This window comes from Falco rusticolus, chromosome 12 (assembly GCF_015220075.1).
Source record: "Falco rusticolus isolate bFalRus1 chromosome 12, bFalRus1.pri, whole genome shotgun sequence".
NCBI lineage: Eukaryota > Metazoa > Chordata > Aves > Falconiformes > Falconidae > Falco > Falco rusticolus.
This window is the reverse complement of record NC_051198.1, coordinates 29729390-29801478: the sequence shown is the minus strand read 5'-3', so window position 1 is coordinate 29801478 and position 72089 is coordinate 29729390. Positions and strand designations below refer to the sequence as shown.

The 72089-nt window shown below is 42.7% G+C and overlaps 1 protein-coding gene across 1 annotated transcript; it reads right to left on the bottom strand.

Annotated features, from left to right (window-relative positions):
* Window positions 1-19199: 19199 nt before the first annotated feature.
* MSH2 (mutS homolog 2) lies at window positions 19200-70805 on the bottom strand. The gene is given in 20 exon segments (XM_037405212.1): window positions 19200-19598; window positions 22026-22198; window positions 26255-26502; window positions 26881-27085; window positions 28556-28801; window positions 30652-30749; window positions 33668-33818; window positions 34918-35041; window positions 38689-38699; window positions 38702-38731; window positions 38734-38770; window positions 38772-38794; window positions 40833-40835; window positions 43861-44060; window positions 63092-63225; window positions 65463-65612; window positions 66665-66811; window positions 67141-67419; window positions 67821-67975; window positions 70547-70805. Coding segments are annotated over 20 exon segments (2805 nt in total). The 5' UTR covers window positions 70767-70805; the 3' UTR covers window positions 19200-19427.
* Between the last annotated feature and the right edge of the window lie 1284 nt (window positions 70806-72089).

The following is a 72089-nucleotide window of genomic DNA, read 5'->3' as shown; positions in this document are numbered from 1 at the left end:
AATGAAGAGGACTAAAAGCCATATACAAACCCAATTCAATTTAGATCACATTTCTACTGGTACGTTATATACAGTTTGCAAACAAGGATGGATATTTTGGGCTTGGCACCCCTTCATTCACAGAGGCAGGGCTGTGGACCGAGGAGGCACAGACGGCTGACGCGCTGCTGCATTGCACCCAGGTGCTGGTGGGGGGTGAGCAGAGCTGGTAGTTAATGAGACCGTGGAAGAACCTGCTGATGGTCTTTGGGGAACATTCCTGAGTGTTTTTAATGCTGTGATACACAACCGAGTATGAATTCTGTACATCTGGGAGGAAGTCGAATTCCAGGTGATGTTCGGACTGTTGCAATTCAGCTATTACAAAGGCTTTTGAAATAAACAGGAGACAAAATGTTGCCTGGGATGCGTATGCAAGTATTCTTTTCTGAGCACAGGGAGCAGGAGGTGAGGCAGAAGCACCTCCTGGCTGAGAGATCCTCTCTGAAATGTATGGCTTGGAGACCACAGAGCCGTAAGGGGAGACCCCACACCCCCCAGATGCTGACTAAACTGTGGATAGTTGAGCAGAGCTGGGGAGGATAGTAATTAGCACGACTTGCTTCTAATAATGGTCATCTATTAAAGTCAGCAGCTGACTGATCCTTTGGTTTACAGTAAAACAGAGAGCAGATGGAAGCTGTTTGCTCTGTAAACAGCTATAAGGAGCTCCCTATATACCCCCTCTCCCCAGCTACCATTCAAATCAATAGGATCCATCTGTCAAGATTATTGAGATAAATCCTGGAAATTTTAGTATTGACTAGAAAGGCGCTTAAAAAGTCAATCCCACTGCAAACAGCGAAATGCCACTGCACCAAACATGGAGGCTTGCTAATCTTGTTAGATACCACGGACCCTAAGTGCAAACGCCGCCGGCTTATGAACCCAGCCACAAGCCATTGTGCCATCCCCGTGTCCTCAGCTCATTGAAACAAATGCCGGCAGGAGCTGGTGCTGGGTGCATGGCTCTGGGTGGCACTTGCTGCTGCGGTGTCCCCGCCAGCCACACCACCTGCGAGGGCTGGCTGCCGGAATGCCTACGGATTATTTTCCCAGCAGAAGGGTTGGGGCTGAAGAGCTGCAGCCACCAAAAGTTCTGCTGGGCCAGGCGGCAAAGGGGAGAGGGAAGCTCTTGGCTCTTTAGCACTGAGTCCACTGATGCTAGGTGTCCTCAATGGTGCTGATGCTGAAAGTACCAGTTCCCCTGGGATCTAATGGGGGGCTTCCATGCTTCATAGAAGTTACAATTCTCAGAATTTTTCCATTTCTTCAGAATTCCAACCATAGAGTTCTCCATCACAGAGTACAGAGGGAAAACTACTCATCTGATGTTCATATTTACAAAAAATACCTTTTTTTTTTTTTTAAATAACAGTGACACTTTCTACACCACTCCATTTTGATGTGACTGTTCTGGTACCTTCCTGGTTTGCAAATAGATCACTTCCCGGGGAACCACCAGCTATTCAGCTCAAAGGCACCAAGCTGTTCTCTCCAAGAAGGCAGCAAAGCAAATGAGGGGAAGAGAAAACCCACCTGGATGGGCAGCACCAGCAGCTCCCACAGCTGCTCCCGAGATCTCCCAAGTGGCTCATCCTGGCATAGCTGGAAGGCCACTGTGACAGCATCCACCCCTGGTGTGTATCAGGAGGTGGGAGGAGAGCCGGCTGGCCGGGAGCTGATTCCCTCGTTTCTACTGCTGGTGGAAAGCTCATCCATGCTGCCCTCTGGCTCGCTTGGACCCTCGGTGGCACCTCTGGGAGCAGACACAGGGCTGCCATCACCCAGCCAGGGCACCCATCTGCCTCCAGCCCCCTAAAACCCTTCCCAGAGGCAGGAGTGTAACAACCACCTCAATCCAATTCGCTGCAGCAGGAGCCAGCCCTCGCTTAAGGGCTGCATTTATTATCTATTACATAAATAAATATATATATTTATGTAGCAGTTTCCGTTACGCTACACTACAAGGCATTTACATTACAGGGATGATGGGGCCACCTCAAGCTCCCAAGTTCATCACTGGGATCCTACCACAGATGCGTACCAGTGCCAGCTCGGCGCTCGGGCTGTCTGCTGGCACGTCACCGGTGTGCCGCAGCGGCTGCCCTCCCTTCCAGCATCCCCCGCCACAGGCACATGGGCATCTCTGACAACCCTGTCCTGCTCCCAGCAAACCGAGACACGGCAGAAGACGTGGCCTTGATTTCGAGAGCAGTGAGCGTGCTGGATAAAACCCTGCACCAGGGCTGCCGTGCATGTGATGAGGCAGTTGCAGATGATTCGTTAGACCTCGTGCAGTGTGATTTGGGGTTTAATGGCCTATTACTTTTTGCAGTGGTTCCAGTGTCTGAACTGCAAACTTCATTGGATTAGGATGACTGCTGTTGCATTTTCCTGGGTCTGAGTTTCATTCTCCTTCCACCTCCGGTGGGCATCTGATCACACACCGCCACCTCCTTTGCAAGCCTATACCCTATCTGGAAAAAACATTATATTTATATAGGAAGATTACATAAAGGTTAAAAGCTAGCTCACCCCAGTCATGTAACCAGTTATTTTGGTAGAAATGAGGCTATTTAAATGAGAGAGCAAAGAAGGTTACACCTGAAATACCCTTGACTTGTGCTGCAGAAGTCATTAAAGCTCTCACCATGCTCCCTGTTTGTCTCTTTGCTTTTGTCCAGTTTAATTGGTCTCTTACCCCATTTATTTTTCTGCCGGCTCCCCGGCCTCCTGTTTCCTTCCCACTGCTTTGTTCTCCCAAACTAATTCAAAAGCGGTGTGTGAACTTGTGACCTGCTGAAATCAGTGACAAAACCTCCGTGGCTGAGCTGATCACAACACCGGCTCTAAAAATAAATCACACTCTCACGTTTGCACTAAACCTCCCTGTTCCCCTCCACTCCCCAAGCGATTCCTTCAAAGGACGAAATACCATCGCTGGAGGTAATTAAAAACAGTTCATGTCCTGTTGGGATTACAGGTTTAAACCCCTGAGTGCCAGGGAAACAAGGCGTTTACGGCTTTTGTAGGAAATGAACTCCCACAAGAAACATAGAACTTAATTTTGCTGTCAGATGTTCCCACAGACTCCTCTGGAAAGTCAGCCGAAGCTGTACATACATGCCTGAAATCAGTTTTTTAACAAAAGTTAGGTTTATATTTAGATTGCCACCCTCCAGTCATTCAAAACAGTTCATGTGGGAAGTTTTTAATGCTGGGATGAAACCCATTATTTTGGTTTTGGATGGGGGTTTTTTTGACACTGGAGTGTCTGTGATCACACCTATACCACTGCATTGACCTGGAGGCTGCCGGTCCTCCTGCAGTCCATGAGGACCTTGCACAGAGATGAGGTCCTTTTCCAGGATAGCTGCCATCTGCTGCATTCCCAAATGGCCAGTGAACATGTGAAAAAAGATAAAGAAGATGTTAGGTGCCATCATATGAAAAAGATAGCAGGTGCCAGCAAAATCGAGAAGCTTTGGCTACAAGTCTCACCTCCTCAGTCACCAACTGCCTTCCTCCATAGTGTTATTCTGTTTTAATTGTAAACCGAGGAGCAGAACCTGCAGCAACACATCTGCATGCCCCAGGGGGACAGATGTGCTTGCAAGGAAATCCTGTTTCCTAAGCAATCTTTTGCGTGAAACCTTCCGATCGCCTCGAACACCACACATCACGTCAACACCAAGAGAGATGATGGCTTCCCGAGTGATTCAGCCCTGGAGCAATGGCAGATGGTTGGGGATACTTTCCCTTTGGGCATTTTTGCAGAACTGGGAGAGGCAGCTCCCTCCCTCACCCCGCCGGCCGCAGGTACTGCGGGTGGATGTGTGCTCTCCAGTTTCGTGTCCGTATGCCCATCACCACCTAAATGTCGATCCATTGGCGAAATACTGCGTGTACATCTCTCTTGGCCAAGAAATGATTCTGACCTTCTTATGCTCCCAGTAAACCAGAATAATAACAAAATACCTGGTGGCGTGGATTTAACCCATCTGTAACTGATGTGCCTGGGTTTGCTTTGGTAAGAGAAACATCTAACTGCATCTCTGCTTTCACTAGGGTTTGATCTCCTATCACGCGTTACACCAGGCGCAGGTACGTGTGCTAGAGGCACTTAGATACTGATAGACCAGCAAAAGGGTGCCAGTCCCTCCAGCACAGTCCCTCCTGCTGTTCCTCAGGTCTTCTGCCGGCTTCCAGAGACAGATCCTCCATCCCTGCCAAGCCACGGACCGGTGGCCCTCCCTGCCCCTTTCTGGGGAAACTCTGTGGGACAAGTGATTCCGAGTCTCTGCTGGTTCAGTAAGAAATATGTAGGAACTTGACAGTAAGTGTCTTGCAAATGAGGGATTTCTGGTGACCTGTGATGTCCAGGAGAGGAAAACTGTTTAGCCTAACATGCTGCAGCAGCTTGATGACATGACAAAATAAGTGATGAAATTAATGGAGGGACCAAACCCAGGAGGACTCCTCCCAGGTGCCACGAAGGGGTCGCTTTGCTCTATCCACGTGCTTTGGGCTCTTCCCAGCTCCCTCCCAGCCTGGTCAGACAGGGTCTGAAGTCTTCCCCTGCGCTCCCGACCAGAGCCGTGTCCCTGCCAGGAGCCACAACAGTCTGTGTCACTACATCAACCAGATCAGCAATGCCAAATCCAACCAATACATCGGAATGACACAGGCAAAGAAACCCTTGTTTCTTAAATCTTTGCAAATCAGGTAAAACCCATCAGCAATTAGAAAGGAACAAGCCAATATTGGACGAGATTGTTCATATTCATCTAAAGATGCTGAATCTTTGCTCTCGGCTCTTTATGGCTGCAAGTAAAATCTTGATTTGTACCAATATTTATTTTTAGCTTTCATCTTCCAAAATGTAGGCATAATTAAGCAACCTCTCATGAGCGTCAGCTGTGCTATTACAGAAGAAATGAAATATTCCTATGTAGATTTAATAGATGATGGTAAATGTTAGCATATCCTTGAGAGCTGTGAGATCGTTTAAGCAGAAATTACCTTATATTAAAAATGGGTTATAGGCAGCTACAGGCTGTATCCACAGCCATTTAGAGAAAAAAATGAACAGGCAAGAGTAATTTTCTGGTGACTGTTTCCATCTGAAGTGCAATCACCTTCTTTAGAAACGCTCCTCAGAGCATTATCAATAACAAGGAGCCCACAGATGAGTTAGATACTTGGGCTTTGCTCTCTTCTCTCGCTGGTACTTCTACTGCCCATGATTCCCCAGCATCCCATGACCAGCCGCAAGCTTATTCTCAAGCCTCTGAACGAGAAGCTTTTGGCATCCTCATTTCATGTACGTTACTCGATGATCTTAAGGGTCTTTTCTGACTTCAATGATTCTATGATTCCACAAGCAGAACTCAGACACCCCAGAGTCAAGGACCTGTCCATCCTAACACGGGAGATCTGCGCAGGAATTGACAGCAGATCCTTGAGCCCCAGACCAATGCTGGAGGCAACACATTTCTCTATGTGTTTTCTCCTGAAGATGATGAGGATGAGAGCCCCAACTCTACAAACCTGAGCACCCCAGCTCTAACAGAAACTGAGAGTATTCCGCATATTCTGAATTTTTCACCAGACCAGCTCCCTTGTGCACACAAAGCTGGCAGGAGCGGACATCGGGCCACGGCACAGAAAACTTGAGAGTATTATTAAAGGCAAATGAAAGATCTGAAAGCAATTGTTGTCAGGTATAAAGCTGACAGGGATGAATCCTCCCATCGCGCAAGTATCAGAATTAGGAAACAGGAGTCAGAAAGCAGCTCAGCTCAGTGGGATTTTAACAAAACATCCATTTACCATAGTCTAAAAAAAGCATAGCTCTAGGTTTTGAAACGGCCAGTGAAAGACAGCTGCATCCCTCAGAAATTTTAAAAGCTATCCTAAGAATTACTTTATTTTTGCTTTGTACCTCAGCATTGAAAAGTCAATGAGCTAACTTTTTTAGAAATTTTTTCTATGGTATCACCTCCCAACCTGAATGCATTTTGATCTGCGCTGCTTTGCGGTAAAAATATTACTTCAAAAGCGCACGTGAAAACAACTGTGAGGGATTGTTCACTCTTTTTCAGCTGGTCTCACCTATGAAAGAGCAGAGGCAACAGAGAAACCTGGGGCCACGCAGACACTGCTGGAAGTCCCCAGAAATATTGTAACCGCTTTCCTGCTAGAGCACATCAGTTTATTTTCCAAAGCAATTGGAAAAGTCACCGGTGCAAAATTCCACCTTATGAGTGCTTTTGCTCCCACAGAGATGCTGAAGTCAGGTGCAGCCAGCAAATGCTGTCAGAGAGGGCTCATACACACTCTGTGCCCCCACCCCCCCACCCCGCAGAAAGCAGGGCTCAGCACAGGCAGGGTAACGGCCAACGCAGCCGTGGGGTGCACACGCTGACGGGGCACTGCGACGCACCAGGGGCAGGTGCCCAAAGCATCCCTGAGCATCGTGCTCAGGCCAGGGCAGCTCCTGATATTTAGAGCCCCTTAAGCCAAATGTGAGGAGACCCAGGTGCCTCCAGGGGGATTTGGGCTGGATTTGGGGGCTCTCCGGGGTCGCTCTCAGCAGCCACTTCTCCCAGGGCTGCTCCCACACAGCCCCAGCAGAGAGGGACAGGGGAGCTGGGGGGCGTCTCCGCGCATCGGTGGGTGTTTCAGCCACCTCTCCCCTTCCTGCCCCTGCTTTGACCAGAGCTGCAGGCCACCTCAGGACCCAAACCCTGAGCAGGGGAGCAGGTGCCACTGCGATACCCAGGTCTCCCTCGCCAGCTGGCTCCTGCATCACCTGCGCCGCCGCAGGGCCCCGAGCACGGCTCGCAGAAGCCCAAGCGCTTTGCAGAGCAGCTGCAGCACTGCTCAGCTCCACCACCAGCCCTGGGGCTGCATCCAGAGCACCAGCAGCATTCAGCCCATTTGCAAGCAGAAAATGGTTTGGCACTGGTGCCCAAAGAAGCGCTCCTGGATGCCCTTCAAGCAAATAAATGCCTTCAGCAGAGGAGACTCGGGAGCCATTTTTTAAGAACATAATTTGATTAAAGGGTTTTAAAGAAATTGTCTTTGCCCGCCAAGAGGCGAGGAGGGCTGGTATGTTGGCAGGACCCTGGTGCTAAGGGTGACACTGCTGCTCACAGCAGCTCTTTGCCCACCAGCCCTTCGGCTCAGCAGCAGGCGCCACCCCCACATCTCCCACTGCTGATGAAAAGCTGGTGCCATGACATGGAGGGTCTCCCTGACCTGCTGGGAGGAAAACAACTTCCACAAAGCAAACCATCCCAAGCCACTGCTGGTACCCACACATGCCCAGGGCTGGGAGGGAAGGTTTCCCAGTGCTGGAGCTGGTTTTGATGTGCCCAAGGCAGCACCAGTAGCACACACACCCCCCATAGTCAGGAGAGGATGCAGCCAGTGCACCATTCAGCACTCTCAGCCCTCTTTGCTGACTAACGACTTTTAGAACTCCAGAAACTGCAGCTGAGCATGATTAGCATCAACCCTACACCACCTAGTATCTCTCTAGTACCCCATTAATGTTTAATACCCTACATCTGCAGCTCTGGGAGTCTGGGGGCTACTAGTCAGCAGCATCCTTCAGAGAGCTTGTCCACGCCTGGTTCAGTGCTTTCTCCTGTGGGCAGGGAATTTGTTGTGCGCATTATTAAAGCGCCTGCAAGGCAGATGCCAAGGATGTGAGCAGAGACTCTGAGTATGCAGTATTTGCCTTTGGAGCAGTGCAGTGTTTAACTCAAACCACAAAGGTTTTCCCTGCTGCAGTGGAACGGCATGGCCCGGGGAGTGCAAAATGACGGCTCCTCACGTGGTTTTTCTTCCCCTGCTGCTCCACAGATTTAGTCATTCAAATCCTAATATGTTATTGATGGGCACTTGTATCTGGAGAGTGCACAGAGACGCGAGCTACTAAAAATACAGGTTAGAATAACTGCTGCTCCTCCCGAGAGGGGGTGAGGGTGATGCCCAGATGGTTTCATTTGAGGTGCTGTTACCCACAGCCGTGACTGGTCCTGCCTCAGGGAGAAGCAAAGAGCCCGTCTCCCTTCAGGACATCAACGAGGATGCCTGTCCAGAGTCATATACTTTTTCACCATGAGCTGGATGAAGACCAGCATCTTCCTAAACAGTTTTTCCGGCATCCAGTTCTGGCTGCTCGGTCCATTTTAAAATGGGAGCCACTGACTTTCGGGGTACACCAAAGCTGCGAGTTGTTACGTCTGCTAGGCTGGTGTCTGGCTGGTCCCTCTGAACCGCTACAAGCAGAGCCAGGTTTACGCAGCTGAGCTCCTGCTCTGCCACGAGGACTCATGTCCTCGTTCATCACAGCTTGTCTGCTCCTGTGCACGTTTAACATGGCCTGACAGAGGACGCAGAACGGTGGGAAAAAAAGAGTACTTTCAGAAAGCTATTCCTAGAAACATGAATTTAATATATTTTATAAATATATATTATTTTTTCCAAGTGTTTTCTAACTCCTGGTCAAGTGTGTCAACATAAATGCCTCCTCATGTTTAGTTTATACTAAGCTTACATAAATACCCAACATACTGCCATAGTTATATTACTATTAAGTCTTAATGGGTAATTATTAGTGATTTTAACAGACCACACAAGTCTCCTAAAATACCAAAGGTTTCCTGCTGGCTTTCCTTTCTAATCCCCCACTGAAGGAACAAGAAGGCATCCAAGGAATGGGCTTACCTCTGTATCAACACAGCCTTCAAGGTCACCTACTCCAACCACTACCTCAAGCCTAAATTTCCCGATTGCTTTTCTAGAAAGGGGAATTTTTCAGCTCCAGGGGGGTGGCAGAGGGACAGGCTGTGATTTTTGGATGCCCTTTACCTGCTGTTCTAAAAAGACCAAACAAATAATAATAAAAAAAAGGCTGTTTGCACTTGGAAATAACCCAATTTCTGCTTTTTAAAAAAATGTCTACGCTAGCAAAGTCTTTCAATTCCAGCTAACGAGGAAAGTGGCTACAAAGATCAATACTCCTGAATGCGTGCAGCCAGGACACCGCCGGGACTTGGATGGCAAAAGCTTGGTATGATCAGGCTGTGCCTCCCTCCCACCCAACACCTACGCTACTGCCACACAGGGGAAGGGACGGGAACGAGAGACAAGTAATGAGATGGAGAAGGCAGGCAATAGCCACAAAGTCAGGGGGAAACAGGGAGATGTGCATACAGTATATAAAGGGGTCTGGTATACAGCAGCTCTCCTGGTGCCTAATTAAAGACTGATGTCTAATCAAGATGCTTTCAAGGGTGGTCTCTGTGCTGACCACCCGCCACTCCTCTGCAACAAGAGCCTGGGCAGGGATGCTGCAGCCCCACACCTCAGACTTCGGAGTTAGGTGCCCACTCAGCCTCAAAGGCTTCAGGGCTTGTGTTGTCAGTGCACGAGGAAGTGAGAATTAAAACATCACACAGGCACGCAGTGAACTCGTCCTGCTCTATTCAAATCGATGCAAGTTTTGTCACTAACTCCCATAACAGCAAAATTGAGCAGGCAGTGGCATACGAAGTGAAAACCCTGTGGTTTTCCATCCGTAGCATCACAGTTTAAGCACATGCTCCTCTTGGATGAGCTCCTCCTCTCCTCCCTGTTCCTCTATCCAATTCCATGGTGCTAAAACCAGGAATTTAGGTTGTCCGTTTGCACACATGCTTGAAACAGTACAAAGCAGCACACTGTGTTTGGGGATATGCTTAACTGCAGGAGCAGCAGAGAAGAGCACCTCTTGCTCCAGCAACCAAAGGCAGCAAGTACCATCTCAAAGGCAGACAAAGCACTTGACTGCTACAGCCATGGGAAGGTTTCCCAAAAACCATCCTGACTGATAGTTATGGACATTTCTTTTAGCTCCCTATCAAATGCATTTATGGTCACCAGTTCCCTATAGACCAGATGTGTTGCTGGTTCCGTTTTCCAAACTAAATGTCCCCATTTGGATAAAGGTCACAGGCAGACCTCATAAAGAGAGATCACTGCCTTTTAGAAGAGGTGGGGGATGACGAACCACAGGTAGAGCCAACCCAGCTGACAAACTGAACATCACAACCCTGAAGACCACTGAAAAATTTTTACTTGTTTAAAAGATTAGAAGCCACCTCCTGGACTAAGGTGTGTGTCACTCTGCAGGCAAAGGCACAAGCAGCCGACCTCTATTTATACCATCTCAGCGGTGAGCCCCAGCTGTTTGCTGTCAGCCACCCTGAAGTCACACAGGTTAACAGCTGTGCTAGAGCCAGCCTCCCCTTTGCAGAGGACAAAAGCTACTTTTAGCATTATCTATCTCTATTTTTGCAGTGTTCATTGCTCTAGGACCTGATCAGCAGGCGAGCCATTGGGAACAGGGAACAGTTATCCTTGGCTTGGTGGTAGGGGGAGAGAGATGCTCACACGTAAGGAAATATGCCTTTCTGAGAGCATCCAGGGCTGGTATGAAGAGGCATGAGGAGCCTGTGCTGAGCCCAGGGGCTGGAGCTGGACTGGCAGCCATAACTTTATTTTGCCCTGGGCAGCTCAGTCCCAGCACAGCAACCCTGTGCCAGCAGATGAAGCCAAGCTGGAAATTTGTGGAACTACTCAGCAGAAAACATGGCCAGCATTGGCAAATTCCTTGGTGAGAGAGCTCTGCTGCAGTGGAGCCTCCTGGGTGTGGAGGGAAGAGCAGAGCCTGGGGAGCAGAAAACCATGCTCATCATCCCCCACCAGCAATGCAGCCCACCACAGGTGGTAGATGGGTGAAAATCAGCTCCTTCCAGCCTGGGGAAACAAATGCAAAAAGAGGGGGGGTTCTGTGCATCTTGCAGCATGCATAGCTGGTCTGTTCCTCTTGCACGACATGTCTAGATGAAGCGTCACAGCCCCAGGACACACAGGGTTATTCATCTCCACGTAACCAAGCACTCAATTATGTGACTGCTGCACCAGCCTCCTCCTCTGACTCTGGGAAGAGCAGGAAGGGACAGGCAATGGATCATCCATACATTTGTCAGAGCCACTGATGTGGTGTTCACTTCTTACAGCTCTGAAGCCGTAGAATTTGTTACATTCCAATAGGAGATCAATATGTAATTTAATTAAGATAGATGGTTTCAGGTTCTCTGTGCCAGCATCACCTCTGTTCAGGAGCTGCTGAGACCCTGCTTTCCATGCACATCTGCTTTCCATGCACATCTGCTTCCCAGCGCCGCACCAGGAGCTCCCTCTCTCTACCCCGCCTGGTCATACTGCCACATTTACAGGATATTACAATGAGGATTTTTTTAAGAAGGCAAGATGCCCATAGCTGTGCATGCTTCACATGTTCACTTAATTACTGCTTTCCTTCTTTCTTCTTCTCAATTAACCAAGAAGGTCTTGTCTAATGAACTGAGCAAGAACAAAGCGGGACCAAACAGCAGTTCCCATTAAGGCTCCTTCGAGGCACAGGCAGGAGCCAGGCTCCTGCGTGTTCACAGCAGTTCAGCGTTGGGGGGTGATGGTTGTGAAGGCTGAAATTAAGCTATTTCTGCACACAGCCCTGGAGCACCCCACTTGTTTGCACACATGGTCCAGGCTGAAGCCTCCGAGCTGCCCTGATGTGGACATCTCTGCTGTCCCACACCTACAGCCCCCCACCACACCTGAACCTAAAGACTTGCCCAAACCTCCGACAGGTTGAAGACCAGCTCTGTGCCAGCTGACTCCCAGGACAGTACTACACACTGTCTCCAAGCGCTGAATTTAAAAGAATAAAAGCAAGAGAGCCTACTGCTCCCCATGGCAGCAGCCGCACCAGTGACTTGGGGGTTTACTGGGGGGGTGGGTTTGCTCCTTCCCTGTGACACACTGGGCGCCCGCAGTCCCTACCGCGGCCGCTATGCCAAATCTTGGTGGCCAAAACCTTCCCTGCAGGGCAGCTGGCTGGGTGCTGTGCCCTCAGCACCCAGGGCAGGCCCAGGAGCTCCGGGGTTCAGAGCAGGAACCTATCACATACCACCGTGTCCTCCGGGAAGGGCCAAAGAGCAAGTTTTTCAGCATTATCTGCAAATGCCAGATTACTGTGCTGGTTACTGTACTCCCCCCAAAAACCTCCCATTCACATAAAACATTCGCAAGCAGCCTGACACCTTACCTGCTTTGCTCTGACAGGGGAAACAGGAAAAGCAAGATCCCAAGAAGTGCATTCCTCAGGATGCACGGGAGGCACGGCAAAGTCTTGGGTGGTTTTATTTTCTCTCATGCACTCACGCGGCTAGAATTCCTTAAAAAAAAAAAAAAAAAAAGAGAGAGAGAGAGAGAAAAAAGAATCAGCAAAACTGAACTTTATAATACTAATGGGTAAGATGTTCATCAGCCTCCAAAGTTCTCCTCTAAGACAAGTACACTTCTCTCTACATACAAACTACACCTCAGAGATAGATATGAAACCATCGAGAACTCCTAAGAGCACAACAGCATTAGCACGGATCCACGGGTCAAATCAACAGCCAGTCTCATCTCAGGGAAAAAGCCCATTCACTTCACGCAGCCCCTCCGATTCACCCTGGATGAGCACATCTTTTACCAGAGAGATTACAGAGAACTAATCCCGTATCTGTCCACAGCAGAAAGATAAACAGCACTGCGCTTCTCTCATAACCAGTGTTGCACCACAATAAATTGTGCCTGAAATCCAGCCCCGGCAGCACCGAAAGAAGGGCTTCTGTGGGATTTTCCTTCTGCAAATTTACTTCTTTCCTGAGGGGGAAAAAAACCCCAACCAAATATTAAAATGCTAGTATAGGTCAGAACATACATCAGATGACTAGGGACCAGACTCAGGACTGCTAGCGCCAGTTGAGCTCTGTGGTAGCTGTGGGGCAGGCAGGTCCAAGCTGGGGTCCCAGGGGCAACGCAGAGCACCGCTCGCCCCGTGCCTTCAGCATCAGCAGCGTTTTGGGGAGGTCATGCTTCCCCCTCAGAAGAGGGAATACCTTCAGCAAGCCACCCAGCCATGCAAGTAGTTTATAGTGCTGGCAGTCCACCACCTGCTTGATAAGTGCTACCCATTTTCTGGGGAAACCTCAAACAGGTGTTTTTTGGTCTCAGATGATTGTTTAAATTAAAAGTAATAACTAGAACAAAACATCAGTGGCTGAAGGACCACCAAAATAGCATCTTCAAGAGCCCTTGGAGAGAAAGGACAACTAGGGACCAGGGCTGCTGCAGCGATAGAGTGCATTTGGACTTGGAATTGGAGGCAACGTCAGGGAGTCAGCACTACCAGAGCTACCCCGGGCAGCTGCTCCCACTGCTGCAGTCAATCCTGCAGGCTCAGGCTTTCTGCAGCAGCCCAGAGACGCGCGCAGCTGCCTGCCAGCCAAGCCCTGCGAGCGATGCATTCCAGGAGTTTGGGTTCGCGGCGCTCCGGGTACCGCCACAGCAACCAACATGAAACCGAGTGACCACGCTGGCACCTCCTCTGCTTTCCGCACGGAGGGAGGTGGAACTAAGTGCTTTGGTTCCTGGTTGGAGGTAGAGTAACGAGGTACCTACTGCAAAAAAACCCTGGAACCCCTCTCACCCTTGCTGATGTGTGCAACATCTGGGAGGCAGGCAGCCCTTGTGGTAAAGCCTCAGAGCCACCACCGTTAGGCCTCGTGTGGAAACAGTACCTGCAGCAGGTTCATGCACAGCTGGGGGGTGAGGAAGCTGCTTTGATTTTGTTTCTAAACTTAGGGAGCTGCCTGGGTTTCAGGACGTACAGCCACAGAAAGGAGCATCTCACACAGCTCAGGGGCACCTCCTTGTTCTCCCACACCTGGATTACCAGCCGTTTGCACTTTAATACACACCCTTTTACACAGCACACAGGCACAAAGCAAGCAAGCTTTTTTTTCTTTCAAACATGCAAGTGAATTGTCACACTGCATCCCACTGTCCCCCACCTGAACGATAAATGCCACAGCAGAACGAAGATATGAGGGATGACCTACTGAAAGCAGAAAGCGAGCACGAGCTTGAAAAAAATCTCTTACTGCCCAAGGTGGAGAGAAGCAATCAGCAGGTATAGAAACCAAAACACCTACGCTGCCTTCCCAGGTCACAGCGAAAAAAAGACTTTGTACACCCAGAGCACCTGCACTGGAATTCAGCACCAGAACCATCTTGCTGGTAATTTTGGTGTTGGGCATTGATACATTGATTTTGATTTTTACCTTCTTCATTAGCACATGGAAGCGTCACACTCGCTATCATGTTGGGACCCTGAAAACCAAGGAAGGGATGTTTAAGTCAGCAACAACCTAGAGCAGAAAGACACGAGGAAGAGTTACTAAAAACATCCAGGGAGACGGGAATTGCTTCTAAAGGGCATTTCCAACCAACACTTAAAACCTGCAAGGCTTGCACTACGGCAACACACCTTGCCATTGCTGTTTGCAAAGCTTGGGGCCGCGTTGTGACATTTTTGATGCTTTGGAGAGCGTTGCTGACAGCCCGGGCCCTGGGGAGGAGGTTCAGCGTGCAGCCAGGGCTGCCGTGCTGCTCAGCTACCTGCATTGGCTGCACCCGCGCCCAGACTGCAGCGGGTCCCCACGCTGCTCCGCCTGGCACCGGGTGGGCGCACAGAGGTGTCACAGTGGTTCAGGAACACAAGGGGAACCAGCAGGCGTGCGGAAAGGACCAACAGTCTCCAATCTGAAGCCTACCGTGGTGGATATTTTCCTCAAGTTTTATACCGCTTCTGTGCACAAATAGAAAGATGCAGGATAGAAGACAAGTTGTTATTTCAAAATCTCAGTATGAAAAAAAAAAAAAATAAAAATCCACGTCCCACAGGGTGTAAAGCAGCAACTTCAGGCAGGCTGGCACACTCTTTAGGAGTGCTGCCAGGGTTCCTGCCCCCCCTGCTGCACAGCCCAGCAGTGGGCTGGAGACAGGACCAAGCCACCCATGGGCTCTGCTGCAGCCCTCCCCGCTTAGGCTAAAGGTCTGCAGCCTGCCAGAGCATCGGCCCCACTGCCAGGGCCCACAGTGACCCACATAGGTACGGTCGTCTCCTTTTCAGAAAAAAAGCAAACACACACACACAAAAAACCCAGCACACTGAAGCCACCCCCTGCGTGAGCACATTGCCCTGAAAAGCAATGACTTTGCAATATGCAGCAGGACCAGGTGGATCAGCAGGGGTAATGTTCTCATAAGCACGGGCTATTTACTCACAGCTTTTCCCTCGCTGGCGTGGTTCAGCCCAGCTGTTTTCAGCTTTCCAACCACCCCTACAAGGACAGGACAATTACAGCCTTGTGGAAACTGCCACAGGCGGCCAGCAGCTCAACCCGGGTTTTCCATGACAGTGAAAAAGCAAATTTCTCACCTCTAGAATAAAGTGCTACTCGCTCCAGCTGCCGGAGCAAACACAGCCGACCGGCTGCTTTACAGTATCGCTCCCTTGAGCTACACCAGTGCTGCTGGGCCGGGCGGCAGGGGACACTGGGCCAGTCCTGCCTGCCACTGGGAATGATTAGGAACTGTCACTCTCCCTTCAACAGCGGACATCGCTCTCTCTCAATGTGACCGGCAAAGCAGCACATGCAGGGATGTAATTCTCTCCTTCCCACCCCACGCAAGGGATAAAAAGCATTGCCCGTAGCTAAGCGAGACGCGCATACGTTAGCCATGCCAGGTGCTCCCCTGCGTACAGGAGCAGTGCAGGCATCTGGCCGTAGGGAAGGGAAAGGTGAAAGGTGGCTGCAGGGCTGGGGAGGGAAAAGCAACATCCAACACACAGCTGCAAACAAGGCTTTTTCGGCAAACAGGCAGCATCAAGAGGCAAGTTCCACCCGCAAGGCTTGCAGCCACCTCGCCGAGATGACAGCACCCCTCCCGCTGTCTTCAAGGCTTCGGGCTCCTACAGCCACTTGTCTTCCCTCTTGCCAGGCCAGCGAGATGCAGAGCATTCGATGCACGAGCTCATGCTGCTTCAGCTGCAGAGCAGCAGCTGCTCTCCCTTCATTTTTGCCAATATATCTGTCACACTGCAGAATAGCAAGGCTAACTGTCACACCATTTAGTAGCCACAGAAATCTCTCAGCCTCTAGACTAATGGTGTATTTGAAAACCAGTTTAACTTGTTACCCTAACCTTGCACCAAATCGGATCAACCCGCTCGCACGGCAGCATCTCCTGCAGTAAAGCCATGAGCTCCTGCACAGGCTTCCCTAAACCTGGAAAAATCAGACTACGAGCACTCCCAGTCACTCAGAGCCATTATCAGCCCAGAAGAGCTACAGCCGACAGCTCACACAGTCATCACACCCAACGAAGCCGGGGCCGTAGCTGGCCTGCTTCTCACCAGCAGCTACCTGGAGCTCTCTTGGAGGCTTGGAAGCCTCCTCAGGCCAGTGGGCAAGGACTCAGTCGTGTTCCTGCCGCTTCTAATTCCAATACAGCAGCTCCAGCACAGGGAAAGACAGGGAACCACTTCACAATTGCATTATAAAGTGAGAGGAACCTGCGCAGCTGCAGGCAGGGAGAGGCAGAGCCGAGTCCTGGGGCTAGCAGGATGCTTTCCCTGGATGTGTGAGCTCAGTCCCCACGTCCCCCAGCCCTAACTGGAGCCTGCTGATCGCCAAGCACCTCACCTGTTCTTGGCCATAACCCAAGAGGCAAACCAGGCGGTTTCTCATCAGGCTGGCTACCAGGTGCTCCTGCACACAAACAGGCTGAACTCCTGATGGCCAAGAGGTGGGCAGTAAAGAGATGAAAGGAAAAGAATTCCTTCAGTGTTTGATTGCATTCACTCTTTTACCCCCATCTAACGCAGTTTTCAGATGTTCATCCTCCACAGTAACAGCACGGACTGAGACAACCGCTCCTGCCATAAGCACTCTGTGCCAAGCCTACGGGCACAGAGAAACCTGCACCCTTATCCAAGGCTGGCCTCACTGCTCCTCCATTGCCATGTTATTTTGCTCTGAAGCTCTGATAATCTTTGCATCCTTGGCACTGCTCTGTAATAACCAAACAAGTTCTGGAACTGCTCCCGTCTCATAGGTACCTTTCTGAACGAAAGGCTAAATTGGAACTAACAAAAATAGTCCTCCTCCTGCTCACATGAAATCACACTACCTGTAACCCAGTTTGCAAGCAGCACCGACATATGGAGACTAAACTCTGCCTGATCCTCTCCAGCCTATATGCAGCAGCAGCAGTGCCCTCGGGGGCGGGGGGAAGCACAGCACAGAAGAGAAAATAGCTGAAAAGACAAGTCCTAAAATGCCATTAACTTGCACCTTTCTTCCTTGTGAGTGCTGAAGGGCATGGGAAGAACCAACTCCTTTTTGTGGCAGATGCGTTAACTCCCTTTCTGAAGGACCTTTCAGAAAAAGATGGAGGAGCTGGCTGGAGCTGGCCCAGTCAGCGCACCCCATCACTCCCAGTAACGCAGACAAGTACTACGTTCACCCTCAGAGACGGGCAAATCTGGTTACAGGGGAGCGCTTCTGTCAGCAACACAAAAATCACGGCAGCCTTTCCTCAGCAGCCGGCAGACATGCTGTACTGCGGCACCACATCCAGAGCAGAAAGAGTGGATGCTTCAAGGATAAAAACTGAGAGGCACTGAATAAAACTAGGAATTGGGTTCAAAGCAAAGAAGTGATTCCTCTTGCAGGCAGCAGCTCAGTGAGGCCCTGGCTAAGAGCGCCGCAGGCACTGGAAGTTCACACAGGCTCAAGGGGAAAACAGAGAAGTTCCTGGAAGAGAAAACCACTGATGGTTTTATGCCTGTTCCCACGGTTAGGGACAGGAGACTGAGAAAGGGGCATCTCTGATCAGACCAGAGACATCTCAGCATACACAGGAAGGCTGTAGGTACTAGCCATTCCAGTCCCTTAGAACTGCCTGCTTCTAGCAACAGCTAAAGCAGTTTGATACAATACAAATCGTGTCACTGCAGTACTCAATCCTCTAAATTGATTCTCATTGTCTATTTTATGTATAAGTCTCTATTTTTGGAGAGCTTGTGCTTGAACCCGTTGCATTTGCAAAAAAACAGCTATCTTTTCCATTAAGTAACAGGTTTTCCATTCACACTTTTCCAGACACAGCTACTGAACACAGGCATCAACTGTGCTGTTTGTAAATGCAAGTCTATTTTTGTCTTTGTAAGTAGAATGCATTCTAATTTAAAGACCAGAAAGGTGTTATGCAGAACCTAAGCCTCTCAAGCCTTTATTATCTTCTGTTGAGAAGTATATGTAGTATGTTCAACTTCTAGCCTAACTACAAAACGTTGCCCAACAGCAAGTTGAACATACCTTTTTTATGACTATTGTTGCAACGTTTAAACGCAGACCACTGCAAAACATTAATCCCTGATGCAGACCTATAGCACAGCTTTAACAGCAGCACTGCTGCCCTCAGCACACACCCACTGATGCAATCTCTGCACACAGCAAGTTTGCAGGGCATCTTCAGCATTCCTCTGCAATAACCACCTTTTCCCACTGAACTTTCAGCACTGACAGTTTTAAATATAGGTAAAGTGTTCTTGAGCTACTATTTAAAATGCTAAATTTCAAGGAGAATATAAACTTTTCATCTGCATGCTTTCAAACTCAGTGCCAGAAGCTCATTAGATCAAAATGAATGCATTCTGTCTTCGTACACAGACCTTACAAACTATAACCAACTCGGAAGTTCCAGTTAAATTGTAACTTCACCCCAGCTCCTGCTCACATTACAAAACCACCAAGATATGCAAGAGTTATCACCAGCCAGGCTTGAAGAGCAGGCCCATAGCATATTTGACTCGAGCATTACCATCCACACAGCAAACAAATAAATCCTCCCCCTCCCAAGCCCTGTGCAGGTACACATGCAAAAATATTACAACAAATCACTTAAGATTAGATGCTTTTTTCTGATGGAGTGCTAATACAGTGTTACTAAAACTTGGCTGAATTAATGTAACTGCATCATACAAAGAAGTATCATGGTACAGGACAAAGATCTTGTGTATGCACCGCTGCTTTCCAAGGCTGTGGTAGTTGTATGCCATCCCAATTGTTACCACTTTCCAGCACACTTCTCTGGTAAAATATTACACATTTTGTTTGCACAGTCAATAATTCTCCCAATACTGAAAAAAACATTTTATTGAAAACTTCTATAAGGACACAATGATCACAACAAAATCAGGAATCTGGCACAGAATGTGCTCAGAATTTTTTACAAAATAATTACAATCCAAGGAAAAATGCCTACATAAATCAGTACAAGTATCCAAGTATAAAAGCTGTGACAAGAAAATGATAGCTCTTCCAATGTAGACATGCTTCAAGAGCTGTATCTTGTTCTTACACCTTTCATGATGTAACTTTTGTTCGGGAAATTATTTCATTCACAAAACTGTTGTTCTTTGCCAACACATCATTTCTCAGCTGTTTCAGCTTGACTTTGATGTCTTCTTCTGACATATCTGTCAGGGGCAATGCTTTCACTTGACAAAGAAAATCCTGAATTATCTTTTCACCTTCCTGAAACGGAGAGGAGAAGGAAAAGAAGACAGAAAGGATGTTTAGACCGCAAGCAGGATTTTTCCAAGTTCCCTAAAGATAAAAAGTATTATTATTCACTAGAAACTTTTTGCAAGCAAAACCCATGGTTGTTTTCGGACTTGCTAGTACGTTCTCAATACCAGAACAATCCAGTTATACTGGTATCAGAAGTTCTTTCCCCTTTCAATCCATGAGCAAAATGTAGCAGCTGATCAGCAGAAATACAATATTTAACACTGAGAGCTCCTGTATGTGTTCCACATTTAATTCCAACGTGCAACACATTAGGTGAGGATCACTAGCAATAATAGCATCAATGTGTTAATATTACCCAAACTAGTTACTTTTTGAAGGAACGGTAAATCAAAGCCAATGTTTCAATATGCAAAAGGAAAGAACAAATTGTAACCAAGCAACTGGAGAGTGGCCGTCACCAAGGAGAACAGATGATAATTAAGCTCTATGCATATGCTTTTACACAAACAGGCAAAGTGGAACTTCTAAACAATCCGAATTGAATAGCAAGAACAAACATTTCAATGAAGAGTATTCCAAATTCCCTGTATTAGAAACAATTTGCCCAGAATATGGAATTTTGTCTAGTCCTCTGCCTCTTGCATTTTAGAACTCTTCTACAAAGTTTTCTTTTTTTCTCATTTAAGACTCATGCAGTATGCTTTCAGTGCAGAAGTCTGCAAAGGACTTGGCAAAGCAATAGCACGCTTTTCCCTCTAAACATGATGTTAACAAAGGCAGACAAATTGCCCAGGCGAGACATCTATAGCCATGCCATTCTATCGCCTCGAGAGTTTATGAAAAATTATGTATTACTGAAATATCCAAGAATAAAAGATGATGCTGTATTTGTCGGAAGTGTTTGCCAAATCAATTTAATTTCAACCAACTTAAGACTACACGGCCAGATTCAGCTAATCTGAAAAATACTTCACCATAAAGGAAAGGTAATAGCGGAGCAACTGAGGCAGTTGGAGGGGGAACCTCCTGGCACTAAAAGGTAGGACAAATCGGAGATCACTCATCCTCAACATCAGATCCACGTACTAAGCCAGGCACAAATGCAGTAAGCCTCTGAAACTGAAAATAATGTAACAGGTAACAGCCTCTGTCTAAAGCAAAGGCTTTTTAGATGTAGGAAGTGCTTAGGATACGGACCAACACTTCAGGGCTTCTGTACTGGTAATATGGAGCATTACCAGGATTGCCATGGACGTACAGGAGACAGACGAGTTACAAAGCTGCTGAGTTTCAGGCCAGCTGCTGGGATACAGAACTAAGATCCGTACGCTGATTTACATGTGTGAAGCAAGGAGGACCTGACTACTGGCAAAAAACAATGCAAGTCATACAGCACGTGGATTTCCTAGGAGGCTGCAACAGATGTCATGGTAAGAATTCTTAATCCAGCAACAAGACGACACAGGCTAGTCTCAAAAAGCTTCCTGCAGGCTATTGCTTTCCTTTTCACTACCCGCTAATGAAGCTTCTTTTAAGAGAAAATGAAGGGAAAAAACAGTTCACTCCAGTGGCTTTACACAACTGTATTATGCAACGCAGACACGATCAGATCTATGCGGAGATGGGGGTTTCCTCAGCTTCTGCTGAAGCCTGTGCAAAGCCAAGGGCATTTTTTACCTCTCAGCTGAGTAGAGAGCCAAGCTAAAATTCTCATGTGTGAAATGGGAAGAACTTTATGACATCTATAAATCAGACATTCCAGGTCCAGACTGCCGTGTCCTTCAACAGGATCAGCTTGTGAGGAGTGTTGGTACTGATGGGACGTGGAAGGGCTGTGTGCTCAGCTTTTCTCTAACGTGAACCAACCTGAACATGTTCATATTGATCTTTAAGAAATGAGCACAAATGAGCCCTCAAATAAGGGAGGGCAAAACCAGGGCAACCCACCTGCAGAGCCAAGAACAATCTAAACGACAATTAAAACAAAACCTGTAACTTAAGTCCCAAGAAACACTTCATACAAACTAAGGAGCCAACAAAAGTGATGAACACAAAATTCTGGCTCAGTTCAACAATAAAGAAAACCCCATGGGACAGCTAGGGACATGGTCCTTTTGTATGACTCCAGTTGTATGCCAATCATACCAACTGCCAATCATTATTCTTTAAGAGAAAAATTAGTTTCATTCTCATACTATGTTCTTTGATAAAATTCTTGCCTATGTTAACTTGAAATCAATCTAAACCAAAACCCACTAACCTTGAACGTATCTTCAACTCCTAATGAACTTCATAGCTAAAACATCTTGCTATGGAAAAATGACATCATAGTTACTTATCCCCAAGCTTCAGGGGAACCTGAATCCTTGAACTATTCTGCTTGGTCTATTCCAGCTAAACAAAATTTTAAAAGCATTCCTGATAGCAAACCTCTCTTTCTTTGCAGAATTTCTTGGCTGGTGGTTCTCCTTCAGATTCCTTGGACTTGCCAATGTTTTGAAACTCCTCCAGCTCCAATGCTTTCTCTCTTGCGCTTTCTATCACATGTTTTGGGAAAGCTGCCAGCTCTGCTACATGTATTCCAAAACTCTGGTCACAAACACCTGGATGTCGAGGGAGGGGGAAAAAAAACAAACAGGAAAGAATTCTCAAGAGATAATGTGCCTACACACAGATGATATGAGCAAAGTTGTAATAGTTCTCTGTTTCGAAGAATTAAGTGCATGACATTTATTTGGCTCTCCCAACATTTTCCAATTCACCTTTTGGATACACATGGTAACACAGGCTAAAGAATATGCTCTTACTTAATTAAGCTCTCTTAGAGCAGTAATTGCATAGCTCCAAAAGTGCTTCAGGAATAAAACTCTTCAGGCAGAAAGAATTTCCCTCTAGTACTCGAATGAAATTGAGCGATGCTTTTTAATAAAGTACTTCAGCACAGTCTTTAGAATATAGTAATACCCATAATTATTTTTAGTGTATATCTCACTTTTTCTATACTTATATGAATACATATGTGAATGTGTGTGTATGTATATATAATAATATTAAAGGGTTGCATTCTCAATTCTCCTTCTCCTTTGCCTCAGTACACATAACTTCCCAGACTCCAGGAGCCATCTTTAATTATATCAAAACCTTCCAACTTTAACTTTACACCTACTTCAATTAATACAGTGTTTATAGCATTTGGTTGGGAAAGAAAAGCTCTCATAATTGCTCAAAAATATATCTATACACATTTACATAATTTTTGCTTCAATATTAAAAGCTCTCTGATACAATCTGTCAACTCCACTGGTTTACATCACCGTAATTCCAACTGGCCACCCACAAATATTACTACATCCTTTTAATTCCGGTCTCCAGAAAGGAGTTATGAATAAGTGAATTACACATATAAAATGATACCTAACTAATCATCTCTTAAATACTGGGTTACTGAAGAATAGGTAAAGGAAAACTTAGCATTTAATATTTTTTGGGTTATTAACCTTGTAATCTCTCAGGTTTCTTAAAGGAAATTAAGATTTTTAAGCAAAAATTAGTCTTCTTGTTTTACATTAAAAACACACACCTGCCCAGACACAAAGCTAACTCAGGTCTCTGCTGAGAACAGCCCTTTCCACGTCTCCTTCTCCCACGATTTTGTCACACTCTTGAAACACGAAAACAAGGATGCAAATACTGTGTAAAAGTTCCTTGTCATGCATTTCAGATCAAGTTACACATTTCCAACAAGGTGAAACCTGTTACTTGTTTCAAAACACAGCTGTATCCGAGCTGCCTATACTCACACTCTTGCCGGAACAATGTAATCCTTCCAAGAGGGAAAGGGCACAACACTAAATGCAACAACTTACATGAAAGAGGTCAAATTTGAGACCAGGTATTTTAACATGAAGATTTCATAATGTTTTACCTCATCTGACAGAGGTTTAAGTTGATAGATACAAACTATTGTGCCTCTATGCTCCACAGCACTTCCAAGAAAACAGACCGAATGAAAAGATGCTGCATGTACAAAGAAGTGTACAACTAAAAATAGCAACGCTGATTGAAGAAAAATATGCAACTGGGCTTCTAGTTTTCACCAGGACCAGAATGAGTGAGTTAATACAGGTTAATAAAAAAATAAAGGGGGGTGGGGGTTGGTATGGGGAGTGTGAAGAAAGATAATTCACCCAACCATGTGGGGAATATTAGGGGGTTTTATCACAAGATTTCCTATTCCAAGGGATTTATAAAGTAAAAGGTTTAGAATTAGCCCATATTACTTCCCTCTCCAACCTAAGTACTCAAAATAATGCACCTAAATGTAGAGTTAGATTGTTTGAAGACACTGTACCTCACCAGCTCCCAACTGCACTGAAAACACTCATAGTTCCACTGCATGCTCACAGCAGTTTATGACTATACTTATCTTCAGTTCCCAGGCCACACTAAGTCACATTTTAAGCACTGATTTCTGCCAGGCATTCAGAGGGCTCCAAACGTTCACTTGGTGGAAGGAGCTTGATACGTGCTGGAGAAGATGGGAAACAGCAAACTATGAAAGAACCAGAGGCACTGCCCCTGCACTGGGACAGGCTGGGTACCAGCACCACTGGAACTCAGAAGCAAACCCTGGGCATTGCCTATGAAAAGTGCACGAACAGAGAGGAGAAGAGAGGCCATTTCTAAGGAATAAAGATCTCAAAATGCAAGGAAGCAGAGTTAAAAGAAACCAGACAGAGATATTCTAACCAGCTTTAAGCAGACTCTCAGCAAAGCCAGCTGAGAGCAGTGCTTCTGGTCATGCTTTGATCCCCTTTGTGCAGAGCAGTCTCCTAGCTTTACAAAAAAAGTACCCAAAATCTAATTGCAAGACTATAGCCACAGGGGAATACAAAATTAGAAGTGGTTATGCAAGTAATCAAAAGGCAAGAAATTAAGTCATTTGATGGATTTAAAACCAGAAGACATGAGTAAGAAACAGTCAATTAATAACATCACAGGAGTTAAACTAGCATGGCACCACTGGAGTGAGGGCTCAGATCAGGATATAATAAAAACACATTTACCAATTATCTAAAGACACTTAATAGTATGGTGATAGCCTGTGAAGATTATAAAAATTATCTTTAAAAGCATAACTGTAAAATTTTATAACTGGACAGCATATCAGATACATTTCAGAACAATACGTGCCAGAAGGAATGAACTGAAAAGTCCTAAATTGGCTGAAGAAGTCAGGAAAAACTGGAGAGAGTTCTAGTTGAATATGCACTGATCATGAAAAGAAGAGTTATTAGGATGAACTAGGCATGTGAAAGCAAGTATTCGGAATTGTGTCAGCATGACAAACCAGCTTTCAAAGTGAGGAATGAAGTTCAGCAATTGCACCTGTAAGATTGAATCCTACACCAGAAAGGTAAGTAAACATCAGTCTCCAGGACTTGAGATAATGAGACAAGGACTAGCTCCTTAGCAGAGACACGGATGGATGATACTTGGTAATTGTTTTAGTAAAGATAATAGCCTAACTCCTCAAATAGTTATTCCTTATTTGAGACAAAACCACTCCACAAGTTAAGCTGTTGATCAGATCCAGCCACAGTCTTCTACAGTAACCGTGTCCTATCCATCTGAGTATCACCTAACTCACTCCATCATTGTGGAACTCAGAAAAGGAAAAACAAGAGGTATTTTTAAGTGAAAACATAGCATAACAGTACTCTGCCCACATTTTAAATCAAAATCTCAGTTCAGAGGTTGGCAGCCTGACTGAAATGCTCTTAAGGGAACAACAAAATCACTTTAAAGTTTACAAATAAATTAGATGGCCATAAATGACCACACCTTACAAGCCAGTTACACAGCCCTGCTTTATTTAACATAAATATAGGCTCCTGCTGAAGGGAGCAAGAACAAATGATTGGGGATATAGAGAAGCAGGTGGAACTGCTTATTGCAGTTAACAGATTAAATTTACACCCAATTAAAAACTGTCTAATTTAATAACAAAAGGAATAACTGGATCCACTGAAAGATTTTAATTAAATATATCTGGGCTTATTTTACAGTAACAAAACAGGCTACTTGTTGTTTCACTATGATGCCACTTGCTAAAAACTAAACATACGATTTTTCCTATCTCAAACTACTGCATAAACTGGGCAACATCCTTCTTATAGGAATTATAAGGAATCTTATAAGCCTTATAACAATGAAATAGGTATTATTGAAAACCGTCAGCAAAACTGTCAGCACATAAAGGTCACACTCCCTTCTTTTAAAAGAACGCTTCAAGGAATGTTAAGTCTTTTCTATCAGCAAGTTAAAATGGCTGATTTAGGAAAACAGAAAATAACCTTTTGGAACCCTTCCCTCTGCTCTTTAATAAAAGAGAAAGGGACCAACCTCAAAAGCACCAACTTGAGTGGCAGAAATAACCTAGAAGTCTTAACAAATAATCATCAACATCACCACCAACTGTGTTCACACATAGACAGAGCTCCTGCTGTACACACTTCCTTATGGACAGAGAAGAACATGTCTATTATAAACACTAAGCCTGGAATAGGACGTGCAAATTTTTATTGTATTTTCCATTAAGATTTCTTCCTCTCGCAGGACTGAATAGTTTACCCTGTTCACCATTTACACAGCCTTACCTTCCTTGACACGATAAAGCATTGTCAGTGTGTCATCAGTGGTCAGAGCAGTAACATGCAGGTTATTTACTGTTGGCACTTGGTCAGCAAGAGCTGTCAGTTCATGAAAATGTGTAGCAAACATACAGAAAGCACAGATTTTGCTAGCAATGTATTCTGAAATAGCCCACGCTAAGCCAAAGCCGTCATAGGTAGAAGTTCCTCTTCCCAGCTCATCAATGATTATCAGAGAGTTTTCAGATGCTGTCCTATAAAAAACAAGAGCATTTTATAACATTTAAGAACAGCATGAACTCTGGATATTGGGAGTACCACAGTTATGTTGCAGAGGCATAGCATAAAAGAGGCAAAAGGCCTTTTCTATCTGCATAACAGCATACGAATAAAGTGCCTACAGAGCATCATATAGATCACTCCAAATTAGTTTCTCTGTCCCATTTTGACTTTGGCCTCCTGCTAGCAGCTCTATATGGCCACTGAAATAAAGAGAAGGCTACTTCAAGAAGTTAACAGGACTTGAGATCCTCCCCTGAGATCCTATACAAAAGGAAATCTTAAATGTATCTTCCTTAGCTCCTCCTTTCCCATCAACCCAACCAACAAAATCCAATAAGCACAGGACTCACCTAAGGATTGAAGCAGTTTCTAACATCTCAGCCATGAAAGTAGACACGCCTTTCAGCTGACTGTCCCCAGCTCCCACCCGAGCCAGGATACAATCCACAATGCTTATTTCTGCAGAGTCGCACGGTACAAAACACCCAATTTGGGCCATAAGAACAATCACTCCCGTCTGCCGGATGTACGTTGATTTTCCCCCCATATTAGGGCCTAAAGAAGAAATGTTGCAAATGAATTAAAAACACACAAACCATCTTTGACAATTCAACAATTCTTTAAAGGAGAACAGGCTCTAAATTAAAACAATGAACATTTACACCTACTACTGTCTCGCCAGGGAAGAGCAGCAGACTTGTCTAACAGGTGTAACCAGCAGCTCCACCACTAAGACGCTTTGCTTGTACCAAACGCTGCTTTTTCAAAGGGTAATCAGAGAGCATTAGGGGCCCTTCCTAACTTTTACGACTTTTCAGAAGTATAAGCAATTGTCTAAAACACATGTCTGTACCTAAAATTAATAAGCATTGAGAAGTCATCAGTATTGCTGCTTAAGCATGAAAACAATTTGCTTTCACCTCAAACAAAAGTTTCTCTGTAAAAGTGCAATAGCTTAATTACAGAGTACAAGCTAACAGTGATTTAAATTACAATCTAAAGGGATTCTGAATCAGCAAAAATGGATATTAATAAGATCGTTTTAACCGAGGCACAAATGCAGTAAGTATTTTCCAGAAAACTGGCCATTAAAACAGATTTTATGCTTTTGCTAACCAGGAAGACAAGCACGTTACCATGCATTTATTCAGATTTTTAGGTTTTTCTTTTTGATTATGTTAGAAGTGATCATTAATTGTTCTCTAATTTCAGACCTTTGCTACTCAGAATGTATGTCAAGGACATCTGGATGGAAATTAAAATTCAATTAAAACTAAACACTAGAAATGTTTTCCTGTGTAAGAAAATTATCTTAATTACACCAGAGAATGGGGGGGGAAGGGGGGGAAGGGTAGAGTCATTGAAACATGTTTTGCATTTAAAATCAACTTTAATACTAAACAAAGAAAACATTAACAAAGCAGCTGCTTGACTTCTTGCCTACGTGGCTACAGTACAACTGATGTCTAGTGGAATTTTCCGCATCACTTAAGCAGGTTCAGGTTCGCCAGCTCCAAGGTTGCCTGGCTTGTGGAGTTACATTCACCAAGGCAAAGAACACGTATAGTAAGGAAGGACTCGTTTCTTATTTCCTACTGTCCTAGCAGCCTGCCTCTCCTTCCCAAATAACTATTGCTAAATTCGTAATCAGCTTCCCCAAACAGTTCACTGTAACTACAACATAACAACTAATTCCATGAATATTACTTTGGACAACGAGAAATAACACCTGTCTGTGCATAAACATGTAAAATACCCACTATCAAATGTAACATTTCACAAAAACATTGTGACTTTTTTTTAACGTCATAAACAACAGCTTACCAATACCCTCCCTTCTTTTCCAGAGCTAAATCTTATCCCCCATAAAGAAAGATTAACAACTTGCTAGCTGCTTGCTCTTTGTTGATGACAGAAACTGTTTTGACGGAGTTTTATTGGGTTGTTTTTAAAAGGCGTAATTACTGGAAATACTAGAGACATTTAAATGTAATAACGAATGAAAAAGAGAACAGAAGCATTTACCGGTGATAATGTGGAACATCTGCTTGCCCTTCTCAAAGGTAACATCATTGGGGATGAAGGCCACTTCATCTTGCACTTCAATGCAAGGATGCCTGGCACCTTTCAGCACAACCCGTCCTTGTCCCTTTTCCAGGATGACAGGACGGACATACGGCACTGGCGCTCCATTTGACACGTGAGCAAAACTGACAATTGCATCCAATTGAGCTACCACGTCATTCATCGTCTGTATAGGTTCTGCATAACCTGGTTTTGATTAGACACAAATTCAATACCATTAGGTATTTTTTTTTGTTCTTCTTGCTGAAAAGGTATCTTAAAGCCTATACTGAGCCCATAAAATGAATTCAACTGCATTAAAAGTTAATTCTGTTCAAGATAGCAGTAAAAAAGTTCCCATGCTTTGACTACAAAGGGGACTTCTTCAGACCAAGAAAAGGAAGAGGTGAGGCCACGCTGATAGTTTTGCCTTAACACTAGACAACAAGAAACAGCTTATCTTACTGTGGGACAACAAATGCTCTTGGGTGGCAAGATGGCTGGAACTCCAGTTAAGTTTCCTTCCTCAATAAAACACTGCATTTGATCCTCGTGAAATCAATGTCAACAGAGACACAGCACGGACAACTCAGACACCGCAACCATTTCTGTTTATGTGAATGATGGTATGGCCAGGTCTGGAAGATACAGTGCCTGTGATACCAGACAACTAGACTAGATGGCCCAGCATCCCCAGCACCAGTTTTTAAGTTTTGGTGTTTGGGTGGTTTGGGGTTTGTTTTGGTTTTTTTTTTCAGTGAAAGGGATGAAGGACAGGAGTCTACAGAGGTGAACTAACACCTGCAAATGGGATACATGTGTCAGAAGAGGTGAGCAGTGACCTGTAGAAAGAGTCCTACCTGTACAAAGTACATTTACTGTTCTAACATCATCTCTTGAACTGGCTAGGTACAGGTCATTAAGAGGACTTTTAAGTCATTTTCATACAAGAATTACACACATAATCCAGGCTTTTTTGTTAAATTGTCTCCACTTGGAGAAGAAAAATGCTTTTTAAAATACACACACACACTTGTAAGTCTATGACTGCACACACAGAAAGTTTAAACAACAGCAAAAGACTATTAAACATCCTAGGTATTTATAGATGTTATATGGAAGTTAATCCTGCTATACAATGCCCAATTGACTTTCCACAGAAATATACAAGCCTTAGCATACTACACACAGAAAAACACCATTTGAAAATTACCAAGATACAAAAAAAAATAATTCTAACAAGCTACTGATTTTGCAATACACTAGCAAATTCCTTATCATGACAACAGGTCAAAGCTTATGAAGATTTCCACTGTAACTAAATACACACTCAAATATTTCAATATGTCAGCTTAAAAAGTGAGTTTGTATCTTTAACATATTTACCCTTAGCTTAATATTCATTAGTGTTTTCACTTTCAACTTCTCTCTTGCAAAGAACTAAGACTTGTTTTGCTGTAACTAATGCCATTGGGAGAGGCAATATTTACAGAGTCCTCCAGCTCGAATTCCCCTATGTCCTTCTCCTTTTGGTGAAGGACGGTAAACATCCCATAAGCAGGCAATAGTAGAGCAAATATATGGAAATCAATTAGGAAAACAATGTTTATTGTAACATATAAACAACTAACCTGATCTTATATTACATACTAGCATTCTTTCTTCACCATCTTTTATGTACCTCAGGCCCCACTCCCTCAGTTCTCTGTTGTCTTTTACATTTTCTGCCTTCTCCTTTGTCTGCTGTTTGGGTGGAGATACCCAGAGCCCGGGAGGTAGGTGGAGGATAGATGGCCTTTATGGGCCTATTTTTGTTCCTTTTATGGGATTAGCATGTGCACACACTCCCTCACTGCACACTCGTAGCAATGCCAGGAAAGGGTCTGACCACACAAAACAATGTATTTCAAACTTTGAAGAACTGTCAAAAAGCCAAACCTCATTTTTCACACTGTCTGGGGAACATTATGGTTCTTCTCTATAGAAGGACCTTGAAAGTAACTGTAAGTCATCCCAGCATTCCAGACTGTGACACACATCAACACTGACATATTCACCTGAAGCAATGTTAATTATTTCCTTAACAATCGCATCCTGAGCCTCTTCATACTCTTCTCTGATCTTTATATATTCATCATTGACGGAGCTCAGTTTGCTGTGAAGAAAATCACAATATTTAGAAGCTGCAGCTTTCTGTCTTCACTGCTGCAATGCCAAACTTCTGGCCTCCTCATCTGCAAGTCACTACCAGTTGTCCCCATCTGTTTTAACAGCAAGGTTCAGCACGAGGACCACAAAGCAACTCATCTATGATTCATCCACACCAGGGTATCGAGTATCACCCACAAAGGCCAAACCAGCAATTCTAGCACCTTTGAACAAATCACTCTTAAAAAATCTTACAGTAGTTGTTTGTTAGCTATGTGATAAGGACTTAAAGCTGTATTTCTGGCCATTTTGCAACAAGACGTGGCATGTTCTACAACTGGCAGAGGAGAACTGCTGCTAAGCAACTGTGTAATTAGCCCAGAGTCCTACACTAGGCTGGCTTATCAGAGCTGAAGGCACTGAGTTGCTTCATTGAGTAAAAAACTCAGTGAACTGCTGTCACGAAGAACAGGTTCTAGTCTTCAAGATAAGGTAAGCTGAAATGAAGAGAGAGTTTGAACAGGTGTTCATTCTTCTGAGACTCATCTCTAAACACAGAGTCTGCAGGACTGAATATGAGATGCACGCAAGTGCACCCACACTATAAGCAGAATTCAGTCTTGTGCTTCTAGTACCATCTACAGAAGCAACCTAACTAAGCAAAGAACACTGTTTTATTAGTGACCCATGGGCTTTTTCCCCCAAGGGAAACCAATGACATTTACAGTAGAGGTACTAAGTACCCTCTTCTCAGTTACAGAAAAGCCTAACTTCATCATTATGTTCAGATTCACTAAAAAAAAAAAAAAAAAAAAAAAAAAAAGCAGTTTTAAATGTCAGGGATGTTTTGAAAAAATATCCTCTGAGTCAATGTTAAAACAAAATGCAATTAAGGTTTACACTTTGTTCATTTAAGGAAATCGGTGCAAAATACACCAACATATTGGTTGGCGTGAACCAGTATGTTTGCCCTCCTTTTCAAAGCAAAGTATTTATTACTATGAGAGTGAGTGATTAACAGTAACAGTTGCTATTAGTAATAGCACTGGCATGAAACCAGCCTTGCCCTGTAGGCAGTGCTCCTCACGTCTGTCAGTCAAGACACCTCTCCCAACAAACTCACTTCTCTGATGCTAATGCCAGCAGGAACTGTTACACATGAAGCAACAGCAGCATGGTTTGTCTGAAACAAGCTGTACAATGTACTAATGTCTGCTATTTTTACCTTTCCATATATAACACATGGAGGAGACTTAAAGATGAGTTTTCTCCTGGACCTGCTGCTGACAGACAAGGAGGAACTTGTCACAAAGTTGAAGTCCAGTTAGCGGCATTTCTTAAGGTTGACCCTATTTATGCCTCCATTAATGATGTGAATGATGGGACTGAATGCACTCTCAAATGCACCCTCAGCAAGGCTGTGAACAATGCCACACCAAGGGGAGCTGCCAGCACACTGGAGGACAGGGCTGCCACTCATCGGGCCATCTACAGTCTAGAGAAACAGGTCGATGAGGATTTCAACACAGGCAAAGCCCTGCACCTAGGATGAAGTAACTATGCAACAGCACAGAATGGGGTCCAAATGGCTATAAAAACAGCTATTCGTAAGAGTTGGACCCAGTGGGCAAGACGTGAACACGTGCCAGCAGTGTGTCCCCGAGCCAGGGCAGGTCAACCTCACGCTGTCTGCACTAGGAAAAGCATAGCTAGCATGTTGGAGGAAGTGATTCTTTCCCTCTTTTCAGTGCTCATGACACCACATCTGCAGTGCTGTCTCCAGTTTTGTCTTCCCCATGTACAACAGACATCAGACCTGGAGCAGATGGCCACCAGGAAGATTTGGAGCCAAAGCACATGGCATGCAAGGACAGGCTGAGAGAGATGCTTGCCCAGGCTGAGAGAATCTAAAGCCAGCCTGGAGAGGCACCAGACTTTTTTTGGAGGTGCACAGCAAGAGTGAAATACTAAAAACCCAAGCTTCTGCAAGGAAAATTCTCATTAGTTCTGATTAGGAAAACTTAACACAAAGAGTGGTTCAGCACAAACTTGTGCCCCACCAGGTTGTGAAGGATGCTTGGAGGATGGGCACCTAAGGCAAGGCCCTGAGCCACCTCAGCGAACTTTGAGACAGGATCTCATTTCCAAGGTGGCTCTGCTTTGAGCAAGGGGTTAGACCAGTTAACCTCAAGAGATCGTCTTCAACCTAAGTTAATCTGCATATGGAACTTTCTGCTTTGTTCTGTGTAAAAATAACGAAGCACAGAAAGGGAGACATCTGATGACTGAGGTAGCCCTTGCTCCTTCTAAAATGCTCTAGAAGAGCTAAAAATTCAGCAAGAAGTATAGACTTCATGCTTCGCTGTCCTGTGACAGAACTGCTGTCCAGACAAGGCGGCGCTGAAACAACATTAATGCAATTAGCCTGAAGACTAAAATTTTTAAATAGCTTAATCTATAGAGCCACAGAGTCAAAGTCCAATACACAGGACTAACAGAAATTACAGCATGACTTGGAACACACACAAAAAAGTAATCACTAACAAAACTGCGGCATGTCATATTTAGTGATAAACATAAATAGCTCTCTTCCTATTGCAGCTTGTGAAAGTGTCTGTATAAACACTCACAGTGAATGCAATTATGCTACTAGCTGCAGCTAAAACAGAGAAATTAGCCCAAGTCAAAGGACCAAAAATAGCTAACAGTTGGCAAAGTAAATGGGGAATGCAGCTTTTTAACAGAATCTGTATGACTACTCCTCCTTCATGCCAGTCTCGCTCAAGAGCTCAATCTGTGAGTCAAAAAGGTGAAAATTCAGCCATTCAAGATGTAGGGAAACCAGTTTATCAGCGTAACTGTAAAGAAAGAAACAATTCTGCTCTTTCACAACAGGCTTGGAAGACTATCAAGATGATTTCATACCTGTTAGTAAATTTCACACCATTCTTCTGTGTATCAACTATTCCATATTTTGAATTGTTACGGAGAACTTTTTCCTCCTTGCAAGTTATTCGAAAGTGATGTCCAAACTGTGAATTTGTCTCCAGTTTGATACTTTTGCCAGCTTCCAAACCTTTTAGACAGAAGGAAGGTAAAAAAGAAAAAACTGTATTATCAAAAATCCTACAGCCTGTGCTATTTCTGCTGACTAATCCCGAGTACATAGGATGTAGCCTCTTAGATACACTATTCCACATAATTGCTTTGATTCTGTACAGGTATGAGAAATACCCAGATCTAACATACATTTACTAACCCATTCTCTGCTCTTACTGTGGTATGCTCTCAAACTGCATATTCAAATCAGGTTCACAATTATTGTATAGCTACATATTCTCCAGAATTGTGAAAAACGTTCATAGCACACTCCAAGGGCATTCTATATTGCTGCTGTAAGCATAGAATCTGTAGTCTTATGATCCTTTTACTAACACTTACTTCTGCTGATGGGATCCCTGTACAATCTTGATTTTCCTTCTTTTCATCTAGGTATCTTGTTTACATAAAAAAAAAATAAAAATCAAGACCAAAATATATGCAAGCCCTTGAAGGTGTAACCTAAAAAAACCTATAGTGTTGCCAGTTTTCCTTGCCATATTTGCATTAAAAATTGATTTTTTTTTAAGTTGCTCTTTGAATGCCCAACTCATCACCTGCACATGGAATTTTTTGCACAGGATAATCAACTCATTAAATGTCTCATTTGCCGACAAATTACATTTTGCTAAGAACTTCAAAAGAAAACTTGCATATCCTGAATGCACACTCAAGAGAACGCTCGGGGCCGGGGTGGGGGGTGGGGTGGGGGTGAGGGGAACCAAAACAGAAAAAAAAAGCCCCACATTTCAACGCACGTCCTCAAAGGATGTAAAATAGAACTAGGCTGAGCCAAAAGCTGAGTTACAGTTCTATAAAATTAATTTGGCAGTATCTTGCAACATACATGATAATTTCTGAAATATTCTCGAATGCTATCCTTTTTTTAAAAAAAAGGCCAAGTTATAAACCAAAAATCACTCAGTTATCAACAGATTGTACTGTGACAACTAAAGTCACCCCAAACCATAATAAACAACACAAACATCCCTTAACTCCTCTACAACAGTTTTCATCACTTGATCTCAAAACATTCTACAAAGGAGGTAAAAATCAAAGGCAGTTTCATACCCTACCTAGTTCTTTGGCTGCACTCTTTAGAAAGGACTGCATTTTTTCTTCCAGTTCATTCATCTTCTCTCTTAATTCTGTCAAATTAGGATCAAAAGAAGCCTTGACTAGGAATTCATGGTTCTCCACCTGGAAAAAAAAATCATATGAACATAGGCAGTAACAAAAAAAAAAATAAATCACCTCCCTGATCATACACTGTGAAATTATTTTACTTAGTAATTTATCAGTTTATATATGTTATTTGTAATTATGCTGTCTGTGATAATCGGTGCCTGATTCAACTAGAAAACAATACATCTCAAACACCTCCTTTCCCAAATAACGCTTCATACAAGCAAAATATACCAATTTAATAGACTCCTTTGAAATAGTCATCCGTACATTTATTTGCATACAAATAACCGAGCAGTAGGCAGGAAAAAAAGAAAGTCAGAGGAAATGAAATTGTTATGTACATAATCTGTATGTTAGCCTGGGTTTGCTGCAGCTATTCAAGACAGAGCATAAAAGGATGGGGTGTTTCAAAACAAGTTTTTGGAAACAGAAGTTTCTGAAACAGTAATTCTTGCCCAACACACGCTCAAGAGGTTATGGAAGGAGCCTACACAGTATCACCAAAAATCCTATCCATTTCAACCCAGTTATTTTGGAGTTGAAAAGCATACACGCTTCCTTCCAAGCCATCAGAAGCACAGGTGAACTAGGTTGTATTTCATCTCTCTTCCCCATGCCTCTACAGCCAAGTCATGCCGTTTTCTGAAAACCTTACAAGCCTAAAGTATAATCCACAAGCAGAACATAAAAGTGCTAAATAAAAGAAACTTGATTTTTAATACATAAACTTTTACAATCAACAAAATATTAGCACTGTTGTCCAACATGGAAACCAAGCACTGGCTTTCATATTAGTAATGTATTTAATCAAATTATGTTAAAACCAAAGGAATGCTTCCCCAAAGCTTCCCCTGGCTGCAAATTGCCTGCAAAGTTGTACACAAAGCACTGCAAATACTCTGCAAAAGACCCTGAAACAAGGTGGTGGGGTAATACAATTTGACTTTTACTCAGAGTATATGTTAGCAAGAGGAGAAAGGAGAAGAAAGGGAGGTTCACAGTTCCTTTACTCCTTCCCAGACAATAAAGTATCACTCCAGAAGCACCAAGCAACAGGAACTGTAACTGCCAGAACCACCACCTACATCTTGTTCTGCTAAGCACAAGAAGTGCTTCAATCCACCGTGCATTAAAAACACTGTAAAAGCATCAGCCTGAAGCTCCCAGATTTTGCAGCAACTTGGAACAAGACGTGAGAATGCAATCTGGAGATGAAAGCCACAGGGCTTATACATTTTGACTTTGGAACAGGGGAACAAGTAAATTATCACCGAAGAAACTGCACAGCATACTGTCTATTTAAAGTATTGTTACTTCATTCTGAGAATGACCTTCTCCAACAGATAATTTGCTCTTGGAAGTTGCATCATGGAAAACTGAAACTGTGATGCTTATTTCTCTGTGCAATTACCAGCACTGCAAAGGCGTTACAGGCAGCCTGTCGTTCTGGTTCCAGCTGTGTTGTGTGCGAACACGCTGCAGTGGCAAAGTTCTCCAGTTGCTTAACCAGAGATGTGGACTCCACAAAACAACAGATTACGAGATTTTTAGAGGACCATCTTGAACTTGGAGGCTTTAAGGGGTACGAACAAATACATTCCCTGTTACAACCCTGTTGATAGGCCTGCTCCTCCTGTTCCCTTAAATAATTCTGCTAAAAGAACAGCAACGAACATTTATGACAAAGAATACAGTAGAAAAGACAATTCCTGGTTTTGTAGGGCAGATCCTGGATCTGAAACAGACTCTGGGACTATGCTGAGCTCACCAGCTAATCTGAAAAACAAGTCCTTCTGTAAAGGGCTGTACTCTTGAAACTCAAACCAAAATACTACATACAAAAAGCACCAACAAACTTTGAAGTTACCCTGACTTGAGGAGGAGGTTGGAATATAGTTTTTCAAAGGTCCCTCGGATTTTGTGAAAGATAGGAATGGAAGTGACAGTTTTCTCAACTTCTATTATAGCTAGGTAAATGAATATCCTATCCCACGCTTTTTGAACTAGATGTTTCTTTTTATGTTAGAAGGATTATTGACATAGTTTAGTTGCTATGACAACTTGTCCTTCGATTACACTCAGAGCAGAGCTAGGTATATTGTTTGAACTCCCTAAAAATCTAAGGAGGACTTCAAGTCAAAGTTCAAGTTTAACATTCAGAAGGACAAGGGTTAGTCTTCTGGTGAAAACCAGTGCTGGCTCATCTGTAGCCATTTTCCAGCATCCTGAAGGGGAAAAAAACAAAATCCAACACACCCCAGTTTCTATGGGACTTGATGAAAAATAACTGACTTGTATTCTGTTTAGAAGGACAACAAAACATTTTTAAAGTAGAAAGCTGAAAGAAAATTTGAAGAGCTGGACTATGAAGGGTGAAGGCTTAGAACAGCTGTTAGTTTTAAAGAAACAGAGTCCCAGAGCATACAAACTGCATCAACAGATGGTCTGTAGCTAGTATAAAGCTATAAATTTCTTCATTAGCATGTATCAGAAATTACAGCAACATTCCAATCAAACAGCCTTTCCTTAAACAAAGCAAAATGCAGTTGGATGAATGCATACACAATACAAAGAGATAAAATGCAGCGCTTCTGCCTTTGGAGAACAAAATGCATCTTTCAAAGCCACTGCAGTTTTCAGGAGCTCACACCTTTGCCCTTGCTACCATGCCTGGCACATGGTTAGGTAGATCTCTATTTCTACAGTCAGCTGAGTCTGACACAACAATCCTAAAAAACTCCCAAGTGTTCCAAAATGACTGAAGCATCTTATTGAGAAAGGAGCATTAAGTAAGTTTCTAGAAAGCACGTGCATGTCAAAATGCATCTCATCAATTCTCCAACAAATGCAATGGGGAAATAAATGTACAAAACTCACCAGACCCCTGGGGTTTCACTCATTAAACAACATTTCACGTATTTTGCCTGTGGTCCTAAGCATTCAGTGTTAAACAGCAATAATTAGTCATTTATACCCATCCCTTCTTCTTTCTGTTACAAGTTTAAGGAACACCAATGTTTCCTTCCAGCTTTCTTTGGCCATTTTTCCTCTGAAAAAAAATGCTAGTTTTCCTTTGCAAGCATAGTTCTATCATCAGAGATATTTTATAAGCAAGTGTAGGTGCAAGGCTAAGATAATTGTAGCAGCTTTCTCTCTAGTGAGAAATGGAACTGTAAAGTCAAGTCAGTCTTAATTACCTAGTCAATAATTTCTCAGAGAGGGCAAACTGTTAGTTATGAAGACTTAATTCCACCAAACAGACCAAGTCTAATGAACTCTACAAAAGCAGAGAAACATCTTCTAACTACATTCTAGATTTGAGACCATACACAGTCACCTTGAAAATATGAAGCAGCAGAAAAGTGACAATAACTTCCCCACTTTTAGTACTGATTAGGTTTTTTAAAAACTCTTTCAGATCACAGCATTCGGGTACCAAAGCATTTTTGTCATTGGCTAGATAATTTTAGACAGGGGATGAATATCCTCCTGATATTCAACTGCTATACTAATAACCGTCTTCATACATTCCACAGCTGAACTATCACTAACTACTAATATAGATGACCAATTAATTTAGTGAGTGTGGAGCAGATTGCAAAGTTCAATAAGAAACTTTAATTGCTAAGCAAACCCCCTCCCCACACACCAGCTCATACCTTATCCATGCCAATGTTGTTTCTATCATCTCCAGAAACTTGAGAAGTCAGAGTAGATATCATTAAGAGGTGTTATAAACACTGGCCAACAACAACATCTGGTGAGCTCCGTTAAGAACAACAAGAAAATATCATTTGCAAACCCCACAATTTTACCAGAATTCAATTAGGCAAGATAAGACAGCACAACTATATAGCTGATTCATTTTTGTTAAGATTGGTTGTGATTACTTCACTGACACACACGTATCTTCTTCTAAAACTGGCATTATACAGTTTATATTCTGATTAAGCTTGTACTTTATATCTGGTATATTAAGTCCCTTCTACTATGAGTAAAAACTACAGACAAACAACAGTTTGAAAGCAGAGCCAAGGCCTGAACATTACCTTTTCTTGCACATAAAAAGCTGAAACCGCTTTAGTAAAAAAGTCTATTCTACAGCAAACAATTTTAAAAATACAAAGTGGAAGCCTCATGATGCACACTCAGTTTTTAATTTTTCTTAATTCAAAATTACAAGAAATTGGAGATATTTGGTAGGTTACAACATGGACACAAATAAAAACTGAGGGCCTATGTTTTTGGGGTTTGTTTTTCTTAAAAAAAGACCACCTACTCTTAACCAGATCTTATAGTCACTGATCAGGAAGTCAAAATAGATTAGTCTTTTCCAACTATTTTGTTAGCACAGATACTCTGTAGCACCAAGTATAACTGCGTAACACACATACTGGTTGGAAATCCATAGAACACTGGAACCATCGAATGAAAAACGCAGTTCACCGTTAACTCAGCGTACACAGCTATTGCCAAATTTGTGAAAGTAGTATTTTCTTCAGGCCTACAAAAATAAGCTCTACCCAGCAGCCAGCTAGGAAAACGTTCTGCCAATAAACAAATGTTAATATCTTTGCAGCCACTTCAGTTATGATTTAATCACAGAAAGGTTAGCATTATTGACTATACAATTTACACAAAATGCCACAAGAATCCAATACTATGAGCTTATAAATCGTTGGATTATGCACAGAATTACAAATCTGGCTCCGATGCAAGGCTTTGCACATTAACAAGAGAAACACAGAATGAAGTCTGGCCATTCCACAGCCTCCCAACTTCTTACCAGACTAGGGAAAGAGTCCTAATCTTTTTTTAAGAAAAATTCCACGCAAATTATAGAAGTCACACAGTGAGGACATGATTACCCAAGGAATGTCTCTCCTCTCTCCTCATTGTAACTTAAGTAGAAAGAAGGTTTTCCCTTTTCTCCTATGCCTTTTTGCTTCCTCATCCCCCCAAACTTTTAAAGTTAAAGGTCTTAAATGATTAGTATCTATCACAGAAAAAAAATTACACATCATTGAGGGACTGTTGAACTTGTAAAAATGGAGTCTTCTGCTGACTAAAAATTTTCAAAATTAAGAGCCGAATAAGTGCAGTGTTGCTTTTTATTCCAAATCTCATCTTTTTTTCCCCTCCTGTAAGAAGACAACATCTAAACCAACATAGAAAATAAAAGGAGACAGCAAGAAAGAAGAGACTGAAAGCAAACAGAAGTTTCACGTTCATTCACCAGAGTGAACTTAGCAGCTCCCAGTGCACCACCTGACAGTGCATGGCACACACAATGAAATGATCTTCAGTATGCCTGAATTAACAAAAAATGATTGTGCTTAAATTGTAATTGCTACCTTTTAAGTTATTTTCTTGAAAGTTGTAGTAGGAAAGTTTCATTATACCATTTCATTATTTCAGTTTGAAGAGTACATCTTCAGACACAATAGACAGATGTCACATTCAAAATTAGAAAATATTAATTTATTCTGTAAATAAAGCACTAATGTACTTATGTATATTTGTGATACAGTTCAAAGTGATACATTGCAAAATTAAATTACGCTTTCAATCCAACTTCTATTCAGAATCCAACACTTGAAGATAAATAGCGGTAGTCAGTGACTGCTGAGGATTTATGAAAGCTGTATGTGTATGCTTTTCTTAAAAGCCTAACAGTTGGCATTAAGAGACTATGGGCAAAGATCACCACTGAAAAATTCTAAATTAAACTCCAGCTTGTCTTGCACCTGCATTCATAAACTCACATAAAAGATGCATGGTAAAAAGGAAAACACGTTTGCACCTCCTTAACATTATCAGCATGTAAGTGAACCACAGAGAGAAAGAATAATAGACCTTTATCCTGCCAAAAGCAGAGATGCACACTGATAACAAAGCTTATCTCTTCCCAGGTACAGTTTTTAACTTGAACCATAATTTACTTACTGAAGCACAGACAAGTGTTTATTACATGCATTAAAGACTACTATCGATATGGTTTAAAGCGTTGTACAGAAATTAAAATCAAACACCGATCTTCAAACTTGAGACATTTACAGTTAGTTTGGCAGGAAACAGAAGTATGAGAACTGACACTATTCTATCAAGGGAAAGCAGAGAAATCTCAATGACTAATGCACTTAAACCAGGCCGTTTTGATGGTACAAGAGGTCTTAGAAAAAATGAGGAGGAAAAGACAAGAACAAAGCGAAATGGGGATAAACTATAGTACGGGTTTAGCAGAGGTGGATCATACATAGCGCAACAGTCTGCCTGAGATAACAGACTGCCTAAGAGAAAGAGAAATCGGTAGACCTAATCTGCTTTTCTAAAGCATGCAGTCATATCACTTGGGATCTAAGACACAAGATTGATTGATTAATACAATGATCAGAATGCAAATAAGAGGACATCACCAACTTGACAAAAGATGAATGAGCTGGAAGGCATCAGCAATACAATTCCTCCAGGGCTCATACAAGCATTATCTTTTAAGATGTGTGAATTAATAATATTAATGCACAAAAGGCGGCTGCTTATAAAATTCACTAATATATACAATGTGAAGAATCAGTAGCTGAAATTGAAGCAAAATGAATTAGGAACATAACTACCTGACCTTGAAAACTGGGCTAATAGAAACAAAGTAAATTTAACAGTAAGATGACACATTTATAAAAATTTCCAGTATGAGCAGGGAAATAATCAGCTGGAAATGACAAAGGATGAGTAACAGCTTAGTTTGGTTACAACATGGTTATAACACGCCAGTACAACAATCATGGAAAGACCAGTACTGGAACATGCAATAAGAGGTGTTTTCAAAAGCATTAAGGGGGTATGGTATACAGAACAGTAAAAATATGCTGGAACCCAGCATACAATTCCTGTATCCTGCATATTTACAGGCTTAAAATAAAGAGTGTCAGTCTGAGATGGGAAGGAAGATGCTTCAGCAGCTTTTTGAAGACAGACATCTTGTAAGTACCTAGATTTTATGCCCCAGCAATTTGAGTAATGAACAACTGCTTGCTTTTGCCAGCAATAGCAAAATGATTTGATGACTCAGAGTCTTTCCCATCTTATGCAGGTTTCTTATGTCTGAAAACCAAAAAAAGTCATCTTCATGCATTATCCCTATCCTCAGCTTTCACCATCCGTAAAAACAAGCATCTCAACAAAGCAGCGCTTCATACCAAGGGAAGGGCAATCACTGCTGATCACTTCATGGTGTAGTTGCTCTATCTCCCCATAGCCATTCACAAAAAAAAAAGAAAGTTCTGAAACTGGCAGATACTCAGAATTGTCAAAAAAGTTTCTGACTTTCCATCTCTTGATGAGTTAAAAGACTTTATAGTCTTGAAACAGGAAAATGATCAGATCCAGCCTGAATCAGTCATATAACACAAAATTACCAGACCATTCTTGTACTTAAACAAAGGTGTACAAGTATAAAGAAAAAGAAAAATAACACGTTTCACCCATTTTAAATTATCCTAGATATACTGCTGATGAATGCCCTACTAAAGGCTGACTGATTCATGTGTAAAACAGCAAGAACCTTTTGCAGTCTATTATTTTTCCATATGGTGAGCTTAGCAGTTGCCGGATACAGCTTGCTCCTTCAAAACTTCTAAAAATTGGAATTGTTTCTACCCCAACATTATGACAGAGAAATTCTGTTGATCCAAATGACAACTAATACAAAAAAAAGCAAAGAAAGGAAACAAGTATTTTGAACTAATACACCTCTGTTTAAGATGGAGATCCAAGAGCTCCAGGCCAAGGCAAAAACAAGCAGAGTCTGTTTGTAAAACCAAAGGGACACGACTGAGGTCTTAAAAAAATTATCTGCCAGTTCCTTCCCAGTTTTGGATCTTAACTGCTTTTGGAAATTATACAGCCAGCAACCAAAAATTAATGTATTTTAAGGTTAGTATTTTAGAAGATAAGTTGCATTCCTTGAAGTCATAAAACTATCGTACAGAAGAGCATAACATACTGGGCAACATTACTGCCTGCTCAAATACAGGAACAAAATTTTTGTAACTACCATTTCAAAAAATATTTCTCTTTAAGGTTTTGGTGCTTGTTTTATGCAAAGAGATTTTCAAACAAATTTATGGGCTTTTACAAAAATATGCTTTCTGACAGGCTAGGACTGCTATTGCTGTATTGAGTCACCCCCATTATGCTGACACAATCTTATCCTGCATTTTCTTGGTAACACATAGAAAAGGAAAAGAAAAAGAAATAGCAAGCTTTGTATTTTCTAGACTTGTTTGTCATAGCATTGAGCTTCCGACTAATGAAGATAAGCAGCAACACTCTGCCACATTACTCTTATGAAATGCAGGAACATCAAGATTAAAAAAAACCAAAAAAACACACCAACAAAAGCCATTCAAATTATACCTATAATGCTTATACTGGTTTTTTTGTGGTTTAATTACAACCCAAGTGCAAAGTGTCTTCAAAAGGAACACAACAATATTGTATGAATGGTATCTTGTTTGTAAGATCATAATACACACACAACTGGTCAAGAAATCTGAGACAAGTCGATGTCAAAGATTACCAGACCACCACCCAACAGTCCAAGTATTTCAGCTAATTGGAAGGCTTTTTTTCATGTGAAGATTTGGGTATGTTAATTTTTAAGTATCTGACTGGCATTTCAGAATTTCTGCTCACTTCAAATTCAGACACCTTTAAGCTTTATTCCTGCAACAAATGTACACAGGAAAAAAGTAATCTTTGGAAATCTAGGTACTATTTATTTGCATCATCAGTGAATTATAAAACATTGAAATAGATGGAGGTAGCATTACCGTCATGTTTTTCTAGTGCTTGTACAACATTAGGCAGTTGCTTAATAGCCTGGTACATTCGGTAACAGTCCTGTAAGTTTGCTGCTTGTCTCTGAAATTTTTTTGCCAGCCGGTTAAGATCTGGGAAGCGACGCAAGAGATCTTCTTGAAGGCACTGACGTAGTTCGGGATCCACCACAAAAGCTTCAACCAAATTTAACCTAAATAAGAAGTTCATCACAATGATTAGTATGGCATTGTCTGCAATTCTTTTATGTCACTAATTAGAATGAAAACATTTATCCGGCAGTTTCTATCTATCCTTTCTCTATGGCTGTATCCATTGGCCAAGTTTCCTGATGAAAGAAGAAATGAAACTAGAATAACTCAGGAGCTGAGAAGGCAAGGGTACTTATAGCCCATGTCGTGCTCCTGTAGTTTTTAACAGTTGTGGTACGGCAAGAACAGCATTGGAGCCAAACAGTTTCAAATACAAACACCAATTATTTGTTCTGTAGGTATGTCAAAGCTCAGAATCTACTTTGCGATTAATACTTTCCCTGCACCATAAAAAAAAAAAAAACATCCAGTAGTCTAGGAAAGAACAGGTATTAAGTCGGAAAAACCTACACTGTTGGAAAATTCCCACTCTTGGCAGAGTTTAGTTGCCTGTGGTCAAGACAACATTGTGACTGGGCAGCTGTGCAACCCTGCATTACAGAATCAGAATCCTTGAGGTTGGAAAGCACCTCTGGACATTGACTACTCCAACTCCTTTGCTCAAAGTAGGGTCAGTTAGAGCCAGCTCCCCAGAATGGCACGCAGTCACATTTTAGGCATCTCTTAAGGATGGCCCCAGCATCAACCCCTGGCATACACCATGACAGACAGGCCCCCAGCTAGACTTCATGCCCCTCCCTGATCACAATCCTTTGAGCCTGCCAGTTCAGCCAGTTTTTAGTCCACCAGTGTCTACTTATCTAGTCCATACTTCACCAGATGCAGTGGGATACAGTGATAAAAGCCTGCTGAGGTGCTAAAGTCAAGAAAAACAACGTTAACTGTTCTCCCCTTACGCAACGACCTAGTCAATTTGTTGTAGAATGCTATCGGGTTTGTCAGGTATGATTTTCCCTGCCAACTACTTCCAATCACCGCCCTACCCTTAGTATATTTAGCAATGCTTACAGGATTATTTGCTCAGTCACCTTCCCAAGGATGAAGATAAGGTTGACCAACCTGTCATTCCCTGGACAGTCCTTTTTGCCCTTCTTGAGGACTGAAAGAAAGCAAACATCACTCCTACCTTTGGAAGCCTCCTCAAACAATCATGACCTGAGACAACCAAGATTCGTTCCCCCAGTGACTCACCACTTGTGGGTGTATTCCTTGGGTCCCACAGACTTGCATGTGTCGGATTTGTTTATATACCTGGCAACCTAACCACCCTCTAATGAGGCTGCGTCGTCTTTGCTCCAGACTCTGCCACTGGTTTCAGATGCTTGGGATCTCTGAAGGCAGATCGTGCCAGCAAAGACCACTGCGAAGAGCTGTGTAAGGAAGAGGTGTGGGAAGCCTTGTCCTGGGGTCTCCTCACCCTCGCTCAAGAGCTGCATTCAAACTAAAGCACTTGTCCTTGGTTCTTACCCAAGCAATGCTGCAGCCATGCCTGTGCTGCCCACACACCCCACTGCTCCAGATGTGACCCACTGACTTGACTTCCTTGCTTCATGTCTGACCATTACTACAGACTTGCCTGGAGACCAACTGTTGGCTGAACTTGGTTACTGTCACCAGATAAACCACGTGTCTCACACAGGTTTTGAGGAACTGCATCCTTATCTGTGAGGGTACTGTCTCTACCTGCCTCGTCACCATGACCTCCAGCTTGCTTTTCCTTCAGTCTGTCCTTGTTGCTGCTCCCTAACATTTTGGATTTTTTTAAAAACAGTGAAATAAATATTCTTTAAGTGCTGAAAGTAAGCATAAATCTCAATGTGAAGTGACAGAGCATTAATTTATATTTTCCCCACTAGAATGTAAGTGAACTTTCATACATTTCTCGCTTTATTTTTTGCACTGGTTAACACTGTCATCTTTACATATTTTACATTACTTTGCATTTGCAGTTAAACAAGAAGTCAGATACTGTTCTTCTGGAATGCCAGAAAGGTCAATGTTCTTTGGTCACACTAGGAATAAGGACAAACTCCACCCCTTCAGAGACCTCCTCACATGATATACTGCATTGATTTCTGGTTAATCACATTAACATGTCATCTATCAGCATCTTGGCTTCAGAAGGGATGTTAATTTAATTTAGAGACATGCCAGCAAAGGACAACTTTCACCATATTATTTCTGCTGTTTTGTTTCCTGGCAAAAATGCATCAGTTTCAATAACAAGATCATTTGCATTTGCAAACTGCATTGGAAAGGACAATATTTTTTTGTCATTTTGAAAGCAGTAATCTCTACATCACGCCATGCGGTGTTCTGCAGAGCACGCTAGATGCTGGAAACAGTACACAGCAGTTAACATGATACACTGCCTCAGCTAGTTAGCAAAGACAGCCACTCAAGAAACAAAGGCTTTCTCCAAGGTAACAAAGAGATAGAGCGCCCTGGACAGGTAGCAGTACATTTCTGCATATAAAAAAAATTCAAAGGGAACATTCTTCTGTTGCTGAAAGTGTTCTGCCCACACCACTCCAGTGAACCTTCTGTATTATACTGAACAAAATCAATGAAAAACAGAAGAATCCTACCTCTGTGTTTATCCCTTCAACTACTGCCTTGATAAATAAGTTTAAAGATTGACATTACTGACCTATAATGGTGCTTTATTTCCAAAGAGGATAGAAAACATGGGGAATCTCTACAAGATACATTTAAGTTCCAGCATGTGTACAGAGCTTGTGAGAAGTAGACAGGAATATACTTAAGGTATCTGCTGCAAGAACGCACAAGATTTGTATAAGAAACATCAAAATAGCCAAATAATTTCCAATTCTGATCCCTGTTGAGGTTTCCGAGCACAATTTCTAAGTTTCAGGCTTCTGTCAAACACTTTGGAGGAATAACAAGAATTACATGATCTGGTCAAAGCAGATACATTGCCGTGTTTATTAAAAATCCCTACAATTTACTTAGCCGATGTGACTTAAGACTTACATCAAACAATCTCCTCTCAGAAGCACCACCAGCAACTGGTGACCAAAAGCACTTTGTAAAGACTAGATTTTTTTTCTTAATATAAAAAAAAAAAAAGGCACCCACACCAAAACTAAAGACACCTGACACCACTGCTTAACAGCCTAAATACAAGGCCACTAACCAGATGTCTGCCTACCTTCCCCAGGTGATTACAGAAGGAAGAAATCCCATCTGAAGGTCTTCCCTTCAAAGTATCTTCTGCCTCTGTCAGAGCTTACTGAAACTAGGGGCAGTATCTGCCATCCTGTTCCTCTTCACAGGAACCCAGTAACTTGGTCGGTTTTAGTCCTTTAATATGAAACAATTCCTTTGGCAAAACCAAGACAGGATTCACTGAAAACTTCTCCATAAAGCATACACGTGTTCCTACTATCACCTTGCTTGGTCTTTAGCAGTTACGGTCAAGGCAGACACAGGAGGAATTGTACTATTCTGATATTATGTCCTCTCACATTGCAGGTGATACACAAGATTTGTAAACCCATTTATTACTTCTCCAGTATCAAAATATCACCACACACCAATCACAGAGAGGCAGTAGTCACAAATTCCTTCAAGTTTTATCCCCTACAAAACTGCAAGAAGTTTTGGTTTAAAATACCCTTTCTTCACCTAAAAAAGGTACTACAAAGAAAGTAAGACGCATTTGGAGTATTTATCCAATTATGAAAGTTAGTTTTAACGTAGAAAAATACTGCTCTTGCCTGTGCTAGGAAACCAGAGCATGGTGGTTTCATCCATACTGCTGGAGCTACAGACTCCATGATTTCCACATTAAAACTTCCAGTATGAAAAGTATTTCCCTGATTTTGATGACCAATCTCTGAATGTGAAAAATTCAAGTTTTTCCTCTACATTAGATAGCATCTTGCTGTCTGATAGCTTATGTTTAAATGCAGAGTATTTAGTTTCTCTTCCAAGAGGTTCTTACACAATCAATACTCCTGGCACATGGACATACACACATGGAATCACTTCCTGAAACTTACTAAATTTTGCACTTGGAACAAACTAGCAGCAACAGTTTATATAAAGCCACCATACCTTATCTTTAACAATCCATCTGCAGAGACTTGCCTTCAACCTGACACACAGATGCCTAACACCCTTTCTGAATACATGTAAAGCTCTGTAAGACGCAGGCAGGTTACATTCTTCCTTTCTGTACATATTGCTTTATACTTACTGAAATCCAAACCCATCCTTGTTCTGCCCAGTCAGTCAGCCTGTCCTGGTTTTTATTAAAAGTTTGGTCCTTATTTGTGTCACCCTATAAAAGCATCAGTACCTTATTCTCTAATGATCAGGATAGTGGCTAGCTAATATCTCAAGTGCATCTTCTGGGCTCTTGAGCCTACCTTTGCCAAGATTAAAACTTTTTTTTTTTTTCTTTTCCTTGTGCATTTTACACAAACAAACCTTTCACTTTCACCCCAAGACTCCCTCAGCTTGTTCAACAACCTCTTGGATAAGATCTCCTCAAAAGTCTTTTAAAAGCTCTAATTTATTCTTTTTTTTTTTTTCTCTCCTTTGTATACAACGACAAGTTCAAAGAGTTCTCAGCTCAGCATGACACAATTTTCCTCTGCCAAGGCCATACTAATGACTAACATCTCATGACCTTCCTAGCACTGTTCTATTTCCTTTTTCCCCTGCCCCGTATTTGCTGACCACAAATACAAGGCTGACAGGTTTGCGTTCAGGCCAGGTTTTCCATAAGTTTCCTGTTGGTATGGTAAGGGTGTGATGGTATAGTAAGAATACACAGGGCTACGTTGACATCATGCAACTATAAGCCATGCCTAATGCTCAAAAGTAATAATGAAATCAAATGACACGTCGGGTTTTATATAAAGCTCAACTAAGGAAACAAAAAAGGAAAATGCAAGAAGAAACAAATAAAATAAATCCGAGAGAGTGCAATCAAACAACAACTGACCACATTGGATAACTTGTTTCTGCCACACAACCAGAAGTGAAAGGAAAATAAGGCAACACTTTCCACCACAGATCTAATGCAGCACAGTCAAGAGAACAGAAACAATAACTAGTGAAACCACACTAGAACATAAAACACCTCTTTGTTTCAAGACAGTTATTTAAACTTGCAAATTAAACCACAAGAACATCAAACAATTTCAGTTAATACAACTGAAAACCAACACAAGTGCTTTTCTTCAACTTGAAAATTACAATCTCCCCTTTTTTCCCCCTGCTATTCAAAACCATGGTTATTTATTGGCTTTGAATTCTGCGCAGTAACAAGTAACATCAGGTTTAGTGTGCTCTGAGAGACAGAAGGAGGGAGAAGAAAAAAAACCTCACCTATCTCCAAGTTTCTGTTAAATATTCTGGAATCTAACTGAAAGCATTTAATCTCTTCCCGTATTTTACTGTTGATAAGAGCTGTCTCTCACACCTACCATTAACACACAAAAGACCAAAGCTCCACACCAAAAGACGACAACAAAAATGTGTTTCTGATCTAATGAACGGCACACACTTCCCCAAGTCTCATCACAATGCTTCCATTCCACTGATGTTTACATCTCATTTGACATCAGAAAAGACTGCTTCTTCCTTTGCTACACCTATACCGCATTTTTCACCACAATTTTAAGGTTACTGCACTAAGTCCTGCCACTACACAGATGTTGTCAGAAGGGTTTGTTATATTTCTAGGCTTTTACGGAGCTAGATGGAGAAGTTTAAGTTAATGGGAAGACATTAAATCAAGCCTGATATGTATACAGATTTCCTAGAACAATGAAAACAATTCTGTCTGTAGAAATAATAGCTAAACTAACAGATTAAAATAAAAGACCAGAGTTAGCATGAATAGAGTATTTTTAATGCCTGAGCAGGGTCAGCCAGCACACAAAAAACTAACAAAACAGCGAGAGGTACAAGCTGAGTTATAAAGCACCCAGGTTTTAATTTCTCCTCCACCAACCTGCAAAACCCTGCACAGTTCTGTGTCTGTCTGTGCGTGCAGGAAAGAAAAGGCTTCCTCCAAGCACTGCTGCTCAGAAAAAGCACTGTGGTTTTTTATTAATATTATGAAATGTGGATCTATATGTAATCAGTAACATATATATTTAATTGTCAGTAATACATATATTTAGTCACTACTACAGAGTAGTAACTTAAAATCCCGAATTCTGGTAGACAATTTTGTAGGGACAAATGATACTAACTAAAAATTCCACACGACACAAGGAAAAAAGTGTTAAGACTGAAATCAAATTAAGAATGCCCTTTTTTATGAGAAGCTGACTTACTTTTAAAGATGATCTTAAAGGCTGTAACTCCCCTGGCTATAAAACAGCCGAGTCTTCTGAAGAGCATGCATTTGTATTCTCTGCCTGCTAAAGGCTGTCTACAACTGCAGACTAAGATCAACTTTCCTGTCCAACTCTTCATAGAGAATTTTATCAGAGAAACCTCACTGTACAAAAGCAGCATATTAAGGACTGCTTTAAGACAGCTAAGACTTCAATCTCACCACAGAAGTTTCAGAATATGCACAGTTGTAAGTTTAATTTCATATTTCCTTTATACAAAGGAAAGTGGAAAACACTCATGTACCATTAATTTCAGTTTCCCTCAGGTTTCTTTCAAACTCAGATCTCTTCTTAATCCAATGTAGCGGAGGTAAACCCCTCCTGGACACACTTAACTAAATAATACTGATAAATTCTTCTTTTCTAATCCTATAGAAATTACAAGAATAATATCATTAACTACAGCCTCAGGTACTGCCTCTTCAAGGGGGGGGGGGGGGGGGGGGGGGGGGAGCCAAGCCACCATCTTACTTGTTCTAATCAGGTTCTCTTTTCCATACAAAGCACCTGGGATTTTAAGATTTTAACATCCTGAAGGAAGCCTACTACAGCAAGTTGCTGTAGTCAATTAATACCTGCATTTGTGTTTTCCAGCCAGAAATAGGCAAGGCACTGTCCTAAGCTTCCTTTAGAAACTCCCTGGTGACCCAAACGGTCCCCAGGCAAACATCTCTCACAAACATCAGCCCAAGACCAGTCATCACCACCTCATGTAAGCAGTAACTATCACCTTAAATTTGCAAAGCTCTTTTCATGATATAGAATCCCAGTATGCTTTACAACCTCTGAAGTATCAAGACAGACACCTAAGATGGGCACACAGGAGCAGAAATCTGCTATCTGAAGCCTAATATTGAGAATTACTTTACTCCAGCAGACATTTGAGCAGCATAAAGATCACACTGACTATCCCCTGTCATTTTGCCCGATACAATCAGAGTTGTTACATGCATTTACAAAAATAACATTCCAAATTTAGTGCGCAGGCAAAAGCTGCCCCGGTCTCCGGCAGCGAACCTCCAGCTGGTGGCAATATTTACCCAAGCAGCAGGAGCAGCCTTGCAGGGGGACCTGCCACAAGCACCAGTTCTTCCAGTACTTTAAGACACAAAGATTTGAATCCAGGGTTTTGTTTCATCAACAACTCAAACCACTGTGAGTTGTATATATACCCCTCTAGCACACCTTACATATAAGGGAGAATACCCCCAACCAAGGGGTCAAAATCTTTCTGTTAATTTAATGAAATGGGTACAATTTGGTCCTACAATATCATTAGGGTGCAAAATCTTATGTCTGAATGAGCGTCACAAGTTGTTCATTTGAGCTCTCTTTCAGCTTTCCCAAATACATGTGCATGCACAAGCGTCTGTAGTTCAGCAGCAGGCAACCCAACAACTTTAACAGGTCCGTGCGAGAGGCTCATGCCCAGGTAAGAAAGGCTTCTTCCAAAAAAGCACGCTGCACCTTCACACTTATTCCCCTCCACACTAAACAGCTCAAGTTCTTCTGTCTCCTGCCTGCTCCTCCCCAAACCCTGTGACCCGTTATCATTTCTTCTTAGCATGCTAGCACAAAGTTGGTTTTGTTTCCTCAGTTAAGAAACATGCTATAAATGCTTCTGTAGCATCAAATGACTTGACAGTTTCCCTCCCTGGAAATCACCATTACAACCTAAAAGAAAAAAAAAAAAAAAAGGAGAAAAAAAAAAAAGAGCTAAAAGACACAGCTTGCCTAAACAACAAAACTTTTCAAGACAACAGTGATGGAGTACAACAGTACATACATCCTCAAATCACGATTTTCAGAATTTAAAGTGCATTAGTGTTTTACGTGGGGAATGTGAAATTCCAGGCTTCTAGCAATGAAAAGATGTGTAATAGAGTAATCACAGATACAGCAAACCAGGAACAAAGAGCCCCACAGTGATGCACCTTAGTTTACCTGTACTGTCTGTATTCTTACAAAGACAATGGTGTCATCCCAGTAAGATCACAGCGATCCCTGTACTCTGATTATCTTCCTACCCTCCTAAAAGACTCCGCAATGATTCACAGGTCTAGACCCAGAGAGTTTCAAAACTCCTCTGCAGAAACAAAGAAGTCATAGAGCCCAAGCATGACCTGGCTCAGTGGTCCTGCTGTTTACACAGGCAAGCCACACAGCACAGATGAAGAAAAACTGGCTAAAGCAGCTGCAGGCACCTTGGGCTGAGGCTGATGGTGATGCTCCCCTCACTAAACACACATTTTTGGTTGCTGTGGCTGTGTTAGCTTTCCACCGGTGAGGCTCCCCTGAACTACCTCACACTGGGGTGGCCCTATCAGCTGTGGACAAGCCCAGTTGTATCCTGATGCTGGTTTAAGCTGGCTAGGGAATTATGCCCTCAAGCCACAGTCCTACAAATATTTCCAAACTGGCAGAAACCAGCACTGTCACCACAACAAGCGTGAGGTAGTATTGCTGCCTGCTGCTCCCATACCTTCGCCCTCAAGACAGAAGTGAACTAAATCAAAGTATCTCCAGGCAAGTATCCAAAACCCTCAAGATGGATTTAGTACTAGGAATCGGCCTTCATTCCACTACTACAGGACAGGTCTTTGGATTGAAGTTGCTACTACTGGCTTTTAATCTCAAATGTATAACTTGAAGCAACCATGAATATGCTGACTATATTTTTTGCAGCTCTGTTGAAGTACTGCATTTTTATTATAGAGTCCAAGGGCAGCTTTGGACCCTAGGAGAGCCACAGAAATCACACTGCGCACACTTCTAGGGTGCTGGGTACACAAAATGCTACTGAGCAGCTGGACGAAAGTGCTCTACCTCAGGCTCCCTGTTATTTAACCTGAAACATCAAGCAACGTAAGAGAAAGATGCATCCAAACATCAGTCTCCTGCCTTTTCTAATTTTCCTAACCAGCCCCCAAACCATGCTACCATGAAGACAATACTGGGTATTTGTAACTTCAGTACAGGCGACTTACAGATATTAAATTCAATAAATGCATTCTTCCAAATAATCAAAGTTCACTCCTTTACATCAGTTAAATGTATATAACATAAAACTACTATGTATCAGGGAAGCAAGATTCTTTTCCCACCCTAATTCCTACATATACCACGTGAGTATTCTGTCAAAACCTAAGGATAGTAAATTAAACCCCTGAGATTATATCAGGGGTACCAGGCAAAAATAACTATTTTCTATAACAATCAAGCAAAGCTTTGGAAGCTGTATGTATTGACTGTGAGACTGCAAGCTAATGAGCTCAGAATAAAAAAAAAACACAAGCAGGATTATCAGAAAAATATTGTTAACTCCACATAATGGATTTTTCCTCCAAAGATACTTACTGCAGTCTTACGTATTCTGAAATAGGTTACCAATGATTCATTATTTTTGCATAAGTGTTTGAACATTTTCCAACCCCAGCAGATAAGGCAAGGTAAAGAAGAAAACAATTCTTCAGCAGAAAAATAAAATCTTGGTTCTTATCCTTGCCAGCAAGGTACCACTTGATGCAATTAAGATCTTGCTCCTGAAGCAGACTGCTGCAACAGCAGTATTTTTAGACCCTGAGGGAAGGGAATGCTTGGCATCACTCTGAAGCATATGCAAATAAAGCAGAAGCACACAAGCAAAGCTATGCTTTGCCTCCTCTAGCCAGAAAGCATGTCAAAGCGAAGAACTGCAGGGCTCTGAGGCACACGCACAAATTCCTACAACAAAAAGAAAGAAAAGCAGAAACAGTTTTTTCTTCATTTATAAGGCAAGGCTGGCAGCACTCCTGATGGTACTGTCACACACCTCTCTCTTCACATGGCCAAGAGCTGCACGCTGCAAGCTGTGTTTCAGAGCAACAGAACGAGGGATCTTCAGGAACGTTTCCCACAGGCAAGCAGTGGCCAGAGCCTGTCAAGGGTCCCACGGTTTCTCTCCAGAGGCCAGAAGGCCACCTACGCCCTGCGGCAGGGACCCAGAAAGGCCTTGCCAGCATCTCCCCCTCATCAGCTCCTGCTGATGGTTCACTCTGCAGCTGGGGCTACTCCATGCCCCCACGGCAGACCAGCCCTGCTCTGCAAGACTTGGGTCCTGAAAATACTAGAATAAAACAACTAGAAAAAAAGTATTGTTCCTGTCTATATACTAAAGAAACTTTCATGTACCTGGGCATGCAACCTACGTGATCACCCCCATCACAGTTAAAACCAAAACAAAGTGTCTTTTCTTTCCCATTCCACAGCCCAGGCCAAGTCACAGAAAAGGGAAATAAACTTTCACTTATGTTTCTCAAAAGTTGTTGGCCAAATAAGTAAAGTTTATTTTTTTAGTTATTACTGAGAACTGGCATTCAGACTAGAGTTTTATGTAACAGCACTATTTAGATTTCATTCACCACTCCTCCTCATTCTCGGTTAAGAAATAACAAAATTATTACCCTTAACAAATTAAACAGCTCCACAGAAGAGGAGCTGGGATAAAAAGGGAAAATTCTCATCTTCTATCAGCCTGCTCCTTCACGAAATAATAAATGCCGTTCCCAACTTTTAAACATGCATGCTTATGTAAGAAAAAACACACACAAGATTCATCAGCAAAGTTGAATTTTGCATGTTTTACATAGCAAATCCTCTCCCACTTCAAAAACACAGCAAAATCTTGCTGGACTAAACAGTCTCTTACCCTCAAGGAACTGTACAGACCAGAGTGGTAAGAAGGTATTTCATAAAACAGGATTCTCTAAGTACCTCCAAACATTTTGTCAGAGACATGTCTTCTGCCCTCCCAACATTACAGAAGACTTATTAGTTTCCATGCATACATTATCTTTCATATTATTTTTGTAGTCTTCTATAGGAGTTAAAATATTCAAGTAGAATCTTTATAGTGAATTTGTGAGAAAGGCAGCAGGTTTACGGAGCAATGATGGTAGTGAACAGCTCCATTCCAGATTCAGACACTTTTCCCACTCAAGGATAGGCAAATATGCAACTCATCCTCCCGTAGCAAGTTTGGTAATTCAACATGCAATATAAATTAATTAGCGTAAACTGTAAAAAGTCAAGATGGCAGGAGAAAGCAAACACAAGCCAGATTATTAAATCTGAAGACCAGGCTTTTGATATTGCTTGATCTGCATTTAAGATTATGCTAATCTTGTCTTATTTATGATGACAGCAGGTCATGGACCAGCTGCAGAAGAGCGAATGGATTAATTTTAGATGCCAACTTCCCTCACTTTTTCATGGACTAGTTTTCGTCAGGTGAACAAGCCAAACCAAATTATTCTGTAGCTATGAGACCAAAGAAAGGGAGCAACAGGAGCTGAAGGCCAGAAAGGGGAACTAGGATTGCCCCTTTTGCTAGCTGCCTCGTGTTTTACTGGATCAGATGCTATATGACATTATACCTTTGATTATTTCAGCACACTAAATTCCCCATCAAAAGACGAACCGAGCAGCTACATGAACACTACTGCTAGCGCCAATAACATGGGAACTGGTGACAATCCCCAGTCAGGGAAGCACAGCACTTGTCAGCCAACTCAGTGCCACAGGTCGCTGTATGATGCGTAAGAGTCAAAACCAAGCAAAACAGCTTCACATTGAATTCTGACCACTGAAGACCAAGGAAATCCTACACATAGAACGAAGAGCTAGCGTGAGGAAGTGTCAAGGACGTGAAGGCAAAAATATTTTAATTTGAATAAAGAATAAGTTTCACAATACCTTTGTTGAACATTGCCATTCCATCAACATAGTACTTAAGCTTCTGGAAAATAAATGCCCATCTTTTAAGAATTACCAGTAAACCCCCATTTCTTATATAGTAACAAAGAACAATGAAGATGACAGAGCAGGAACTCACCAAGTACTATCCAGTCATGGGCAAGTTGGTAAACTCCAAATAGTGAAACTGCCCCACCCAAAACCTCCCAGAGAAACCACAGATGGAAAGCAGCTACAGCTGCCTCTCGGGATAACGCCTTACACTGCTGAGGTTTTGTGCCAGTCTTCCTTTTTAATTAAATACAGCAGTTTGGGATCCAGTGGTAAAACAGTATTACTGCATAGTCTTCAAAGACTAGAGACAGCCAAGGAAAGATATTTCCATTATTATTTTTTTCTAAGTGTTTGTTTCATTCTTTGCAAGTTTCGATACATTATTAAAATTAAGAGGTTAAGTTTATTACACTACTCCATCAACACTAATGCTCTTAAATTGCCAACCTGTGCACTTCCTTAAAATTTGTGTAGACTAAAGACATACTTTGCTGGTAAAAACAAGTATTTCCTCATTTGCATTCATTCTGTACAGAAGAGAAACTCAAAACTCTATATAAACAAAACATGAAAGACTTTTAATACCCTTATACATGATAAATTAAATTGCAAGTCAAGACAAAAGCCTCTCGCCAAGAGTTTCTGTTGCAGTTTCCTAACATGCCACCTTTCCAATGTTTGTGGATATAAATTAAACAGAGCAGAAACAATACTATGTTCACTGTTCTTTCACGGAGAATTTACTGTATTCCTGAATACAATGTTCAAAATAATGACCACCAAAGATACCATGACAAACCAGAGAGCTTTGCACAAGTTTTCATTGAAAAAATTTTCATATGGTCACACTCTTCAACTGGAAGTTTCATTAACTTATGGCTGTGATTTTAGGAAAAAACACCCAAAAACTGAATAATTAAACACAGATTCTAAGTAAAATTTAACTACTGCAGTAATTACCATCCACCTCCTTTTGGCAGGCTGAGAGCAAAAGAACAGGATGACAGTTACAGATGCACATTTCCCTAAATAAATAGCAATTTGATTATTTCTTAAAATCTGAAAACCAATTTGATGTTTTAACAAAATTTTAGCCTAATTTTCATATCCCTTGAGCCTCAAAATTCAGATGCAGAAGAAACTGAACAAAAGCTTAATCCTTCTATTTATTTTGCACCAAGTGAGGACTTGTCAGGATGAAGTGGGTGAGCTGGAAGTATCAACTAGGAGATACTATGACTACTTGCTCCAGTGCTGCACCACTGAATGCCACCCATAGTTTACAGATTTGCAACGCTGATTGCTGATCCTTGACCTAGAACACAAATGATTGGGATAACATGCAGAATACAAACAGCTTTTAGGCACATCTCCAGTGCCTCAAACAGCAACACTGTCTTTCCCACACCTGACGGTGTCATGAAAAGTCTTTTCAGCTTTTATTTAGATCCCCCTCTTCCCTCCTCAAACAAGAAAACTAAAAATACGTCTCTTGCAACACAAGAATCTAAGCTTTTTAATGTGTTTCAAGTGTCTGGGATTTTGATAGAAATTCCTTCCTAGAGACATGGCCTGACACGTGCTTGACTCTACAGAAGTAGAGCTTTTGTTCAATGCTTCTAGGCAGCACTAACCGGCAACCTCAGTTTTACAAGCAAACCAAAATTAATATACAGGTGATCTAGTAGTTTTTATAAAAGTAAACATAAGTGAAGGGAGGTGAGGGGGTTAAAGAAGCAGCACTGAGAGTTTCCAAGCTCCAGACATTGCTCTAGGGGACTTAAGAGATGATAACTTCTAGAATGACAAAGGGGACATTTCTCTTAACATTTCTAGAGGCTTGCTGGGAAGCGACCATTTTCATGTCACTGGAATAACAACTTCTATCACATGAAGTATTTATTGCATCACAGTCTACATGACAACAACAAAAAAATATCACATTTCTGTCTTCCAATCCTTTGGATTCAGCCTGTACCTCAGAAGCTTCTTTACCAGTATTTAGGGGCACTCCCAGCATTTAAAGCCCATCTTAATCTATTTAGGCAAAGCTTCAAGTCAGTCACATTCTCCCCTCCCTTACTGAAGACACAGGCTACCGCCTACTAATTTAACTGCCTGAAATCAGTCTGTTGCTGTGCAGAACTACTGACCCGTAGTCAGAAAAGTACTGACGGCCTTTCCAGAGCTGCTAGCCACAATGGCAGAAGCAACAATGCCCATCTCCAATCCTTGCAGGGACAGCTGCAGGTTAGAAAAGAACGCAGAAGTAGTGAAAACCTAATGCAGAGCAATCTACATTAGAAGGAAACTCAAGGCCTCTAGTTCCACCTCCTGCTCAAAACAAGGCTAATTTCTGTGAACAAGTACAGAAATCCCTCCATCTCTCTGAGCACACATTCCAGAGTCTGGCCATCCTCGCAGTGAAGATTTTTTTTCTTTCTATCTAGCTGGAGGGTCTTTTGGTGGGTGTCTGTTTTGCGTTCTACTTTTGCTGTCCCTTGCAAGAAGCACCAGGATTCACCTTCTCTACAATTCCCACCCACTAGGCAGGCGAAAGCAGCAGTGAGCTCTGTCCCTTAGCCTTCTCTTCTCCAGGCTACAAACAGCTCCCTCAGCATCGCCTCAACCACCACACGCTGCAGCCCACGATCCTCACCAGCGGCCTCCAGCTGGACTGGGTCCTGCTTGTCCATCTACCAGGACTGCAAAGCCCCACACTGGATACTGCACTCTAGGTGCAGCCTCACAGCTACCAAGCAGATGTGAACAACCATGTTCCTCAACGTGCCCTTAGTAGTGGAGCCCAGTGCCCAGACACCCTTCACCACTGTGAGGGCACGCTGCTGACTCGCCTGGCCGACTCTTCTGCCAGCGCATGCAAAGATGCAAGCATCACGCTTCGCTCCAGCAGGTGCCAGGGTGGCTCGGGACCTTCAAGAGAGCCAGGGCCTATGATTAATGTTTCTTCTTGTTGTCTCAAGGCAGCTTTGTCCACTTCCTCACCTCGATGGGGCAGGTGTGCTGCAGATGCTCACTGTAACATCCCCCGCCCTGCCGCCCCCCTCTAATCCTGACCCACGCACGTGGCCCGCTCTGCAGCAGAGCTCTGTGCATTCACATCCAAGCCATACCTTTGCAGAAACACAACCCCTCCCATCTTCCCTGCCTGGCCTTCATGATGAACACACCCTCCAGCACCCCAGCTACCTGAGCACATTCCGGTGACCCAAGGGAGATCACAGGCCTGCAACGCACCAACTTCTCACTTCACCTGGCTGCTTCCCATCCATGCTCTATTCCTGTGCACCTGAGACGAGCCCCCAACCACGTGGCTTCTGAGCTATCCCATATGCATTACCCACTCTGTCGCTCCACTTATCTGCTAGGAAAAGCATATGTTAGTTAACTTACTGCTAAATGAAGCACTGTAAAGGCATTCAAGCCTGCCTACACTACTAGCAACAAGTTGGGATTTTTTTTCATTTTTAAACAAGCTGCTACATTAGTTGTCATTCAAGATTGATTCATAAGAATGTTCTACAAACTTGGAAATTTTACCATGCTAGCCACTTATTCACCTCAAGCTTCCTAAATCTCTTACTTTCTCACTCTGCTAGAGATAGGACTCGTTTCTACAATGTGGCCCCCATGCAGCATGATATCTAGGCACACAGGAGAAAAGCTCAAAACAAGCGATGTTTGAGGACAGCCTTTAACTACTCCAAGATCCCTGCATCTCTTGTATCGCGGTACATAGATATGCAAGAGGTTCAGCCACAGTACGTATAGAGGGCTAAAAAGGTAAGCTGGAATCTTATGATTGTGCTGTGTATAGATGTCAGATAGAGCTTCCCCCAAAGACAGAAAAAAATTAAATATATTCAGCATGAGCTCTCTTCTCAGGGCACAACAAAAGCACTGTTTTTACACTGTGACATATTTCTCAGACTTTCCCATATCTGAACAATAAAGGTTACATACTGAAGTTGCTTGCTGTATTACAGTCGAACATGTTATGCAATTAAAATATTTATTTCCACTTCCTGTCTCTGCGACTACATTTTAATTTCAGAAACATGCTGACTATAAGGCAAGGCACAAGAACCTCATGCACTTGCCTTCTGAACACACGTGTGTCTGAGAAGCAGGGCTGCATCTTGTATCCTTATGACTGCTAATTATTTTTCTAATCATGGAAAATCAGCCAGACATGGGCAAGATCCCAAGCCCTTCAAGGCACACAAGTATCAAGAACCCCTGTTTTCTTAGTTCTCACTAGGAGCTGTTCCAGCAGACAAACATTTTATCTGAAGCATGTGCACTTGTACATTAATTTGCATTCTTACTGTATCAATGGTTAATATAGCCTAGTGATGTAGCTCTGTGTTCTATTTATCCATAAAGGTTAACACCACATTGCAGGTTACAAACTACTGAAAGAAGTTGATCCATTTAGATCCAAAAGATTACTTGCACCACCTACAGGTCTCAGCAGAGGGTTACAAGAGTCTCCCTTTTCTACATGAACTTTTGCACATCCAATTCTACCCTACTAAAATACAAGTTAAGTCAAAATAGCTCCTGTATAAGCAAAACAAGAGGCTTACTTCAAAACACATGTCACCTAACATCAGCCTAAACTGCACTGATCTAGTTTTGCAAACAGTTTTGCACTGGTTAGGTTAGTGTTAAATGGGGTCCTTTAAAGGTGGCACACTTCAAGCAATAAATAATCAGTAACTCCCCTTGACAACATACGACATGTAAAGGAACAGCAGTCCAGGTATTTCCTTCCCAAACCACCTATGTGTTCTCAATTATAGTTTGTAATTCTTAAAACAGCCACAATATAATGTAAAGCTTATAGAAAACAACTTAGCAACTGCATATCTTCCAAAAGATACTTGAATCTGTCAATACATCTCAGTCTCACTAACAGCTTCTCTTATTATGCTTGTTCCTTTGGACTAAAAAAAAACCAGACCTACACGCTTTGAAAAGCATTAAGACTGAGGATGGCACACCAACAGCTTATGAGTAAAATACATTGCTTTTATCCCAAAGAACTAAATTTATCCAAGCAGTACTTGAAGGCAAGATGCATTCAGACAGGCTTGGCTATGTTGCAGAATAACCTGAAAAGAGTATGACTATAGTATTTCAGTGTCTGCAAGTACAAACTACTTCTAACAAATTGCAGCCCCAACGATTCTGTGGTTGGGCAAGATAAAGGAGGTTATCAATAGACCCCTTTCAACCTTGTAACACGTGGATACACCAACCTCCACAAGCTTCACTAAGAGCTTAACTCCATTTAATTACTCCTCCTTTAAATATAGCTTTTCATAAATGCAGTCAACATTAGCCACACAGAATCACAACACAAAATGCAAAGATGATCACAACTCTAACAAACATGACAAGTTACATTTTCTGCCTCTATTTTAACCACAGTTTTACAAAGAAAACACTGTCTCTCTCCCAAACTTGCAGGACTTGCGATGTACAGCAAGGAGCAAACAAGTCTGACAAAGAAGTTTAAATTTCCAGTGTTCACTTTTTGACATAAGAAAACTACCAACGGGAGTAGGAACTTTCAAAATCTTAACACCAACATAACTGTAAAATTAAACTTGGCTCAGATCTTAGGATCCAAAACTGACCTAAGTAGAAGAACCTGGGTAGGTAATTAAGAACTAATGGCAAAAGCTCTTGTAACACAAGAGTAAGATACAGCATTCAATAAACTTGGGGACAAATATTTCAGTGTCACATTAATAACATTTCTAAGTGGGCTCTGATCAAGTTACTACACACCATTCTGCAAATGATTACAAAAAGCAGAAAGATTTATTGCAAGAAGCAGATTAACAGTCTCCAGAAATCTAGAGAGAAAACTACTCTTTGCATAACTTAAATATCAGCATGCCAAGCCAGAATGTCTTTTTTGGTAATAACTATCTGTGCTAAAGCCCAACAACGTATACAGACACACCTGTAATGCCTCATCTGAAATACAAGCCTTAGAGAAGGTACCAAAGTTAAATTCAGTTTTCTGGCCTCTCCTGCTTTGTCAAGATACACATTAATATACATCTTGCAATGCATTAACCTGATAACCATTTGACTTGCATGAAGTCTGGTTTTAGATTATAAGAATACAGCTATATTTAGCACAAGTTTAAAAAAAAAAAGTGTTAACTTCTGTTTGCATGGTGAACACGAGATAAATACACGCAGCAGGAATATGGCCTTTGCAGTTTTCCTTTCTGAAAGACTGAGGTTTATCTGCACATTCTCAGCAGAGATTTGCCAGATTCTCTAAGGTTTCATACTGACAGATACTGCTATCTGCATGGTGACAGGCAGCAGTATGAAAGCAGAAGGAAGAAAAAGACCACTCCTGTTAGGGCCACAATCTCTAGACAAGATATGATAATAGTGACCCAATGAAACCAAAGGTAGGTTTTTTTCCTGGAAATAGGAAGAGGTCGCTACTGCTTAATTGTTCTGTGGATTTCTTTTTTTTTAATGGGTGAAATGGAAGTGACATCAAAATATTATTATACAGACTGAGCATTTGCAGTACGACCAACGGTTAGGAAGTGGCTGCTACACTGCTTTAGCCTGTAGCATGAATCATTTGACCATCTAAACATATCATACCTCCTGTTTCAAATGTTGTAACTGCAAAAAAAATTTAATCTAATAGTAACCCGTCAATCTGCGTCTCAGGGAAAAACATCTTCTGCTCTGTTTAACTACAATGTGTTACAGGATAGCACACAAAAACCTCCAACCACGTTATTTCTTGATTGTAGTATTTTGCGCTTAAAACAAAAGAGCCTTCTGCAAAATATTTACGAAGTTGTGCAAGTTTATCAAATGCATAATACTGTTACCTTTCTTCAATTCTATTCTTGTCCATAAGTGGTTGTTTGATCCACTGATTAACTAGTCTTTGTCCTTGGGGGGTTCTGCATTTATTTAGTAAACCTGCTAGAGACTGTGCAGTATTAGCATTTTCCACAGAACTCTGGAAAGGAAGCAAAAGAAAAAAACAAAGTTAGTGAAGTTTACTGACACTGAATGGCACTTAACTTTGCTACCTAGGAACAGTTCAGTATTTTTTTTGTATTCAACTTGGCACCCATCAAAAAAGGCAAACGAAACAGCATGGCATCAAAGCACTTACACTCTGGTCCCTGGAATATGGCAAGCAAGACATAGGTTTGTCTATTTTGAAATTCAGCCTGACTGCACAGGACAGTTAGAAACATACCTAGTCACTGGGAAGTTTGTCCTTTGAATAGGAAAAGTGGAAATATACCTAGATATTTGCTCGTTTGCCCTTTATAAGGTCGAAAAATAGAGGTCCTGTCCATCAAAAAAAAAAAGCAAGAAACAGGACTTGGGTTCAAGGGTTTTGCTTGGAGATCTTTGAGGGGTGGGGCAGGGACACAATGAGGCAATGGGAAAAAACAGTTATCCAAATTCTCTCAAGCTTCCCTAGATCACCTCTGGAGTACTATAAACATCTCTAAGCTTACCCTGTTCAGATTATAGTTTATCATCTATAATTTATGCTTAATATCAACTGGACTCAAGACAGCCTTTTAGGCATTTTTCTTGGGGTTTTCTTTGTTCTTTGCACAAACAGCGAAGCAGCAAAAATTTTGGTTAACACTGAAGAACAGCAAATAAGCTTGTTTCAGCTCTTAACTTTGAAATTAAAATCTCAACCCTCTCTACCCTAGAACACCTACAATTAAAACAGCAGGCAAGCATTCACCAAGGGGCAGGCCTGGATGCCTGTCAACAACTGGGATGCAGAACTAGCATCACCACAAGAGGAAAAGAATGCAGTGAGAAGGTATACTGACACATTTAATCCCTAGAAAATCTAGTATCTAAAGTGGATGTACCTATTTTCAGTGTTCTGGACAGTATTGCATATGAAAAACTTCCGAATCCAAAGAAGTGTCACAGAGTACATAGATCTATTGCACACAAATAACCTACTTCAGCACATCCAATTTGGAAGGCTGCAGTTTCATATAATCAACCGCAACTGCTGTGCCACGAGAACTTTACCAGCCTACTCCACAGAGCAACTCAAATTACAAAATACTTGGCTTTAGGTGCCTGCCCAAAAACCTCCGCACAGCTTGCCAAACAGGCAACAACACAGATCTCTGTTACATGGCAAACCCCTTGTTTCAAAGCTCACAACAGACACGACAGTGTATTTCCTATCATAACACACAACACCTGCAAGGATTTATAAAGGGATGTAGCTAAGACAGTGCTGAACTTCCTAGAACACCTCCATAAAGCTTGAAAAGAGATACAATTTTTGCTACAGTGGTACAGAATCAAGAAATAAAGAAAAAAAATATTAGAACATCTCTCTCCAAGGTAATCAGCTCAGATGCTGAATATATGCTCTTTTTTTCCTTCAGAAATCCCTCCAAGGTAAACCGGGGACCCTATTTGTCATTTCCTCCTATACATTCAAAGCTCAAGCAGATTGGCTCCAAGCAAAGATCACTAAGCAGGGTCTACTAACATGAAAATAAAAGAGAAACACCACTTTGAGTCCACGTTTTCCTACAGCTACATAAAGGGGTGAAGCAGAAAAACAGACATGCAGTCTCCCTGGATTTGTAGAAAACATGTGTAAAAAGTAAAACTGACACTGGCCAGTTAGCATGCCATGGTGCTTTCAGAACGTTCTTAAGTACTGTCCTGTTCATTGCCCTGCCTGCTGCAGCCACCTCTCCCTTTCCATCACCACCAGCAGTGCTCCTGCCTGCCACATGCTTCCCGTTTCCTCTAATACTATCTAATTCACATTTCTATTCTCTTTCCCCAAAACAGTACTACTGTATAGCTATTCTTTGGAGACCCCTATTATACCACAAAACTACAGAACCCTCCTCCTCTCCCACAACCCAAGTCTGGTCCTGACACTGGAGAAGAGAACTTCTCCAACTAAAACCAAGGAAACACAAAACACAGACACTTGTTTATGGCCTGTTCCTACCTCCTTACTGATCTTCTCTTCATTCAAAGTAAGCTAACAAAATAAAAGGCAGCGACAGCAGCTGTTTAAAACACACACTGCACAGGAGTAGCTGAACACAAAGCTAAAATGTGTAAGTTGACATTAATAAGTATCTAGGTAGCTACGATTCAGCAGTCAGGCTACTTATGAAGCAGCTATGTAAGTATATTGCAAACCACTTACCAATTCAAGCGTGCATTTCTTACCTGAAAAAGGTTGAGGGCTTGAACTGCTGCATTATCTAGAACCATATACTGACTAAGATCAAAAGTAGTCAGTTCAAATTGTCCAAAATTAGACTCATCTGACAGCAACTCCAAAAACTTGATAATAGCCGACAAAGAAGAAACAGCAACCTGCAGTTTAAAAAAAACCACACAAACCAACACATAAAAGACACCACATTCTAGTTAGAAACACTCCTGAACTGGAGAGTATTGATTGATAAATGCCCCTAGAAAATTACAATCAGGGAAGACTGAGCCATGTCAGTTCCAGCATGGCTATGACAGCCGTCCTGTTTGACAAGACTTCATTTTCATAGGGACATTCTATGGCACTGCAGTGTCTTTCTAGGTAGGTGCAAGAACAACTACGTATTTGCATAACCTGATAAACAAAGTGTGAAGTGCACATCTTGCCAGCTTTCCAAAGCTGTTATCAGGATGTTTCTTGCTCAGGAAAACAAACAAGTTATTGCAGATAAATGAGATGTCATGGATCATCTCAGGACATGGTTTCAGGGTTAGTTTTCAGCCAGAACAAGGATCAGATCTGACTCAATGCACGGCATTACAAACGCTAGTGCCAGCACAAAAGGGAGGTGGCAGCGTGACTGACTTATTCAGCTGCAACACACTTCAAACAATTTTAACCTGTTATGAAATCACACGTTAAGGGAGAATAATCTGTACTTTATACCTGCAGTGAGCATCAGTAGCAAAGGGCATTTTAACATGTTTATCTCAAGCAAATCACCTATTGTTTGGAGCTAAGAACAAACATGTTCAGTTCACATGCAGGCATTCAATCATATGCTTGAGCCATAAGATGTTATAAAACAGAAATATTATCATAAACATTACTTTGTTTTCAAATTCCAATTTTCCTGTCATGCAAAATAATCAAAGTATTCTATTTTGGTCCTTAGGCTAGATAGGTTATGAACAGGAAGGACCTCTTATGCACAGTCTGTTTCCTTACCAGAATTTACTGCTTTAAAAAAGTAAGTGAAGGGTTTTCTCATTTTGTTTCAGGACCCCTGGAATTCAACTTCAACAAAGACTCAAGCTGAGCAGAACTGTCAAAACACTTCAGCAAGAATGCAGAGGAGATCAGTTCACAACACGTGCACAGACCACTCTGCTTCTAAAAAACAGGGGCACATTAAATATCACTCTGTGCTCACCTGCTTTTCCATCTCTGGCAGTGCTGCACTATTCATTTGTTCTTCTTTTCTTGATTTTAACAAGCGATTCAGATCCTGAACAATATCTTTTGTTGTAAAATCCGCCTTTTTCCTGTCTGTAATCAGGATTCCTCCCCTCTGGATGACCTGTTGTCCATAAACACGCAGAGTTATCAATTACTTTCAATATTCAGGGGACAGATGTTCATCACATAGAAACAAACCCTGAAGAGGTATTTCTTTCCTGCTAGGTTGCAGAGAGAAGAATGACAGGAAGATTTTACCCTTAGTACAACCTTTGTTGATTAAAATGCCAATGGTCGACAAATAAATTTTGGATGCGTAAATCAAAACTTCTTCGACTTAACACATTGCTCCTTAGTTTTTTCATAAATCATGGAGCCTAGCTAATAAGCTAGAATACAGATTTTTAGATAAAAGTTTCGTCTAACTGTAATCCATAATGGTTCCCTTACTTGTCGTAGTTTTCCCATCTCTCCTGTAGTCTCTCCTCCTGGTAGCACACACTCCTTCGGTCCCAGTTGAACCAGTAGAGCTTCAAGGTTTGAGAACTGATCATTATCTGGAAACTCACAGACACTCAATTTTCTCAGCGTAGTGTCGACATACCCCACTCCTACTACTCTTTGTCCATCAGTAGTTGACAGCTTAACCCCCACAACCCCAATGGCCGTTGACATATCATTGTTGGCAAAGAGAACTTCCTCAAACTGGGCAAGATTTCCTGGAGAACCCTATTCAGAAAAGAAATACATTTTTAAAAACTGTGCATATACACACTTTTTTTCTTTACAAAGGACAACTGATAAAAGTACTGAATAGTTCAATATAATATAAGGAATACAGCTGTTCTATTTTTTTAACCATTAAAATTTTACATATCACCTACAAAAAGTGAACTAGTTCAGGTTTCCTTTATTTCCCAACCTACAGCAAAGATACAGAACAAGCTCTTCCAACCTTACAGCAGTAGAAAATACTGCAATATGTAACAGACCACATGATTTGCCATCGTACCACCAACATCAGTCCCTGAAAATCCCAAAACTCTAAGCTGAGGGGCTCAAGAAACAGTTACACGTTTGTTTTATTTTTCCTTCATCTTACAATTATAAAGAAAGGTTGAAAATTGTACCTTGTATGCTAAATACCAGTCATTTTCTTTAACAGATTTACTGCCTGCTTTGTTCTTGTAAACTTCAACTCTGTAATGACGAACCAGAAGCAGATCTCTCACAAACGATTCAAAGTTCATTTTACTAAGCACTACACTCTCAAGCTTCTGAGCTCCTACAAAAACAGAAAAAAAAAATGAAATCGTGAGATACCTGCATTTGTTCATAATGTTTATTTTCTGTAATCAAAATCCCCAAAAACAGCCTTCAGGAAGGATACTATTCTAATATCAAAGCAGCAAACACGTAAAATCCATGAAACAACACAAAACCACAAGATTCAACTGGTTAATATTAAGAATGAGGAAAGCATACTCCATATCCAAATAAAATCTATGTTCATTTCCAAATGTCACTAAACCTAAACATATATACAAAGAGATCTGTTTCTTCTCACCTTTCCCCTCTCCTAGCAATATTATTGATTTCATTTTCTAGTTAATGTTTCGCACATTTTAATCTAACGAGCGGTGGAAACCTGTTACAGGTTTTCCTTCTTGGGTAACATCTTCTCCTTCCCGGATAAGCCACCTTTGTTGACAGAACAGACTGTCACCCTATTCACACCCAAAAGATGGTAAGGCACAAGTGCCAAGAACTTCCTTTTTATCACAATATATACTGTAAAAAAAAATATTCTCAAAAAAAGTATAATAGTTGACATTAAAACCTGACTCAGAAAGTGCCTAATTGACAAAATTCTTGCTTCTGTTCCTATAAGGGTACAGGCAGATAATACAGTTGAACAAATTTTATTCTGTACAGCTGCCAAGAAGTGCAATACTACTTCTACCTCCCCACCTCCCTCACCACCTCTGGCACCAGCCTACTCACAGAGTAAGGTAATTCCGCTACTAAACAAACTGGGGGTTTGGGTGCATATACTAAATTTTCTGCCAGCTCAACAAATGGAATTAACTCAGACTGGCGTCAGATAAATGAGAGCTAGGTGACATATAAGTAAGCACAAGCAAGATACGGATGATCACATCCTTCTTTTCAGTAGCATGCCTTCATCACATGTGAGGCTCTTCCTTTATGTGAAAGATGATAAAACAGAAAATTTCCACACCTGTAGGAATTGATGGGTTTATTTTACATAGGATTTTTTAAATTTTCTTTCCTCAAGTGTCTATTAAGACTTTTTTCGGAAGCAGGTAAAAAACTGCTCTTTTTGGAAGCAAGTAAAAAATCGCACATAATTATGTTCTCTTTCCCAGTACAGAACTGTCCAACAACACATAATTTTTCTTTTTTTCAGCTGAGTCTACATAACATGCTAGCAGGGGGCTGCTGAAGCTGATGTGTGCTTTGTAATCATCCTGAAAGAAAAAAACCATGTAGTTTTATGTTGACTTTTATTTGGATATGCTAGATAAGGTTTTAAATGTTTTAAAACTGGAGTCAATAGTCATTGTCAATAGGCTTACATCTGTGAAATGTTCATTTTTAAATGGAATACAAAAATAATACTGATGCATATCTTTCTAGCCTGGAAGACACACTAAATTCTACATTTGAAACTATCAAGCTCTACAACTTTGCCACAGTTTGGTTTTTTTGTGGTTCCGGGGAGGAGATAGGGGTTTTTTTTTCTGTTTTTACATATCAGCTCATCACTTGCAATAGAAAGTGAAAAGCATACGGGAATGTCATTCTGGTTTTAATGCCATTGTGTGCGCACACACACACAAAATCACTCATAACTAACAGGTTTGTTTTGTGAAGTATGAGCCAATAACTTCTCAACTTTCTGTTCCCTGAGATTAAGGATAATAGTAAAGTTTGACTTTTCTGATGAGATAAAGTCATCTCGATGCTCTTCCACCCAACATCTGCAAGCCCCACTGTCATATACCAAGGAATAAAAAAGCAAAGAGGAACAGATGAAAGAGAAAAATCTTGTGCAATACATAATTAAATGTTTGTTTGTTTGTTAGTTCTGCAGGCCATCATTAGTCAAGCGTGACGTTACCAACATTTACCCATCACCTGCGCTATAGAACTGGAGCCTCATCGGTTATCACAGAAAATATCACACAATCATTTTCACAAATGGAAATCGCCACCAACGTGCTGGGAAATGCGTTATTAACAGCTGCGGGGCTACGCGACACGCTGCGCTCAGCTCGCCGCATGTGCCACCTGCAGCACAGCGAGGAGCACCCGCCGCGTGCCCTCCCACGCCTGGGCACCTACACCTGCCGCGCACCCCCCTCACGGTAACCCTACCACCTACTGCTCTGCCGCGCAGCCTACTCACAGTAACCCTACTACCTATCGCAAATCCGCAGGAGGCTGAAATAGAAAGATTCACCCCCAGTCACCCCGCTTGCAGGCCGCGGTGAATCCCAGCGGGTATTAAACCCTCTTGGCACCTCGGCTCCCACCCGGGCCACTGCACCCCCCGCAGCGGGCACGCGGCCGCGCCCCAAGGTCCCTCTCCCTGACAAATGACGCCACGCACGACGTCAGCCCACGGCCGCCGCGACATACAGCGACCGACCGCGACACCACGCAGCACCCCAGTGACCCCCCCCCCCCCCCGCCACCTGCGGCTGCCCCCGCCGCCCGGCGCCCCTCCGGCCGCCCCGGCCGCCCCCCGCGGCGAGCCCCAGCCGCCCCCGGTCCGCCCCCCAGCCGCCCCCGCCCCGCCGCGCCCGCCCGGGGCCCGCGCTGCACCCACCCGGGGCCCCCGCCAGCTGGCGGATGACGGCTCGGGTGCGGAAGAGCTCGCGCGCAGCCAGCCGCGCGTCCGCGCCGTGCGCCGTGTAGTAATCGCCGCGCTCGAAGAAGCGTACGGTGGTGTCGGGCTTTTCGGGCAGCGAGAGCACGGCGCGCACGAAGCCCGCCTCGACCCCCGCGCCCTCCGGCCACACGGCCTCTCGCGGCGGCTCCGCCGCCATGTTGCCGCCTCCCGCCAACGAGCCGCCTGGCGCGCGCGCGCTCACCGGCGCTCCAATCAACGCGGGCCTCGCGTAAGCGCGTCACATCCGCCCCGCCCCTACGCGGCGCCCGGCCGCCGGCGTTGAGGGAGCGGGGAGGGGCGGGGCTTTCCGCGCGCCGCGCGCTGCCATGGTAACGCCGCGGGGCTGTTGGCGCCCCGCCGGTGGGCGCTGGAGGGGGCGCCCGGGCCGGGCCGGGCCGGCCGCACGGTGCCCGTGGTCGGTGCTGCCTCAGCGCCGGGCCCCCTACGCTGACAGGAGTTTGTGTGTGTGTACAACCTCACGACAAAGCTGAAGTACGCCGGCCTCACTGGCGCAGGCGCGCCGCCATTCAAAGGTCTTCCCAGAGGCGGGAGGGAGCCCCAGGCAGCCGCGCTGAGGCTGTGGCTCCGCTTACTCCGTGAGGAAAAGTGTCTTGTGGACAGGGAGCATGGAGGCCCGCAGGGCTCAGCGTGACGTGGAGCTTCATAGGCTGCCAGGAGGCAGATGCTGTTAACAGCCAGCATACAGGCCTTGCTCAGGCTGCCAGGAGGCAGAAGACTGGGCCCTCATCTGTGTGCCGGGGGAATGGTGGCCAGAGGCCCCGCGTCCCCCCTCAGGCAAAGAGAAAGCAACTCTCACCCATCCTACAGAGCAGGGCTCACTCCTCCCAGGCAGCACAGGGAACAACGTGGCAAATGGCCAAAAAAACCAAGACCTGGCCTCATTTACACACGAGTCACCCAGCTCTGGCATAGAAAGGGCACTGGCTGCCCTGTGGTGTTCAGAGGGATCCAGAGCCCAGAGTGCTTCAGTTTTACTATTTTTTGTGATCTTTTCCTTGCACTGTCCTAAGCATTTTTCAGGCTTTTTGTTTTCCTTCTGCTGTAAAGACACAAAGAAATAGAAACAGTATAGCTGACAATCTTTGGTTTAGGGATTAAGAGTAATGAAAAATCCCAGGTTTCATCAGCTAAATCAAGTCGTCTTGGACACTTCTCCTGTCTCACGCTGCTTTTCTTTTTTCCAGTCAGTTCTAAATCATGATTCTTGTACCCTAATTCAGCTGCCTGCATACTATTACCTACAGACAAAACACCTTAAGTTTTACATGCCTCCACATTTATTGCATAAATGCTTACCCCTTCTTCTGCTCTGTGCACCTTGCTGCTTCAGAACGTCCCCTTATCTGTGTCCCATTGCTTTCTCCTTTCTACTGCATGTTGCCTCAACTTCTCCAACCTCATCTCCCACCCTTCCTTTCTTCATCCCAGCCCACTCCTGGTCCCAGCTACGGAATGCTTT